This window comes from Thalassophryne amazonica, chromosome 14 (genome assembly GCF_902500255.1).
Source record: "Thalassophryne amazonica chromosome 14, fThaAma1.1, whole genome shotgun sequence".
NCBI lineage: Eukaryota > Metazoa > Chordata > Actinopteri > Batrachoidiformes > Batrachoididae > Thalassophryne > Thalassophryne amazonica.
In genome coordinates this window covers 86,142,465-86,214,553 of record NC_047116.1, presented here as the reverse complement: position 1 = coordinate 86,214,553, position 72,089 = coordinate 86,142,465, and the positions used below count along the sequence as shown (strand labels likewise).

The following is a 72,089-nucleotide window of genomic DNA, read 5'->3' as shown; positions in this document are numbered from 1 at the left end:
TGCAAAGACAAAGCATGTGGTTCCACACAACTTATGAAACCGTGACAGAATAAAGGGGGGACAGAAGTGTTTCTGGAACAATATGTGATTTTAATAAAACAAGGCTGATATGACACCCTCCTCCTCAACATGAGTGAAATCTGATTTTGCTTGTTGACCTAAATGTTGTGTGGGCCGCTGAAGAGGAGGTACTGCTGGCCCACCACCACCAGATGGCGCCCTGCTTGGAGTGCGGGCTTCAAGCACGAGAGGGCGTCGGAACTACTGGGAGTGACAGCTGTCACACATCATCAACACCAGCTGTCACTCATCAACCATATCCTCCATAAAAGCCGGACTGCAACTCCACCTCCCCGCCGAGAAATCAGCTACCACTCAGGTAACTTCTCTGCTGCATCGTTAACAAACAAAAGTCTGATCTCATTTACAACCATTTTCCTGCGACGTGTCCTTATCTGCTGCATTGGCGTTTGGTGTGGACTGCGACAGCTTCGCCTCACACCCCAACCAGATAAGTGGTTTTCCAGGAGCTGTACGAGTGTGTTACTGGAAGTGGAGGTTTTCCCTCCTGGAGGAATTAAGCACTGAAAGATTGCTGGGTGTGTATTCACACACCCACCATTAACTGTTTCTGTTTCTGCCAGCAGTACCAGGTCTGACTGCTGAAGACAGTGGCCACCTGGGGCGCAGGACTTGGCGGCTCCGGTGTTCTTCAGATCCGTTGGCGGTGGAAACTGTGTGGGATCCGGCTCTTCTCTGGCCAGACGTCTTCTATCTTCGAGCCTGCCCACACATCACCTTGTGTATGATTGACCATCCTCATCCTCTGTTATTGTCTGTATTTCGTTGTGCGATTCACAACATTAAATTGTTACCTTTTGGCTTATCCATTGTCCGTTCATTAACACCCCCTGTTGTAGGTCCGTGTCACTACACTAAAATGGTGAATTGTATGTTTAAGACAGAATTGATCATTGTTTTATTCTACAATGCACCATTTTAAATAATTCAAAATAGTGCTGCCGAGTTATAGCCAAGATTAAAACTTTTAATCCCATTACTCAATACTCTCCAATAATATCAAGTATGTTATATAAATATATGCACCATACAAAATCTTGAATAGCCAAGTCCCCTCTAATCTGTCTGATTTTGCTCAACCTTATGTGCCCTCCGATGTCTTGCCCTTGAAAGATGCAGATTTACAGGTTTACTTTTCATCACATGGGCAGATCAGTGCATTCATGCACAGGCTTTCCTGGGCTCAAAGTCAGAGACCCCAAATCAACTAGATTGTTGTTGTCCTGTTGGCTGCTCCCATTTGTATGGAGTCGCCGCAGCACAGATCAGCATTGGGATTTGGCACAAGTTTTGTGCTGGGTGGATAAAAAGCACAACAGGAATCAAACCCTTTCAGAGAGCTCGGCTGTGGGGACCTGACTCTGTGTGATCCACACACAGGCAGGTCATCAGCTCAGACTGTCATCCATTTTTAAATATTTTACAGGGCATCTGGAAAGTATTCACAGCGCTTCACTTCATTCACATTTTGTTATGTTACAGTCTTATTCCAAAATGGAGTACATTTTTTTCCATCAAAATTCTATTCACAACACCCCATAATGACAACATGAAAAAGTTTTTTTTTTTGCAAAATTATTACAAATTTAAAAAACTAATAAATCACATTGTAAGAGTGTTCCATGATGCATATCACAAAATGGCTTACGCACATCCAAAATGTCCTTCATGCTTGGTTTGTGCTCTGACAAGCACTGTGAACTCTGAGACCTTATATGTAGACAGGTCTGTGCTTTTCCAAATCAGGTCCAATCAACTGAATTTACCTCAGGTGGACTCCAATTAAGCTGTAGAAACATCTCAAAGATGATCAGTGGAAACAGGATGCACCTGAGCTTAATTTTGAGCTTCATGGCAAAGGCTGTGAATACTTATGTACATGTGATTTCTTAGTTTTTTATTTTTAAATTAGCAAAAAATCTAAAAAGCTTTTTTCATATTGTCATTATGGGGTATTGTGTGTAGAAATGTGCGGAAAGAAATGGATTTAATCAGTTTTGGAATAAGGCTGTAACATAACAAAATGTGGCAAAAGTGAAGGTCTGTGAATACTTTCCAGATGCACCGTACGTGAACCATACTTAGTTGACTTATAATCCAATGTGACTTGAAGTAGAAGTTCAATTTCGTCATCAGTCCACACTTGCTTGGGCAGTCGTGTTTGTCATTACGCTTTATGCACATGCTACAGGTATTATACCAAAGGGGCTGATTACGTATGCAACCAATCATCTTGGCTTTTATATTTTTAATTAATATCAAGTTGTAGAAATTTACTTTCCATTTGAGTCTAAGGAAGATAATTTTTGAATTTTTTTATATCAAGAAACCTGATTTACTTTTTGTTTTTGAAATGCCATAAACAAATTAAAATGCATGAAACACCAAGGGGCTGAATACTTTTGCAAGCCACTGTATTCAGTTATACATGCCGATAACTGCTGGTAATCTCATACACATCAAAAAGATTGTATTGCCACATGGAGATGCCAGATTTGAGGAGGTTAATGATGTGTGCGCAAATAAACAGACAATATGAACTACACGTAACACAAATAAATAAGCTAACCCTACCTCTTTTCCTAACCCTCTTTCACACACCCGGATAAGTGGGAGAAAATGAAAATGTGGAATCACAATTTCAATGGCAAATTTATTTCATGGATGTATTTATTTGCACTGACATGTTTTGTGTTGTATATTCAGGGGAAAGTGCTGCAGGTTGGTGGGAGGAGAAGCAGTGTGGAATTTTTAGTCAAGACACAATCACTCAGAAGATATATTTTTGTTGTATCTTGTGTGTGTGAAAGTCAAGAGACATCGGGGGGTTTTGGTTTAATTCAAGTTTGTTTCTACTGCAGGAACTTGTGGGGCCGTAGTGTTTTTTCTGAGCCTTTTTGTGAGGCAAAGATCAGTCATTCCTCTGGGATCTGTTCTGAGCAGCCTTGAAATGCCTTTGGGTGGGGCTCAATGCTGATTGGACAAACCCATGGTGGAGAAGACGACAACAAGAAGCATTTCTAAAACTAAGGAGAAGAAATGAAGCAGAGCTGACATACGGGCCGACGATGAGATGCATGCAGTGGACGAGGTCCAGCGAGGATTTGACTCTTCAAGGAGGAATGAAAAAAAATCTACATAGTGCACCAGGATATCTGCAGAATTAAACACACCATGAAACTGAGAGAAAAGCTGAAGTGATACTACAAGTGTCTGAATGGCTGCAACAACAAAAGTGTGTCACATCGCAAAAGCAGAGGAATATTACAACCCCTGGCAAAAATTATGGAATCACCGGCCTCGGAGGATGTTCATTCAGTTGTTTAATTTTGTAGAAAAAAAGCAGATCACAGACATGACACAAAACTAAAGTCATTTCAAATGGCAACTTTCTGGCTTAAGAACACTATAAGAAATCAAGAAAAAAAGATTGTGGCAGTCAGTAACGGTTACTTTTTAGACCAAGCAGAGGAAAAAAATATGGAATCACTCAATTCTGAGGAAAAAAATTATGGAATCACCCTGTAAATTTTCATCCCCAAAACTAAACACCTGCATCATATCAGATCTGCTCGTTAGTCTGCATCTAAAAAGGATGAACACACCTTGGAGAGCTGTTGCACCAAGTGGACTGACATGAATCATGGCTCCAACACGAGAGATGTCAATTGAAACAAAGGAGAGGATTATCAAACTCTTAAAAGAGAGTAAATCATCACGCAATGTTGCAAAAGATGTTGGTTGTTCACAGTCAGCTGTGTCTAAACTCTGGACCAAATACAAACAACATGGGAAGATTGTTAAAGGCAAACATACTGGTAGACCAAGGAAGACATCAAGCGTCAAGACAGAAAACTTAAAGCAATATGTCTCAAAAAATCGAAAAATGTACAACAAACAAATGATGAACGAATGGGAGGAAACTGGAGTCAACGTCTGTGACCGAACTGTAAGAAACCACCTAAAGGAAATGGGATTTACATACAGAAAAGCTAAACGAAAGGCATCATTAACACCTAAACAGAAAAAAACAAGGTTACAATGGGCTAAGGAAAAGCAGTTGTGGACTGTGGATGACTGGATGAAAGTCATATTCAGTGATGAATCTCAATCTGCATTGGGCAAGGTGATGATGCTGGAACTTTTGTTTGGTGCCTTTCCAATGAGATTTATAAAGATGACTGCCTGAAGAGAACATGTAAATTTCCACAGTCATTGATGATATGGGGCTGCATGTCAGGTAAAGGCACTGGGGAGATGGCTGTCATTACATTATCAATAAATGCACAAGTTTATGTTGATATTTTGGACAATTGAAAGGATGTTTGGGGATGATGAAATCATTTTTCAAGATGATAATGCATCTTGCCATAGAGCAAAAACTGCAAAAACATTCTTTGCAAAAAGACACATAGGGTCAATGTCATGGCATAGGGTCAATGTCAATGAGCAGATCTGATTTGAGCAGGGTTAATTTGGGGGATGAAAATTACAGGGTGATTCCATAATTTTTTCCTCAGAATTGAGTGATTCCATATTTTTTTCCTCTGCTTGGTCTAAAAAGTAACCGTTACTGACTGCCACAATCTTTTTTTCTTGATTTCTTATAGTGTTTCTTAAAGCCAGAAAAGTTGCCATTTGAAATGGACTTTAGTTTTGTGTCATGTCTGTGATCTGCTTTTTTTCCTACAAAATTAAACAACTGAATGAACATCCTCTGAGGCCGGTGATTCCATAATTTTTGCCAGGGGTTGTATAAAGTGTGCAAACTTTTCCAACAATGTTCAGAAATACTGGCAAAAACTGAGTCCCAACAACAAAACGTACAGTCGAATGACAAAATGAACACAGATGTTTTGCCTACCAGGCAGCACACACCAGAAAAAACAGAATGTAAACAAGAGTGATCAATCATATTGGAAAGATGATTACTCAAGATGAGTCAGGTAAACAATGAATGAAATAGAGCCCGCGGGTATATCGGCCGATATAAGCCCTTTTCAAATTACTCACTATCGGCCGAAATTGTGCTGATAGAACGCCGATAATTTCTCATAAACAGAACAGTTACTGAAATAATGTTTGTGTCGGCAATGTAAAATGTCCTTGCACCATTTGTCCAGTAGATGGAGCTCTGACTCCATTCAACTGAGAGCTGCTTACACCCCTGCTTAATGTGTTCATCACCGGCCCCCGTAGTTCGCTGTCCACACTGCACTGGATCGGCTGACAAAAGCATACAAGTAAGTTTATAAGGATGTTGTCTGTAATAACTTTGAGATTAATTCACTCCACAGTTCTCCCGTTTCAGTTCAACTCAGTTTGATTTACTCATGTTTATGTAGTAATGTGTCAGCTGTGCTTCATTGCGTCAGTCATGCTTTTTATTAAGCCCACGTTGTGTAGACCTTATTTCTAGCATGAAAAACTTTCATTTACTGCTAAGAGGTTGAAACATTCAGAGTCACTGGTCGTCCGGAAGGGTTCTGGGAATTACTGCCGTTCGCCATTAACAGCTGATGCCGTCATATACGACCGCTGGGACCAAGCTTTACTAAATTGTAAATAACTTGTAAATTGTATTTCAGCTTTTTAGTTCATACCTTTTTGTTAAGGGTCCAAAAAAGAACATTTTATTCATTTAAAAAAAAACTATCGGCTGATTATATCGGCTATCGGCAAATCAGCAGATTTATCGATTATCGGCATTTTTTCATCCAAATATCGTTATCAGCATCAGCCTCAAAAATCTATATCGGTCCGGTCCTCTAGAATGAAACACAGATATTTTAAGAGTTTCATTACCTGACACCATGTTAACACTATGAAACTTATTCTGTGTTTGCATTTAGTCCAAAAATTCTAATAATGTGTTTGTGGTATTTTGTGCAAAGACAGCATGCTGATGCATATTATGTGAGGGTGATTCTTAGACTACGGGCACTTATTAGTCCTTTGATCATATTGTATGAAAAACAGAAAAAAGGGGAATTTCACACTTTTATAGTTATCTTTACAATGAAAGTGTGTTAAGAAATTTGTTCTAGTAGTCTATGATGACTTTTCACCTTTTTTCAGCATCATTATATGCAAATATTGCCGTTTTGTGCTTGTCCCACACCCAGACTTTTGATCTTCAATGATAAAAATTAATGGTAAAGAAACGTTTTTTCTAATGTTTTAAAATATCTCTGAATGAAATATCAGTAAAATAATCAAAACATAACTGGTGTATTCAATGTCATACAACTGTTGTGATTTTTTTTAAACAAAATGTAGTTGTCCCACACTATTGCCGTAATTTCCACCACCACACTGTAATGTCCCTTTAAACAGTTTGCATGAAAGATTGTTTGGGTAGTTTCTATGGAGATAAACAGTGACATCAGAGCACATGTATATAGCACCAAATCACAACAAAACAGTTGCCCCAAGGCGCTTTATAGTGTAAGGCAATGGTGTGGTGGAAATTACATTTACAAGGCCAATAGTGCCGTAGTTAAGAATCACCCGTGAAAGTCATCAGATCGCTCAAATCAAGACAGAAACACTTAATATCAGCTAGCTTTCAACTACACTCATAATTGAACGTTTTTGATGCCATGCAGTGAATTGGTGGGTTGGGGCAGTGTGGCGGTGCAAGTATTAGCATGCATATGTCTCTAAACAGAAGGTCTTTGGTTCAAGCCAACTTCGCCCAACTCTACGTGTTACATATGGGGCTATGTCAGGAAAAACATCAAGCATAAAACTGGTACTAAATCAACATGTGGTGCTGTACCGTGCACTGAGAAGAACCAAAAGAAATTAAGATACGGTCAATTAGCTACAACTGACTAAGGCAAAGTGACGGCTTTCATTCTCAGAGTGGCATTTTGCAGCGGCAAGAGACAACAGTCACTCTGCTGTCAGCTAGACATGGCCATAATGGATTTTGTGCAAGTACTGAGCAACGCGACACAGCAACTGCCAGTCAGAGTGACATCAGCTGATGTTCGTAGCGAACAAATCAATCCACATGATGGAAACCACTCTGAAACAGCTATGTTTCTGTACAAATCTAATTTGTTTCTCATATGTTTTGTAAAGTTGATGAGAAATAGACTTCTAAAACTAAAAACTCTGTTTGTGTAACCAGATAATTCCTCTGAAGTGATTTACAAGACATCTTACGGAGATGTAGCCTGCACGACCCGGGAACAACAAAAATAACTGTGCGTTGCCATCATTTGTACCTAATGTAACGGTAGCATTAGTCTTAGTGTGCTGTTGAAGATATGCCTGGTTGTTTTATTCAGACCAACAGTACACTGTGACAATCTAATTCCGCAACTTTTAAACTCGATTTTAAAATGATGGATGTTTGAAGCCTTCGTATTGTTCTGTCAGTTTCGTCTCACGCGGTTCCCATGACAAAGCAGCGCCTCCAAACAGTCTGGTTTTATTGGACCATTTAAAAACTCATCTGGTCTCCAGTGGGAACTCATTTAGAGCCCAATAAGTACATTACTGTCATGGCTGTTGCCCCAACTCGCTTGTCTATATCAGGTTACACAGTGTTAAACCAGATGTAACAGCTGTCAGCCAGAGCTCATCACACACAACTGTTTTGTGGTACGTGTAAGCACGACTAAAGAGGTCTACCTTATTTAATTTTTCTACACCCTAAAGTGATACAAACCCATTTGGTGCTGTGTGTGTGTGTGTGTGTGTGTGTGCACTTGTGAACCATCTCCACCTCCCTTTAACGGTTGAAAATCCCGGTTAATTTAATATCATTGCTGTTTAGCGAATAGGGATGGGACGAGTAGTCATAATAGTCAACTACAACTAGCTAACATCCAACTAGTCGACTATGCGAAAGCCATTTATTATGTTCATTTAACTCTTACAAGTCTAGACCTGCTGGAGCTGCCACCGCTCCCTTCACTCAGCAAAGAAAGTGTCTGAACCTTAGCAGGTGAATTAGTCAGCTGAAACAGGTCGTCTATGCCTATTTATATTTGCAAATTGTTTTATTTTCACTTTTGATGCTCTGTGTGCTTCTTACCCTGTGTGCTGCTGTACAATGCTGCTGGAACTTCAGTTTTATTTTCACTTTTGATGCTCTGTGTGCTTCTTACCCTGTGTGCTGCTGTACAATGCTGCTGGAACTTCAGTTTCTCTGTGGGAGTCTTCCCAAGGGATCAATAAAGTTCTATCTAATCTAATAAATGAATGCAGGTACTGCCTCCATGCTAATTCTGTTTTGTTGTTGTTGTTGTATTTCTTATTTGTGCTTATAGTTGTTCAATAAATGTCCATTTGAGTTTCACTATGAAAATTCAAAATTGACTTAATTCATTCAATGCCAAGTTTAGTTGACGACTATTCGATGATTAATGGTACCCGACTAGTTGACTAATGATTTTCATTAGTTATCCCAACCCTAGTAGCTAAGAGGGGTAGCTTAACCAAAAGGTGAAACAGAATTAAGTAGATTAATGATGCATTCATGTCAGCTGTAAGCGGCAGACCAGATGTTCCACTGTATTCAATGAGACGTTGATGGAAAATTCCACCACCTCTGGCTATGAACATGACAGCAATCCACAGCCATTTTGCTGCTTACAGCAGTCACAAGGACAAAAACAAATGTTATTATCTTAATGAGGAGAAGAAAAAGAAACAGACAGCGAGAGATGGATTATTTAAGTGCAGAGAGTCGCCTGGTTTTAAACAGGTAAATGTAAATAATTTGTCTGACATTACAGAAAGGAATTCATCTCTAACTCAAAAAAAGTTTTTTTTTAAGGTGCCATCAGAGGCAGGGTTTCCTGTTTTAATATAACCCTGTGCAAAATACTAAAATGCTGTGGTATCTTTCAATTAAGTGAATTATTGTCCATGATGTTAGCACTGAAGTATAACCATACCTCACGTCACCTGCAGTCAGTCACTGCAGACATAAAATATAATACAACTCTAAAATACCCTCGGCCTTATGAGCATTGTCTTCTTTATAATTTTCAGTTGTTTAATTGGTTTCCCAGTGCAAACAAACACACACCATTAATTAGATCCTATTATCTTATTTACAATTGTACATATTTTCAACCCCCTGTGGTTTGTCGCGTGATAATTTCACAAGGACTTTGTGTTAACATGTATCACTGATATATTCACCTCTGTATGTTTATATTGATGTTGCTTAATAATCTCAGTCAATCACTCATAAACAATATTTTATTTATCTTTTAACAGCGTCTGCAGGAAAGCGCGCATGTGCGCATTCATGAGCTTTTGAAAAGAGCGGAAGTTACCTTCAACTGTGTGAGATCACGAGATGTCTTGTAAATCACTCCAGAGGTGTTATCAGGTTACAAAAATAGTTTTCAGTTTCAGACGTGTTTATTTGCCGCTAGCATTTACATATAATATATGAGAAAGATGTTATATTTACACAGAAATGCAACGGAATTAGCAGGCAGAGACCAGCCAGTGACTTCACAATGCCTCTCCACTATGATTGCCTGTCCACCCCCCTCCCCCCCACAAAAAGGCAGATTTACATGATTCATAGCATAAAAACAGGAAACAGAATGTGACCTTTTTACCTCTTAAAATAGGCAAAGGTTAACCATCTTTGAACTTGTCCAAAGTCTGTATCCCAATAATGTTCCCTGTGACTTTGAAGACCCTGGCAGTAACAGGACTGGACTTATGCAGAGCACAGACAGACAGACAGACAGACAGACAGACACACAGACAGACAGACAGACACACAGATGGACGGACAGACGGACGGATTCAAAGCCTTCGCAATACCTGATGGCCTTGGCTAAAAATTGCGCCATGACGGTGTTTCTGCTGCAGACATGAAGGCAGCACAAAGATGGAAGTAGTGCAGACTGCATACAATCAGCCAGAGTAACAGCTTCCTTAATAAGGGAACACAAAAGTTAACAAAACAACAGGTGAACACTGAGAAATGAGCAATCTAACTGAAAGTAGTAGCCATCATTATTGTCAGTGCAATGAATGAATAAATAAAATCAAAATATCACCTTCAAAACAGTAAGACAGTAAACTAAATACTAAGCAGTCTTGACGTTTACACATTTTACATGCAGTCAGCTGGATATGTCCAAATCTTTGATTCAAAGCTTTGATTCTCAGTACTGATTCAAAGCTTTGATTCTCAGTATTGCATCAAAGCTTTGATTCTCAGTGTTAATTAAAAGCGTCGATTCAAAGCTAATCTTGTAGGCTGAATTCAAAACAAGACGCTGCTGGTTAGTAGCTGCACAAGACTTCATCAAATGGTGATTTTTAAAGCATTTAAATGGTTCATATACATTAGACATACTCCTCTATAGCCCAGCGGTAATAATGACACAGAGAAGGGCCGCCTGTACAGGTTACAGCAGTTATACACTGTGTTCTTTAAACACGTTTGATTATTAGCGTCATACAACAGGTGACACACACACACACTGGAAGTCCATCCGACTTGAAAAGTGGATTCCAAAGTACCTATCGGCATCCATGGTTCCTGCACATGTGGCAAACCAGAAGGCACACAGAGTGCATACCTCCACCAAGGCCACATATTAGTGAAATGCTTTGTGGATCCAAAATATGTTCTGAATCAAAAATCACTCATTTTCTCTGACATTCCATCTACTCAACAAATTTAATTGACACCTTTCCACAACTTTTTGAGTCAAATGTTGCAATTCCTCCAACATTTTTCCAGATCTCAGTTGCAGAATATATTTTGGATCACTCCTTTCCTGGATCATTATCTATTTGCTCACCAAATTTGAGTAAAATCTGTTCATTACTTTTCAAGTTATCCTGTGAAAAGTCAAATAAATTAACACACTGTCACTCCAACTATGTGACAAGTTGTTTAGCCCCGTGACATCATCTTTGGTTAAAATGACTCATTTGTATCAAAATGTGTTGATTTAATGACTTGTGCTGAACAAACAGACCAAAAAATTCTGGTGAAGACGGAACCTCCATGGTGGAGGTAATTAGGTGTCTTTTTCCCAGGTTGTGTAAACACAAATAGAGCACAAACCTCCACCAACAAGGAGTCAAAGTAAAGAACAAAAATAAGAAACTTTGTTATAATGTTACTGATGAACTCTGACCTGATGCCTGTTACATCAAAATTTGGATCAATAACTTTTTGCCAATTTTGTTGCCATAAAACTGAATTTTATATCAGTTGGACTAAATTAAATCTCACCAACAACTGAACTGAATTCCTTCATTTTTAGTGTACGCCATTGTTGGAGAATATAACAGCAGTGATATAATTTTTAATGAAGGCCTTTGGGAGTGACTCATGTTCTCTGAAATGATCTGCACAAACTTCACCCACCACCAGATGTCACTGTTACAACTCCAGGTCAGTCTAAGGTAAAAGTGTCAAGCTGTCTGGGAAGTTTTGCAGAAATGGTTAGAAATTGAGTTTCTTCCAGCAGTGAGTTTAAACAGCTGCTGTCAGGACTCTCCTGAGCCGTGGAGATCAGGTCTGTGGACTCACCTTCAGGACGTGTCTGAGAATAACAGCTGCTTCCGTCCAACTGGACCATCCTGTCCTCTTTCTTCTTCAGCCTCCAGTTGATCAGTTTCATGTGTTTTCTGCAACAATGCATCATGTGCTGAGGTCAGATCTTGACTGAAAGGTCAACAGTGACACCATGTGATCACACAGTCAGAGGGGGTGTAGCTCAATGGTAGAGCATTTGACTGTGGATCAAGAGGTCTTTGGTTCAATTCCAAATGCCCCCTCAGTTGGCTTATACAAATTCAGTGATGAAGGGTTTCTTTTTTCAGTTCTTAATATACATGACAGTGGAGGTTGTGCAGAGAAAGACAAAATAAGTGTGGCTTGAAAATTAAATAGTTAATGTAAAAACTGTATGAATCCCTCTGAAAAGAAGGTACTTGTTCTCAATACAGTCACTTTCTATGAAATTATGTTGAAATTAGCACAGATATTCTCCAACAATGGCGTACACTAAAACTCCAATCGGGAATTCTGCATGTGTGCATATTTGTTTGTAGTGCACCCTTTCCCAGAGTGCATTTCAGGTGATCTTCAGTGTGTCTTACGATATTGATGGAAGAGGCCGATCATCTCCTGCGGTCCAGAGATAAAGTGTCTCTCAGACGAGGATGTCACCTGCTGCCATCACAGTGGATTTAAGGTGACATAATGCTGCTGTAGGAACTCTGCAATCAACTTCACGTCATTTTTCTCTTCTGAGGTGTTTCCAGCGTGAGAAAAGAAACAGCTCGTTCTGGCACAGGATGGATGATAAGTGACGAGTTGCAGCACCTTAGTTTCCACACCAATTACTACAAAGAAAAAAAAAAAAAGACAAAGAATTGTACCTGAGGTAATTTTCAAAACACCCTCAAGTTGGATTGACATTATGGATCAACACGATTTTAACTCAGGCAGCACGGCGGCTTAGTGGTTGCTTCAAAGCAAGAAGGTCATGGAATCGAGTATCCGAGGCCTTTTTTTTTCTAGCCATCTAGTGCTCTAGCCATCTGTCCCTAGTCAACGATTTCACAGGTATAAGCGGCAATCATAAGTGCCGTTGCCAAGGAACGCCTCGAATACGCGAGTTTTGTTTACTTCTGGGTTGGTCGCAACTGCAACGTGTGCGTTAGACTTCTGTCCACACCTGCAAAAACTGACAATTTATGTCCACACAATAATAGAGATCGATTGATTTTGTGTCTTCAGCAAAGAATACATCATTTAGGGTATTAATAAGAGATTTGTGGGGTTGTTTGTGTTTATTGTACCTGGCCGTGTATGTATTTTGACGCACTAGTCAGGAATAGTACTCCTATTTCGTTGTTTGCATTTAGTTTAAAGACTGTTTCCACAGTCTCACAGCCCCCACTACACATCAGCAGAGAAGGATGGGGGAGGGTGGACTCCATCAGGTTTCTTGGCACCCATATCACTAAGATCTAACATGGCATTACAATACCCAGAACCTGTGAAAAAAAGCCGCAGAGGATGTTTTCCTGAGGAAGCTGAAGCAGGCTGGTTTGTCCTCCACAGCTGCTCATGAACGCTACGAAGCACCATCGAGAGCATTCTCTGCCAGAGCTGCACGCAGATGAACAGAAAAGCTCTGTCCCAGGTGGTGAAGACTGCACGAGAGATTGTAGGAGCTGACTCCTGGACTGAGATGCTGTGTATGTTTGAGCCTTGCAGAGGAAGCACGGGCCATCTGCAAGGAAAACAGCCACCTGAGATATTACCTGTTTGTTCCTCTGCCATTGGGAAGAGGTAACACACTAACAGGACACAGATTAATAGGCTAAGGAACAGCTTTTTCTCCAGACTGTAGCCTTCATCACCCTGTCTCCCCTCTCACAAACACAGACATTCGTAACTGATATCAACATGTGCAATAAATAACATAGTCTGTTTATATACCTAAACTATCATACCTCACTGAGCATTAAGCACCTTAAAGTGCCACCAGAATTCACTGCAGAAATGCAATGACAATAAACATCTATTCAGTCCCATTCATAAGTTTGAGACCTCTGCCGTACAGGATATCTACATCCTGTTGTCAATCGAGACACACCTGGCTAGCGTGGAAATGTTGCTGCCCGCTGACAAACACATGGTCCTTGACAAATCCTTAGTCTGATCCAGTGGCTGGGAGCCTTCATCCACCTTTATAGTCACTGGGTTACAAACTGACATTACCTCCAAGCTGATCCACTGTTGATGATTTCTTGTTTCACCACGCCCCATTAGCTGTCTCATGATCGGGGTTCCTGAGTGAGTGGTTACTGTGACAGAAGAGAAGTGAATCAAAAAGATAACGACAAGTTCAAAGATTAAGTGATCCACAGCAGCATGGAGGAATTGCAACATTTGACTCAAAGTTGTGGAAAGGTGTCAAATCTGGTGAGTGGATGGATAATGTCTGAGAAAATGAGTGATTTTATTTTGAATTTGATCCAGAACACATTTTAGATCAGGATCCAGAAGACAAGTGGCCTACAAAGAATGGAGCGGTCTGTAATGTTTATTGTAGGTACACTTCAACTGTGAGAGACAGAATCTAAAATAACACTTCAACTGTGAGAGACAGAATCTAAAATAATTTTTTAAGAGATCACAATGTATGATTTTTAAACAATTATTTGCATTTTATTGCATGAAATTAAGTATTTCATACAATAAAAAACAGACCTTAATACTTTGGTACAGAAACCATTGTTTGCAATTATACAAGTCAGGCATTTCCTGTAGTTCTTCACCAAGTTTGGACACTGCAAGCAGTGATTTTGGTCCACTTCTCCATACAGATCTCCAGAGTTTTAGATCCCTTGAAAAATTTTCCATTGAGTTCAGGTCTGGAGACTGGCTCGGCCACTCCAGGACCTTGAAATGCTTCTTATCAAGCCCCTCCTTAGTTGCCCTGGCTGTGTGTTTGGGGTCATTGACATTTTGGAAGACCCAGCCATGACCCATCTTCAATGCTCTTACTGAGGGAAGGAGGTTGTTTGCCAAAATCTCGCGATGCATGACCCCATCCATCCTCCCTTCAGTACGGTGCAGTCGTCCTGTCCCCTTTGGAGAGAAGCACCTCCAAAATATGATGTTTCCATCCCCATGCTTCACGGTTGGGACGGTGTAGTTGGGGTTGTTCTCATCCTCCAAACACGGAGGAGTGGAGTTGATCCCAAAAAGCTCTATTTTGGTCTCTTCTGACCACATGACCTTCTGCCCATGCCTCCTCTGGATCATCTAGATGGTCACTGATGAACTTCAAACGGGCTTGGGTCTCGTGCTGGCTTGAGCAGGGGACCTTGCTGCCTGCAGGATTTTAAACCACGACAGCGTAGTGTGGTCCCAGCTCTTCAGGTCATTGACCAGGTCCTCCCGTGTAGTTCTGGGTCTTCTCAGAATCATCCTTCCTTGCATGGAGATCCTCATATTTTGGGCTACAATGGCATATTTTAGCATGCAAATATCAAATGCTGGGTTTTATCTTTGTGCAAACTGCAGGTTCCGGTGGCCACTAGAGGTCAGTGTTACTCGTTTCATTGTTGTACTACTTTATTACCCACATTTAAAAAAGTTAAATTTACTGCACATTTTCTTAATTATCTGACAGCATGTTTGTGGATATTTTTCAAGTCAATAATGTGACTTGAAATTTCTTATATGTAAATAAATTTTAAAGCTAATCTATAACTATAACACATACAAATACACCATTCTGCAATGTGTATGTATCCTCCAGTGTGTGTGTGTGTATACAGAGCAGCAAATTTTCTTTAGATTTGTTATGTTACTGATGAACTCTGACCCGATGCCCGTTACGTCAAAATTTGGATCAATAACATTCTGCCAATTTTGTTGCGATAAAACTGAATTTTACGGCAGTCGGACTAAATTAAATCTCACCAACAACATAACTAATTTCCTTCATTTTTAGTCAGATTTTTGAACCTATAACTGCAGTGATATAATTTTTAATGAAGGCCTTTGGGAGTGACTCATGTTCTCTGAAATGATCTGCACAAACTTCACGCACCACCAGATGTCACTGTTACAACTCCAGGCCAGTCTAAGGTAAATGTCAAGCTGTCTGGGCGTTTTGCAGAAATGGTTAGAAATTGAATTTGATCCAAAGGTTTAAGTTCTTAAACTGATTACCAGCTTTGAAATTTAATAAAACATGATTTTACAAAAAAGCAGCAAAAATTAAATATTAAAATGACCTTCCAATTTTAAGAACCAAACCAAACCCTGACCAAGATAGTGAAGCCATATTTACTCAGAGTCCCAAATGCTCACCAGAATGACAGTAGAACTTTCCTTGGATCCAAACAGTGCTCCAACCAAGACAGTCCAACATGGCCCTCCCCAAGGTGTGAGGTATAGTTCGGTGGTAGAGCATTTGAGTGCAAACCAAATGGTCCCTGGTTCAATTCCAGATGTCCCCTCAGTTGGTTTTATCCAAATTCAGTGATGAAGCATTTGTTTTTTTGAGGGCTTAAGATACATGAAAATTCAGTAAGGTATATCTTCTATTATACACTCCAGTTCTAAGGTAGAACTCTACTAGTGTATACTAAAGTATATATAAATATCCAAAAAAAAAACAGTAGAGCCACTTAGGTGCCTGGTTTTGAGAAATGTGCATTAAGATTTATGTTGTAATAGCACTGTATTTGACTTTTATATATGATATTTACAAACACATTTGGTCATACAGGCTCATAAATAATTAAAACTGGACAATTAATACTAAAGCAAGCCTCAAAGAAAAAAGCACATAGATGATCTTTGACCTTCAGATATTCATTAACATTTTTTACAGTACAGACTTTACCTTATAGGTATTAAAAAGCACAAGTAATCATCATATAATTATTGCTGTTTTTATCTTGACAACGCATGCATGTAAAAAAAAAAAAGAGCACCACATATGTGACAAAACCATGATTTATTTATACCACTAAATTAAACTGCAAAATGCTGTGAAATGGGTAGTTTGTGTACATTTATATTATTAAAATATTATATATATTATATATATTATTATATTATATTATTATTATTATTATATTTGACCAACTTGGCTGAAGTTGAGCATTTGATCATTTTAACACTAATAAATGTCACTGCTACAGCAAGCAAATATCTTGATGAAATAGTTCAGCATAAAATGCTTACTTTAAACTATGTTGTCGTTATCTTTGCTCAAAGTAGTAAGTTAGCATCGTCTGAGTTTAGCTAACTGCATTGCACCACACTCCCTCCTGGCGCTCACAGAGAGAACTGCAGCTACCGGAAGTGTCAACGGCGGCCATGTTACTACACCCGGAGTGAACGTTACCGAGTTTGTGTACTGTTGGCATGGTAACCGCCCCATCCCCTCGTGTGATTCCGTTTGTTGCTGGGTTTTTTGAACGTTGGTGACGTAGGAGCCAGCTGAAACCTGTTCATTCTGCACTGGAGACCCCAAGAAGATACACATATTACACGGAGCTCCATTAAAATCACGAAAATGTCTTCCTGGTCATATGCAGACACAACTGGTAATTTAATTTTGCTTCTGATCTCTTAATGTGACAGTTAATTTGAACAAAAAGATTTGTATTTTTCATTTTTAATTTTTTTTTCTTGTCAACATCGTGTTGTGCTCGTCTAGGATACCTCCCTTGTTTATCACCAAACATTCTGCTCCTTAAATGTACAAATTAAACAGCAATACAAACACTTTAACTTATTTTAAAAACCCAGAACTGTAAAAACATTTTTTATTCTTTTTCTTTATTATTGTCCTTTATTTTCTATCACTTGCTAGCTTATAACAGTGAACAATAAAGTACCAGTGGCTGTTTTCACAAATGTTTTTTTTTTAAAAATCAGGTAATTTTGTTAAATTTTCTCTCACTTCTGAAGAAACTGTTTATTTTGTTTACTAGTTGCACATGATTGGACACTTCCAATACTAATTTGTCGTGTGTGTGCGCGCACGTTCTTAATTAATATATCTGATGCTTTGTTGATTTTTTTTCCCTCTGGACCTCTATAGAGGATGTCACGGGGAAATAACTGACTGATGCCGCGTTCACATGTCGACGGTATAAAAACTGTCAACGCGGTTGTCATTCTGTTCCTGTCATCTTCAGTGGCAGACTTAGGCAATGATGTGAGACTGCGTCATTTTTCAATGTTAACAACATGGACAAAAATGTACTTATTTGAAAGATATAACAGAGTTTTAACATTTTCCACAGCGTTATTATTAAAACACGAAGCCGTGGCTCTGTGAAAGTTAATGTTTTGTGAGGTTATAGATGAATTCCTCTCTGTAATATCACACAAATTATTCCATTTACTGGATTAAAAACCAGGTGAGTCTCTGCACTTAACTATTCTGTCTCTCGCTGTCCATCTTTCCTCCTTGTTAAAGATAAAACAACATCTAGTTTGTCCTTCTCGCAGCAGTAAGCAGCAAAAATTGAAAATGTTTAACTTTTGAAGACCAGTGTCGTTGCGGTGCGTGGCTGCCACACTTACAGCCAGAGGTGGTGAAAATTTTCTGCCAACCTAAAAACGTCTATATATAAATGTATATATATATATATATATATACACTGTGGTAAAAACATTGTTTGGGGGAAGCAGGAAGCACAGGACAAAGCCTTCTGAGAAACACATGCAACATCAGGCTCATCAACTGGAGAAATCCAAAAGACTGAGAAGAATCCTTTCAGAGAGAAGAGCTTACTGAACGCTCTGGCCGAGAAGGAAACTGAATTTCAGAAGGAAATCGAGGAGAATAAGGCAGCAACTCTTCAATTCCGTACCTGATTACAATAGGGTTGTGCGTTGCCTGTGGGGACCCACTGGCTCTAGATTGGATAGTGTTTATAAAATAGGTAGCTGACTTTTTCAAGGGTGGTAATAAATTATGCAAAGATTCTACGAGTTGGAATGGCATGTGAGTCCAGAACTGTAGGGATGGTGCCAGGTTTCCGTGATCATCACTGATGCTCACCGGAAGATGGTGCATAAGGAACGAGAGGAAAAAGGTGGAGAAGGAGCCTGGCCCAACTGAAAGAAACCGACAGGTTGCTTCATGAGGCAGAAGAACTGAGTGAAACCTTTGCAAAGTGTCAACCAGCACTATTACAGAGAAGAAAGAAACAAAAGGACTGTGCTTCCAGCTTCTTATTTGTAGTGAATTTTTCAGTCATAATTCTCTTTCTTTTTAGAATATCACATTCCACATCACATTATTATAACAGAGTCTGTTTGACTCTCAGGAGTCACTGACAACAATGAAGAAATATAGAAGTTACTCAGCCATATATGTAGTTTAATTATAGTTAAGTACAATAAACACTTGAACTGAGTTAAATTCTTAAATGCTAAAAACAAAACAAAACAAACAAAAAAGTAAACTGATGTACTTCTGGATGGTGGGCAAGTGGTTAACTTTGCCTGTTTCCAGTGTAGAAGGTTCCTGGTTCAAATCCCACATAAATACCACTAAAAAAAAATGTAATGCAAACTGCTGTGAAAGATCCTTGTTTTATTTCCCAACTACATGAAACATGCAGTTAAATCAACTTGCTTTTCTGTGTTCGGTTATTAGTTCATTCTGAAGATAATTTCTATATGAACCAAACCTGAGTTGCTAGTTTTAATGCAAAGTTGAATCAAGTTAAAGAGGGACTAGCTTAAAAATAATTCTTATGTTATCTGATAAAACATACTAATTTCCCACATTTCCCACCTTTCTTAGGACTCTGAGTTCTTTTGTTTTTATAATTAATAAATTGTTAAAATGAAAAAAATTATAAAGAAGGCATCTGATTGGTCAGAAATTGTTCTATCTATAATATCGTTCTATTGGTGTCTCTTTTTTGGCAATTTTTTTTTTTTTGTAAAAATAAATAAATAAAATAAAATTCCATACCTGATTACAATAGGGTCGTGCGTTGCCTGTGGGGATCCACTGGCTCTAGATTGGATAGTGTTTATAAAATAGGTAGCTGACTTTTTCAAGGGTGGTAATAAATTATGCAAAGTTTCTACGAGTTGGAATGGCATGTGAGTCCAGAACTGTAGGGATGGTGCCAGGTTTCCTCCAAACATGATGCCTGGCATTCACGCCAAAGAGTTCAATCTTTGTCTCATTAGACCAGAGAATTTTATTTCTCGTGGTCTGAGAGTCCTTCAGGTTTTTTTTTTTTGGCAAACTCCAGGTGGGCTGCCATGTGCCTTTTACTAAGGAGTGGCTTCTGTCTGGCCACTCTACTATAAAGGCCTGATTGGTGGATTGCTGCTGAAATGGTTGTCCTTCTGGAAGGTCCTCTTCTCTCCATAGAGGAATGCTGGAGCTCTGAGAGTCCCACAGTTGACAGTGCATGTCAGAGCACAAACCAAGCATGAGGTCAAAGGAATTGTCTGTAGACCTCTGAGACAGGATTGTGTCAAGGCAAAAATCTCGGGAAGGGTACAGAAACATTTCTGCTGCGTTGAAGGTCCCAATGAGCACAGTGGCCTCCACCATCCATAAATGGAAGAGGTTTGGATCCACCAGGACTCTTCCTAGAGCTGGCCGCCTGTCTGAGCAATCAGGGGAGAGTGACCATCAGGTACTTGGTCACCTCCCTGACTAAGGTCCTTCTCCCCTGATTGCTCAGACAGGTGGCCAGCTCTAGGAAGAGTCCTGGTGGATCCAAACCTCTTACATTTATGGATGGTGGAGGCCACTGTGCTCATTGGGACCTTCAAAGCAGCAGAAATGTTTCTGTACCCTTCCCGAGATTTTTGGCTTGACACAATCCTGTCTCAGAGGTCTACAGACAATTCCTTTGACCTCATGCTTGGTTTGTGCTCTGACATGCACTGTCAACTGTGGGACCTATGTAGACAGGTGTGTGTCTTTCCAAATCATGTTTATCCCAGGTGGACTCCAGTTAAGCTGCAGAAACATTTCAGGGATGATCAGTGGAAACAGGAGGCACCTGAGCTTTAATGAATCAAAATTAAAAAAATGAATACATAAATAAATAAATGAATAAAAATATGAATTTCATCCATTTTGGAATAAGGCTGTAACGTAACAAAATGCGGAAAAAGTGAAACGCTGGATGTGTAAGGAAGCCGGAGCAGCTGGAGAGAACCCACGCAAACATGAGGAGAAATGCAAGCTCCACACAGAAAGGCCACACAGATGGGAATTGAACCCATGACCTTCTTGTTGTGAGGCAACAGTGCTAACCACTAATCTGCCATGCTGCTGGTGTCCAACAGCTCAAACATTGTAAATAACCCCCCCCACCGCCAAAAAACAAACTGTATTTGACATAAAATGATTTTGAACATTAAGTTGAAACACTGTTTTCCATGAGGAATGACATATTTCACATTTGACGCAACAAGCATCAAATCTTAAATATGGCTGCCGTTTCCAGCCAGAGATAAAAAAAACAAAAAAAGACAGGAATGGACATCAACTGGAACAAATTCAACCAGTTGAAAGCAGTTGCTACAACACAAAGGAACCCAAACCAGAGCACAGAAAACAGTGGACCTCAAGGCACAACCAAGGTGGTTTTATTAGTATTTTGAATTATTATTATTATTTCAAATTTCAGTTTGTTTGATTTTTAATGGGAAAAAAGTCCAGATTTTTTTTTGACTAGGATAGTTCAAATTTGATTATCTGTTAACACACTGATGAAACACAAGCATTCAAACACATTTTCACATATCTTAAATTTTACTAGTTAACACTCACTTCTGTATTCCTATAAATAGCCATCTAGGATTGCTAACGTATAAGTTTAATGATAACACATGTGCATACAACTCCAAATCATAAAAAGTTGGGATGATAAGGAAAATGCAAAAAACAAACAAATAAACCACAGTGATTTTTACATTTACTTTATTTAATTCCAGACAGTATAAACCAAGGATATTACATTATGTGTTGTCAATATACATCCAACTTTGCATTTTAGACCTGCAACATATTCCCAAAAAGTCAAAATGGTGTAATTTAGGAATTTTAACAAAGTTAAAAAATATTATTTTAAACAGGTGATTGCTATTATGATTTGGTACAGAAACAAAGGTAGGCAGAGTATCTCCAATTTTTCAACAATGCTTGAGAAATTTATTGAAATGTTTTAAAACAGTGTTCCTCAAAGAAAGATTGGAAGGGATTTGCATATTTCTTCCTGTACAGTGCACAATAATATTAAATAATTTCAGAAATCTGGAGGAATTTCAGTGTGTAAAAGGCAAGGACACAAGCAAAGTCTAAATACCTGTGATTGCCGAACCTTCAGATGGCACTGCTTCAAGAAGCGTCATTCATCAATAACTGATATAACCACATGGCCAAGGGATTACTTTGGGAAATTTGTGTCAAGTATTACAATACAGAGTTGCATTGACAGATGCCTCTTACAACTTTATTATGCAAAGAAAGAAGCTTGTTAGTTATGTTAACCTTGTCTGGAACTGGAAGTGGCATTAACTTCTGAGCCCAAAGGCATCTGGGTTGGACCATCACACAGTTGAAAAGTGCACTACAGTCAGATGAATCAGTACTCCAGATATTTTTTGGAAGAAATGGACACCATGTTCTCTGGACCAAATATGAAAGTTACCATCCAAAATGTTTTAAGCAACAAGTCCAAAGCCAGGGTCTGTCATGGTATGGGGTTGTGTCAGTGCCCTTGGCATTGGTAATTTACACTTCTGTGATGGCTGCATTAATAGATTTTAGACCAACATGTGCTGCATTTGCCCTGTGACAGACTGGTGTCCTGTCCAGGGTGTAGGCTGCCTCATGTGCTATGACAGCAGGGATAAGCTCCAGCACCCCCATAACCCTTGATTGGTGTAAGTGGGTATAGAAAATGAATGAATGAATGTACTGCATTCCAAACACCTGTTCCAAGGACATCCATGCATTTTTCACAAAGACTGCAAAGCAACATTCTGCACACATTACAAAGGCATGACTGAGGAGGGTTCAGGTACTGGACTGGCCTTCCTGCAGTTCTAACCTGGACCCAACAGAGAAGGCAGTGGCTATCCGTACATAGCTGTGTTTGCACAGTGAAATTCTCTTTTTATGTAGCGTGTCTCTCATTGGTCAATATAGGTCACGTGATCATAAGGCTATGTACTTGCACATGTATTTGGTATTAATATGTAGATTCCTAAACTATGTTAAGCACAACCACCAACCCTAACCATAACTGTAAAAATAACCCCTAACCACAACTACAACAAAGCAGCGCTATGTAGGAATAGGACGTGGAATTATTTATACAGCTATGTATGAACAGCCACTTCGAACAGAGAATGTTTGGAGAATTTTAAAATGAAAAATTCAATACAGTGTACTGTTGAGTACCTTAAGACCTGTTTGCAGGAAGAATAGAACAAAATAAGATAAGAAACACATCATCATTTGTATCCTCAATACCAATAAGTCATTCAAGTGTTGTGAGAAGGAATGGTAAATGCTTTAGTGTCACAACTTTTTTTGGAATTTGTTGCAGGCCTGAAATGTAGGAATGAATCTATCTGTTGTGGTAAGGACCACTTAAACATGAGGGTCGGACCCCAGGATGCAGGCAGCCGCCAAGAGAGGTTGAGTGCAAAAGGTCTGGTCTTCTCACGTGACAATGTAGACAAGAGTGAACAACAATCCCAGGCGTCAGAATCCAGACTGTAATTATAATCTTAAGTGCATGACACAAAAATCCAAAGTGACAAACAAAACCCCAAACAGCAACCAGAGTCTGTAGTTATGGTGAAACAAGAAAACCAAAGTGAGAAAAATCCAAAATGCTGCAAGAGTCAAGGTGAAAAAAACAACCAATGTGAAAAACCAAAGTCCACTGTCACAAAACCAACAGTGAGAAGGACACTTACAATGGGGACAACACAGGTGCAAGACAGCAGGGTGTGACATCATGGAGACAAACAGAACGCAACTGACAGGCAGTGAAGAACCGAATGGGAGTGACGAAATAACCAAATTATCAGTGACAGGTGTAGTGATGACAGACATACATGTGAAGAACTAAAATGAACACAAGGGGGCAGCAAAACCAGGATGAACCCATCAGGAAATTAATTGCAAAACCTCGACTGGAGAAAGTGAGTGTAAAAAAATAATAACCAGGGCAAACTGAACAGAAGACTTGACCAAAAGGGTGATCAACACTAAGATAATCAAACTGGTCTAGACTCCAACAGAAGAACTTCATGTTAGGATTACAAACGCAGAAGTAAACACGGAACTCACACTGGGGCAAAGTAATCACGAGGGTCCTAAGAATAATCTTAAGAGCAACTTTAAGAACAGGACAGCATCAACAATCAAAGACCTGAGGGTGGGGAAAACATAACGGCCAGAAACACGGACAACTGATAGGAAAAAAAACACACACACGAGACATAATGAGGATACCACATACAGGGACACACACACACACACACATGCAACAAGAGAACTGAAGCACACATACACTTAACAGAAACCACAGACATGGGCAGGGATCACGCACACACACACATACACACACACTCGCCTGCACATCATGGAAGACAGGCATTATGGTTGACTCTTGACACAGACAGCAGACTGACAGGTGGGCAGACACACACACACACACACACACACACACACACACACACACACACACACACACATGAGACAGTCATAGACACTCACATCCGACACTGAGGGGAAAACGCCCACTCGACAAGCACAGGACCCACAAGAGGGGGAACAAAACTATGCAAAAAGACACAGACACGTCACGGTACCAAACCCAACACTATCTTAAAGGACATGTCTCATGTTTTTTAACATCCCAGTTAGTAAGACAACATAAAAGTACTCATGACTGCAAGTGTCTCTGCACACATGTGCTAATAATTAGTGATCTCTGATGTATTTTATTCCTTTCACTCTAAGCGTTAGCTTGTGCATTTCCGGTAAACGTTTCACTCGGCAATCCTCAGCATTTCTCAGTGTGTGATGTCCTCATTAGCAAAACAGAAACATCCCAATGACTGACAGACAGAGAGAAACGAACCTGCTCTGTCCAAAAATGACGTTTCTGAACTACTGTTCAAAAGTGATGGCTCGGATTTACAGAGAGGAGATGACACGCTTCACCCCGAAACGCTTAACTTTTTCAGAGTGTTGGATTTTAGAGCCTAAAGTGTGGAGACATGCTGTTTACTGAAGCTGTGTACACGGAGGTCGGGACATCTGACAGTTTTTAACAGACTGCCTGGACACAGAGATGGATTTGTACATTGGAAAAAGACAAAATACATTATTTCCAGAAAATAATGGACATTATTTAACGTGCCACAATCGTGAGAGAAGCTGGAGCCAGCTTCGCACTTTACTTATGTAAACTTTGGAATTAATTTGTGCCTCCGTTCTTCACATTATCAGCTACATTCCATTGAAGCACACGCTGGGACATTTCTAGTTGCATTGCCAATTGTTGGAAACACCTGAGTACTCACGAGTACTTTGTTTTCAGACATTGTTTTCCATAGCTGTTTGCTCCGAATACTTTGAAACCGGTCACAGAAGTGCACAAAGTAATCCCGGTGGATCATCAGATGGTCACTAACAGCCTAAAGCTAAATTGTTATGATTTTGGTGCGACATGTCCTTTAACAAATGAAATGAAGTTTCCATAGCATCTCAACTTTTTCGGTTTTAGGTTGTATTTTAAAAGGCAATTAAACTGACAAAGTAAAAACCATACAAAAATATGAAAAATCAACACTAACCATAACCTCTGTCTTCAGTCTAAAACAAAGAGAAGACATTGAGAAGACAACAACAGGAGACTGCAGCGGCACTGTGCAGGTCACATGAATGATGCATTACGTTATGTGGTTGATAGTATCAGTCCTGCCTCCTGAGGAGGCTGCTGCTGCCGCTGCTGCCAACATTTAGGATTCATGATCACATATTAATATTAATGTGGCAGCGCTTATAGAAATACACTTAGAATGTTTATGCTGCACTTTGTCTTCTCTGGTCAAGAGGTCATATTATAAACTTGCACACATTCCCCAATCCCACGTCAAATATTACATCTTATGCTCAAAATTCCGAAGATGAAACATCCTAAAGAAAAACAACTTGTTCATGTGGAAGAAGATGGAGGCAGTGGCTGAACAGTCCGGGTTTCTTTCACAGACTGTGGAAGTGTCGCACAGATTGCAGACAGGTGCAGGTGGCATGTTTAACGGAGGAGGTTCAGCTGTCCACAAAACCAGGGGTCATCAACCGTGCTCCTAAAGATCACCTGCCCCGCATGTTTTACATGTCAGTGCTGCAAATACAGCTTATGAGTCAAGTCTGGTGCTTCTTAGTTCTTGATTGGCTGAACACACCTGACTTAGTTAATTAGCATGAGTAGAGCTGGAAAACATGCAGGGGAAGGTGATCTCCAGGAGCATGGTTGGAGACTCCTCCTGCACTCAACTGACATGCCACGGAAATCAACAGTAAAAAGGTGTATTTTGAGTCCAGATTTGTCAGTTTTGACACGTACAGGCACAATATGTGGAGGTCACCATTAGACCAACAGTTCCTAGGACCTCGAACTCTTAAAGGGTTTGAGCAGCACCGTACCATTGCATGTCTCTCTAGGTTTGGCCAATAAACACAATATTTCCTTCTTCTCAGACATTTTGGATGTTGCCGACCTCTGCATTGTTTCACATCACGTCAGAGCTCCACAGTTCGTACGTCACCACGAGAGGAAACTGCAGCTAACACCTTCTGAGGCAAACACTCAGACTGCTCCACGGTGCTGCCACAGCAAGACCAGTGGGGTTTCTTAGGGTGACCCTTATGGCCATGACCACAGCCTTTGAATCCTCCTGCAGTCAACCAAAGACAGAAACATCTGGTTTTTTAGTGTGGACAGATTATGATACTAAACAAATGTATTCAGAGTGATGTGCTGGTATTTACTGGGTAATAACCCATTCATGAATCTATAGGCCACTAAATGTGTACCCATAATAACTCAGTAAAGAGAGTTACAATCGAGAGAGCCCATAGTCCATGCTGATTAAGTCCATCAGTATTTTTTGATTTTACAAGAGGAAACCTCAGTTCAAACTAACGAGGTAAATACACAAATTTGGCCCCAAACTGCTTAACAGAAAAAAAAAAAACTCTGTGAAAACATTATGGAGGACCTCAAGGATGATCCAGACCTGCTGGGGAAGGTCATTGGTGAGGAATCTTAGTTATTCTAATATGAGCCTGTAACCAAGGAAGAGAGTTTTCATTGAAAAGGTTTCCCCTAAAAATGAGTCCCCCTTGCCTTCACTGCGCACGCGTCATTTCAGAGCGTCAGCAGCAATTCACTGATTATCGCCTCATTTCTGCTTCAAGCTGCACTCCAGTCATCATCTATCTCAGCAACAGATATCTGAAGCTTTTCTACAACAATCATTTCCACATAAATTCAGCATTATTTCATCATAAAAGACAGAGGAAGCGATCAGAGTGCAACAGTTGCACATCTGAGACTGATTCTCTGAGTCTGACGCTCTACACCCAAAGCAATTAAAGGGAATAATGTGATTATTAACCATCAGATGAGAAAGTAAAACATCTTAAATCATTCTAAAGTCAGTTTTAAGCAGAAATGAGGCAGCTTTAAGGAGAAACAAGGCGATAAACAGTAAATCGCTGCTGACGCTCTGAAATGACGCATGCGCAGTAAAGGCAGGGGGACCGTTTGATCGGCGACACCGGTGTCGGAGACTGAACGGTCCCCCCTAAAAATTGGTCCACCCTGCCTCCACTACGCATGCGTCATTTTGGACCACAGCAGCTCTTCTGAAACGGACTCGTCACCCAAAGTGATCAAATGCATTAATGTGATTAATAACCATCAGATGACAAGATAAAACCTCTTAAATCATTCAAAAGCCAGTTGTAAGAAGAAACGAGGATGTTTTAAGCAGAAACAAGGCAATAATCTGTGATGCTCTGAAATGACCGAGGCACAATCAATGCATCAGCTAGCAGCTCATGTAGCCGCGGGGCTCTGATCACTTCCTCCATCTTTTATGATGAAATAATGCTGAATTTATGTGGAAATGATTGTTGTACAAAAGCTTCAGATATCTGTCGCTGAGATAGATGATGACTGGAGTGCAGTTTGAAGCAGAAATGATTCGATTATCAGTGAACTGCTGCTGACGCTCTGAAATGACACGTGCAATGAAGGCAGGGGGGACAAATTTTTAGTGGAGAACGTTTGGTCGGTGACACCGGACCTTTTCAATGAAAACTCTCTTCCTTGGGCATCACAAAGAACACAGAAAACAAAGATGCTGAAGTCATGATATTAAAGACACTGTCCACTGTCCAGTTTCTACCAGAAGACTGAAGATTGAATCAATACATGGAGATTCTCTGTTGCCTTTTGGAACCAGTCCAGGATGAGAGGAGAGATCTGTGAGAGAACAATGCTTGGGTGTTCCACCAGGACAAAGTGTATTAAGTTCTACTACCACACTCTAAAAAAGAAACTGCTGTCTCAATGAGAAAAATTGATGTAACAATTTGCATAGATTTTTGCAAAAGTTATTTTACTGAGTTAAAGCCACACGACTTCTGTAGTTAAGTTGAAATATGTTTTAAAAAAATCTATGCAAGAGTACAGATTCAAGAGTCAAGACAGAAGTCAGACTACCAGAGCAAGAATTTTTTCTGAGGAAGCTTCTGCGATTTGAAGCGAAACGTCCTCGCGTCAAGCAACCCAGTCCAGTCGAAGATTCAAGCTTCTCTACTATGGAAACCACCTGGACAACTGAGAGCCTACACAGAAACATCGTACATATCGTCTGAGAGAGTTTGCATTTATGTCCACCCACCTTCTGTGCCACGCGACCACGTATCCTGGCAAATGGTTATTTTCTAATGTTATTTTTTGATGTATAAAAAAATTCTGGCTTCCTCAGAGTTGACAAAACATGACTTTTTAAGTTCTTTTTTTGTGTTCATTGTGAAATACACTTTAGTAAGATCTGGCTGAGCAGACATGACGATAGTTCTCTGTGTGTACCTGGCATGGTTCCTGGACAGCCACAGCGAGCCTCTTTGGCTCCTCCACTGGAGCAGAAGGAGCAGCAGTGGAAGGTCCCACAGTGTTGCCTTATCTTCCGCTTCACATTGAGGATGAATGGAGAACCCTGGATACGGAGAGAATGACGCCAACACTTTATTTAACATCAAATCTCTGCTTCTGCTCTGTGTGATCACCAGACAAACACATTCCTTTGGGTTTAGAGTTTTACTCCATGTCAGTCACTCTTCATGCCACTATACAGTATGTAGAATCCACATCAAGACTGCAGTTTAAGAATAACAGTTTGGAAACTGATCAGTGCGACGACTGCGTACTTTGATGTGCTGGGCTTTGACACAGACCCACACGGAGTAGACGCCTGGCTCTTCAGGTGTGTACGTGACACTGTAGGACCCGTCGTTGTTGTCCACCGCGCTCGTCTCCACTGTGCTGAAAGAAAAATACATGTGTGTATTACAGTGATACGCTGCTGAAAACAAACCAAAATGTGATCAAATCTGTTATACAACATCAAGAAATACAGGCCTGCAAAAACTAATCAAATATTTTGTTGTTGTACTTATTGATTTTTGAGACAGAAATGTTTGCAGAGCACTTGAAGTCCAAGACAGATTCCCCCTGGGGACAATCATTTCCCCGCTCATGTCCAATAAATGTTCAATCATGTCCCAATAAAGTATATTGTATCATATCGTATTTATAGACCACTAAATTAAACTACAACTATTTTCTTGATCAATTAATCTTTTTGAGATTGTTTTAATTTTGAATAACCAACTTTTCTTATTTTCTGGTTGATCAGACGAGTTTCTTCACTCAGCTGGAAAACACAGATCAACATTTTTCACACCTTTCAGCTGCAGCTTGTTTTTTCCACCCAGGGTCGCCACAGCGGATCCTAGGTGGATCTGCATGTTGAACTGGCTTTACACCGGATGCCCTTCCTGATGCAACTCCACATTTCATAGAGAAATGTGGCAGGGGTGAGATTTGAACCGGGAACCTTCAGCACTTTTTGCAAATTCCACCAGTTTTCCCTTCCACATTCTAGAGCATGACATCCAATGCAACATCGTTTTAGGTTTTTTTTTTTTTAATCAAGTGAATCAGACCAGTATTGGAAAAAGCAGGTTGCATTTGCTCACCAGTCTTTCTTCTCCTTGTGGATGATGCTGACAATGACCTGTTCCCCACCTCGTCCCAACTGCTCCCCGGTGGAGTTCCGACAGACCACAGTGAAGTGTCCCGGCTCGCCCTCTTTGCCCTGGTGGAGTCCTGTGGAAATACAGAGTGCCAAACTTAATCCCACTGTAGAGGATATGTTTTAAATTAACTTTAGGGCCAATAATTTATTTATGTGCAAAAAAAAAAAAAAAAAAAGAATAATTAAATGATTCTAAAATTCCCTATATGAACAATAACTCATATATTCAAAAAAGTTACATAAACCAAAGTACAATCTCAACTTTCAAAGGTTTGTGGTGGTCTGTGCAGAAATTGGACCCAAATGAAACCACAAGTCACTCACAGGATTACAAATAAAAATGATTTATTAACAAACTGAAGATGAAACAAAGATGAGGAGCAAGCATGATGGGCATGAAGCAGCATAGAAGATGACCTTAAGAAGGACATCAGGACTGAACAGCAGGACAACCAGGAATATGGGAGAAGGAATTCACTGGCAGACAGACAAGCGGTCTGACATCAGGGGTACGGCCAAGAGTCCACTGGAGAGCAGAAACATCTACAGGGTGGCTGGCCAAGTGCAACAGAGCAAAAACATCTGGAGGGTATCCTGGAGCCTGAAGGGGCAGGCTGTCTGGGATCACCACTGCCTCTGCGTGATGCCACCCATACCTTCTCCTTAGAAACCTGGAAGAGCTGACAGGAAGCCCAAATGTGGGCATCGCCATGTTGGCAGCAGTGGCAGGACTTCCTCTGCCTACATCACAACCAACCCATAAAAAGAAGTGGAGCGTGCATGACTGTGTGTGTGAGAGACAAAAGAAGCCCGAACACGGCCCTTGCTATCTTCAAGTCCAAACAAGCTAAGCTAACAGGCTAACCTCAGTTCAGGTGTTTATTAAATATTTCTGTGGACTGCACTGTGGTTCTCATAACGGTTTGCGTTGGTGCAGGCATTAAAATATTTGAGCTGCTCATTTTCTCAGTAACTATGCATTAATAGGACACCAAAGCTACCGATAGCTGCTAAAAGTGCTAACAAAATTAGCTTACACCATTAAATAAGACAAGAATTTCAGTTAGTGTGAACATAGCAGCAGGGACGTCTTTGATGAACCATTAGAACATGTCACCACACAACAAGCCATATTATTCCAGGTATTTGTTTAAAAAAATGCTCAAGAAGACAGATAGCCCTCCATAAACAGCTAGCATCACATCGAGCGACCCGCGAGGGCTGGAGGCCCTCAGCTCAGCACCTGTCACTCAGAGCCCCTAATTACGCACAACTTTATAGGTTAAAACATCTTGGGACTCTAACTTCTAACACTTCGGACTCCGACGAGGGCGGTCGCATCTCCTCCACTCTCCCTTATCTCTGTTCTCTGCTTTTAACCTTCAAGTCCCTACTTCACCAGACTGTGAATTCCTCAAATTATATTGGATTCTGGATCGATTGGACTACTATTGGATTAACCATGGATTTGATCAGCTGGTCTCTGAACGCTATTGTCACCATTTTTTCTACAAGAAGGTCAGGACAGGGGGATCCTACCTGCCCAGATGGAACGTATCCTGCGGGCTATGTTCTCGACTCCTGGAGTTCCTGGCGTGTGGCATGCTCGGTGCCTTTCTCCGTTGAGGACGTGGAGGATTTATTCATTTTTGGTCTTATGGTAGCAGAGCTGGTACTTTCTGGCTTATGTACTGCCCTGATCTACCGGAAAATTCGCAAGACGGCGGCATCAAGAACCACGGCCCCTCGCTTGTCCGTCATGATTAACGAGGTTGGCAAGGCAGTGCATTCTCAGACTGCAATGACTCTTGACGATTTAGATAGCTTTAATCCTTTAACACCTACATTATCAACTCAGTACATAAAAATAACAAAGAAATTTGGATAAATTGGAAGGTCAGCGCTGCTCATTGTACTGTACTGTTTTTACACTTCAAAAGGCTTTAGTCAGTGCAGGTCTGCACATGCTACAGGGAGCCAAAGTTGAAGCGGTTACCAAAACCCTTCTAATATTTTAACGGACTGTTACCTTCCCCATCAATGGTGCACTTGCTGATGTCCAGCGTCTTGCAGTCGATCACCCCAATCACTGGGTAGCCTTCCACCTCCCCTGCTGGCTCTCTTGGCACGAAACAGATGCTGTCGCAGGCATTAGAGTCAACTGTGGCTGGGTTGGGGTTGTAGCTGCTCTGTATCAGGCTGGTGAGCCTTCGGAGAGTCACGCCTTTAGCACTGAGGATTTCGGCATCCGAGCCGGAGCTCAGCAATCGCTCTGCAAACTCCACACCCCCCTGAACATCTAACAAAGCCTGCTGCAGCTGCGCCCTCTGCAGGTGGAGTTGGGTCCTTTGGGACAGAGACTGTATGAATAGGAAGCAGCATATACCATGTACTTAGCACCAAAACAGATACCCTGAGTATGTGGAATGTGCTGTATACACCTGTGCTTAATAGACCTCCTCTGTCTTCATACAGTATCAACATGTGCTTGTCATAGGTCACGATTTAGCTCCAGTTTTGTTTTCCTGTGCTCTTATTCTGATGATTCTTGTGTTCGTTTAGACTTCTGGGTTGTTGACCTCCATGTTTATGTGTTCACGCACTTCCAGGTTTAATTAATTTGTGTCCTTTATCTACACTACTTGGTATAGATCCAACAAGGCAATGGATGGAAAACCATCTTCCACACAATAAGCAGGAATTATGAGTACCTAGTATGAGTATGAGTACCAGTAGAACTGTTTGTGAACGCTGAAAAGTGTTATTTTACAAGTCCTCTGCTTTGTCATTTTCCCAGACCAGGTGGGCAGGGATCTGAATAAGATCAGCACAGTGAAAGAGTGGCCGGTACCTGAGTCACATAAACAGCTCCTAGGCTTTGTTCATTTTTATTTGCATTTTATACTCAATGACAAGTCCATTGTTGCTCCATTCCACTTACTAACTTCCACCACAGTTCAGCTTCTTTGGTCTTCTGTTCAACAGGAAGCCTTTCAGAAGCTTCAGGCCCAGTTCACCTCCATTCCCATAATGACCATGCCGGACCAGTAGTGCTTTTATTCTGACATTTCTCCTGTGTTCCTTGTGACTTCTGGTTTGACCTCCACGTTCACGTGTCTGCACACTTCTGGGTTTAACTGCTCGGCATCCTTTATGAACACCATTATAATATCTCCTAGTTGCCAGACTGTAATAGGTTCTGACCTTCTCTCTAGCATTCCATTTGACACTGTTTGTTGACTCCATGTTCCTGACTTCTGCTGTCATTCTGGACTTGTGTTTTTACCTGCTGTCTTTGCTCTGGTTACAGTGTTCTTGATGCCATGTTATTGACTCCTGCTTCCATTCTGAATCCCCATATTTTACCTGACTGTGGTATGAGAGTTCCTGATAACTGCACTCATTCTGCTTTTTTGGACAATCCTGTTGTTTGATCCGTTGAAAGTCTCCTGCTACTGATGATCTCTGGTCTTTGAACTCTGTATGGCTCTGGATTAATCTCCTGTGTTTTGGACTGATTTTTGTGTACGTGAAACAAGCCAGTGTATTCCTCTTGCCTTTGTTCCTGCTGTAGCTCAGCTAATGATTTGCAGCAGGGGTGTGACTGATAGATACTTGTGAAGATATATAATTAGGAGAAAATAGGGAAAGAACAGAAAACCCCATTGCAGGAAGAAGTGTGTGCTGTCACAGAAGCAGCCAAATGATCTCTTTTGCAGGGCCATAAATTAATCCGGATGGAGGGTCACAGGTCAAAAATAAATGTTGATGTTATGAGGATTACATACCTACAAGTAATTACAATTTCATGTATTGTGTAAAAAAAAAAAGTTTAAAAAAAGTAAGTACCTTTGGCTGCTCTCGGGGTCACCACTGAGGTGGATCTGCATGTTGAATTAGCACAAGTTTTACACCGGATGCAACTCCACATTACATGAAGACATGTGGCAGGAGTGGGGTTTGAACCAGGAACCTTCCACACTCAAACCAAGTGAACTAACCACTTGGCCACCACCCCTGCAGTATTTTATAAAAAAAAAAAAAAAATCATTCTAAATCTAAAATTAAATTTCAAAAAGAACAAACCACTGACATTTAATGTACTTAACTGTAAGCTTGTCAACATACCGACACGTACATTACAGTTAAATGTATTATAGAAGTTTATAAAAATAAAAAAAAATTACAATCTAAATTTAAAATAAAATTTCAAAGAAACAAAACAACTACTCTTTAATTTGCTAAACAGTAATTTATTAAACTGCAGCTTTTCACCTGGCACAGTGGGCCAAGACCAAATGAGTGTGGACCAAGTGAGGCCTACAGGCCCCAAATTGTACAGTCCTGTACTACGGCAACTTTTAGATAAAACTATTTCTGCAGTATTGCATATTGGCGTGATCATGTTTGCTTCTCTTTTAAGTGTAACAGCCACGAAAAAGAGCAAGAGGGAACACAAGATATTGATTCACTACTTTCTTTTCACAGCAGTCACTCCGTCACTGCAGCTCTCTCTCTCTCTCTGTGTGTGTGTGAGTTGTGCTCAGTGTTCCTGTAACGAGGAGTGGAATTAATGCAGGCAGTGAAATTTGCTCCTGTGGTGGAGGTACCTTGTTTGATCTGGACCTTCAGACTTTTCAGTTTGGTTTGAGCATTTAATAATCTGACTTCTTTTACTTTTCCCACTAAGAAATCTGAAATTCCGAGTTCCCACTTGAAGCTGAACATATCAATACCTGCGCTGTACGCGAAGCTCCTCTAAACGACGTAGCAAAGACAAGCAGTGTGATTCCACAGCGCTGGTATAGCCTTGTGCAAATGCCCTTACTTCATTCGCTGCTGCATCCACTCGAGCCTGCAAGGCCACCTGGGACGTCTCCACCTGCAGCAGAGTAGGATTCCCTCCCCAGAGTTAGATACACACTCCAACAAATTTTGCTTGCTTGCTTTACCTTGTGTAGTGACTCCTCCAACCGCTCCAGACGAGGCCGCAGGTGCATCACGACCAGTTCTCTGATGCGGTCTCCATGGCGATCAACAGCATCACGCGTGGGGCAGCAGCGGTGATCACGGTGCAAGGTGGCGGCACACTCTAAGCAGACGGGAAGGTCGCAGGGCCGGCAGAAGAGACGTAGCTCCTGGCCAGGATGGAGGGAGCAGAGGATGGGGCGGCAGAGACGACCACGAGACTTTAATTCCTTCAGATGCTGGAGAGAGTGAGACGCAGTTCGCTTCTGTCTCCTGGAGACACAAGAGAGAACGACAGACAATATATTCACACGGTGCCTGTCCTCACAAAATGTAGTCAGGAGGTCAGGAATGGCCTGCTGCCAAACAAACCCATTACAACAAGATTAGAAAAGAACACAACAGAGGACAGGAACAAAGTACGATAAAGCTGAATGCCAGAAGAGAGCAGAATCTACAAGATGTCAAACATTGTTTAGTCACACACAAGTCCTGAAAAAGAAGCTTTGCAGCAAATATTTCTACGCTGCTGTGACATTGTGGTGACGTCACTTTTTGTAAACATGACGTTTTATGGTGACGTTTTCATGACATCATTGTGTAGACTCCCAGCTCAATTTTAGCTACGTCATCAAGTGACGTAATGTGACCATTACAGTTTGACTTTGAAAGGTCATACTGTTTCAGAATGGCTATTTTGAGGAATTGGTTACTGATACACCCATGGTTAATATTAAACTCGTATTAAGTGACATATCACCTTTCAACTGGTTGCATGATCTTTGACCATTGTGGACTAAACCTGGTGGAACAGTTGAGTGTTTGACAAGGATAGGGATGAATCAAGGGGCTGTGTAATTCCCACTCTGCAGCAGACATCGGTAGTATGATTCAACCTCTTTAAAACCATTTTTGTACTTCTTCTTAAACAGATTATTAATATTTGTACTCATTTCATTTATTTTTAGGCAATGTACACACACATAAACCTATATATATATATATATATATATATATATATATATATACATACACACACCCACACACACACATACAGACATATACAGTTGTTTACTTACCCTGGCAGAATTTTTTATTTTTTTGGCCATTTTTCAGAGACTATGAATGACAACACAAAAACTTTTTTCACTCATGGTTAGTGGTTGTGTGAAGCAATTTTTGGTTAAACAACTGTGTTTCCTTTTTTTAAAAAAAAAAAATCCTAATGACAACAGAAACTAACCAAATGACCTTGACCAAAAGTTTACCACACTTTTTAATACCGTGTATTGCCCCCTTTAACATCAATGACAGCTTGGAGTCTTTTGTGATAGTTGAGGATGAGTCTTTTTATTTACTCTGATGGTAAAACTGCCCATTCTTCTTGGCAAAAAGCCCCCAGTTCCTGTAAATTCCTGGGCTGTCTTGCATTAACTGCAGGTTTGAGATCTCCCCAGAGTGGCTCAATGATATTGAGGTCTGGAGATTGAGATGGCAACTCCAGAACCTTCACTTTATTCTGCTGTAACCAATGACAGGTCAACTTGGCCTTGTGTTTTGGATCGTTGTCATGTTGGAACATTTAAGTACGTCCCATGCGCAGCTTCCAGGCTGATGCAAATTTTCCTCCAGCATTTTCTGATAAGATGCCGCAGTCATCTTGCCATCAATTTTGACCAAGTTTCCTGTGCCTTTGTAGCTCACACATCCCCAAAACATCAGCGATCCACCGCTGTGCTTCGCAGTAAGAAGGTTATACCTTTCAACATAGGCCTTCTTAACTCCTCTCCAAATGTAACGTTTGTGGTTGTGGCCATAAAGTTCAGTTTTGGTCTCATCACTCCAAATGACTTTGTTCTCTGTGCTGTTTGGTGTATTGTAAGTGGAATACTTTGTGGCATTTGAGTAGTAATGGCTTTCTTCTGGCAACTTAGCTATGCACCCTATTTTTCTTCAAATATCTCCTTATTATGCATCTTGAAACAGCCAAACCACTTTTTTAAAGAGAGTCCTGTATTTCAGCTGAAGTTATTTGTGGGTTTTTCTTTGCATCCTAAACAATTTTCCTGGCAGTTGCTGCTGAATTTTTTGTTGGTCTACCTGACTGTGATTTGGTTCAAAAAGAATCCCTCATTTTCCACTTCTTACTTAGAGTTTGAACACCGCTGACTGGCACTCTCAGTCCCTTGGATATCTTTTTATATCCATTTCCTGTTTTATACAGTTCAATTACCTCTTCTTTGACCATTCTTTTGCTTTCCCCATAACTCAGAAACCAGAAATATCAATGCAGCACTGGATGAAAGATGCAAGGGTCTGTCAGGAGCCCAGAAACTCACTGACCTTTTATACACACACACTGACTACAAGAAAACAGATCACAGGTGAGGATGGTTACCTTTTGTAGCCATTCAAACCCGTTTGTGTCCACTTGTGTGCATGTTATTAGGCCAAAATAACCAGGGTATATAAACTTTTGATCTGGGTCATTTGGTTAGTTTCTGTTATGATTTAAAGTGTAGGTGACATGATATGTAATATTTTGAGTACTTAAGAATAAATTAAACAACAGTTTGAAATTAATGCTTTTCTGGTTTGCTGTTACTGAAGAGATAAGACATTTTGAACTGCGCACCACTAAAAGCCAAGAACCTCTGGGCAAGTTACAAAATTGGAGAAGAAGGCGGAAATGACATCAGTGGGAGAACCATTATCTTAGCAGTCCCACTTGTTTTGTTCGATTGGACGCATTTCTGTGTGTAAATGCTTCATTTCTGGAGTTATGCTGGCTCGATGTGTTGCTGGCTATTGTTTGAACACTTGTGTAGACAGAGCCAGCTTGCTACATTTTTGATCACGTGTGTTGGATTGAATGGATTAAGCAGGTAAGTGGGTCACCCAGCGGCTCATCCGTACTGTGGTCCACACATTTTGAAGACAGCTGTTTTGACACTGTCCCATTGGTTTCTATTTTCAGCACCCCAAAATACTGCTGTGCTGAGTATTTTTCCACTAGGGACTCAACAAGGGTGAGACTTCAGCTGGAACCAGAAACTTGACAGCTGTGGACAAGCGGGCTAAACATGCAGTAAGTAAACCATAAGCCGGCCTTCTCATTAGACCCCATTAAAAAAAAAATAAATAAATAAAAAAAAAAAAAAATTTATCATCTCCGCCCGCATGCCGAAATCAGCCGCATTTTACGTTGTAATATAGTGAGTACGTCGAACAATTTTGGGCATGCACAATATTTTTGACGCATGCCAGCGTATGGCTCATACATGGGCCATAAGTTTTACGGAAGTTATGAGATTGCTGACACACATTTCTTTGCTATCAGTTGATTGACTTATTGAAAGCTGCAGTCATGTGAACAGTTCAGACTGTTTCAAATATTAAAACCATTCACACACTGAGCAAATATAAAGTCTTAAACTTACCTGCTAATTGCAGCTGGATTCATCATCACAAGCTGACAGAAACGTATCCACACAAAGTGCCCTGATTTTGGAAAACAACATCTGGAAATACTTTAATTCCTTGTTATGGTTGAAGAAACGTAGTGTTTTTAAAGAAGTCCCTCTGTGTTTTTCTGCTCCAGGTGCATTTCGCAGCCTGAACCAGAGAGCGCCGGCGCTTTGTGCCACAACAAGACAATTAACTTATTTTGAGAGGTGAAAGAGTCACAGCGCCTCATTCATTCATATCAGCGTTTATCACAGACATCGGCTGATTCTTCAGCATTCCGCATGTGATGAAAATAAATTCCATGATTCCCCAAGACCAAATTTAAAAAATGTTACTCTGTTTGGCCTCCGTGTGACGGAAAGAGGCCACGTGACAACAAACGCTCGCTCAGTGATGTGCTTGTCAGTATCTCTATGCTATGTCTACCAAACAAAAAAGTTCTGCTGGTGGTGGCCAGACTTAAATATTCCAACCCACACCATAACGTGCCTTTGTTTTTGTTTGTTTATTAGATTTTTTTTTACTATAGCTGGGAGCCTTTTTTGTTGTTTGTTTGTTTTTTTGGCTGTACCTGGGAGCCTTTTTTTGTTTGTTTTTTGACAGTACCCGTGAGTCTTTGTTTTTTCCTGTACCTGTGAGCCTTCGTTTTATTAATTTGTTTGTTTTTGACGGTGAGCCTTTTTTGCTTGTTTGTTTGTTGACTGTACCTGTGAACTTTTGTTTTTGTTTACTTGTTTTTTGGCTGTACCTGGGAGCCTTTTTTTGTTTGTTTTTTGACAGTACCAGTGAGTCTTTGCTTTTTCCTGTACCTGTGAGCCTTTGTTTTATTTGTTTGTTTTTGACGGTGAGCCTTTTTTTGCTTGCTTGTTTGTTTGTTGACTGTACCTGTGAACTTTTGTTATAGTTTACTTGTTTTTTTGACTGTACCTGTGAGCCTTTGTTTGCTTGTTTGTTTGTTGACTGTACCTGGGAGCTTTTGTTTGCTTGTTTGTTTGTTGACTGTACCTGTGGGCCTTTGTTTGCTTGTTGACTGTACCTGTGAGCCTTTGTTTTTATTTTTTATATTTTTTACTGTACCTGTGAGCCTTTTTTTGTTTACTTGTTTTTTGACAGTACCTGTGAGCCTTTGTTTGCTTGTTTGTTGACTGTACCTGTGAGCCTTTGTTTTTGTTTGTTTTTTTACTGTACCCGGGAGCCTTTTGTTTTATTTGTTTGTTTGTTGACTGTACCTGTAAGCCTTTGTTTTTGTTTGTTTGTTTGTTTGTTTTACTGTTCATGGGAGCCTTTTGTTTGTTTTTGTTTGTTTGTTTGTTACCTGTGAGTCTCCCTTTTTGTTTATTTGTTTGTTTTTTTACTGTACCCGGGAGCCTTTCTTTTATTTGTTTTAGGTTATTTGTTTGTTGACTGTACCTGTGAGCCTTTGCTTTTGTTTGTTGACTGGACGTGTGAGCCTTTGTTTTGTTTATTTGTTTGTTGACTGTACCTGTGAGCCTTTGTTTTGATTGTTTGTTGACTGTACCTGTGAGCCTTTGTTTTAGTTTGCTTGTTTTTTGACTGTACCTGTGAGCCTGTTTTTGTTTGTTGACTGTGCCTGTGAGCCTTTGTTTGCTTGTTGACTGTACCTGTGAGCCTTTGTTTTTCTTTGTTTTGACAGTACCTATGAGCCTTTGTTTGCTTGTTTGTTTATTGACTGTGCCTGTGAGAATTGGTTTTTATTTATTGGTTTATTTGTTGACTGTAGCCTTAGTTTTTGTTTGTTTGTTGACTGTAACTTGAGCCTTTGTTTTTGTTTGTTAATTTTGTTTATTTGATGACTGTACCTGTGAGCCTTTGTTGTTTGTTTGTTGACTGTATCTGTGAGCCTTTTGTTTGTTTTTTTACCATACCTGTGAGCCCTTGTTTGTGTTTGTTTGTTGACTGTATCTGTGAGCCTTTGTGTTTGTTTGTTGACTGTACCTGTGAGCCTTTGTTTTTATTTGTTTGTTTACTTTACCTGTGAGCCTGTTTTTATTCATTTGTTTTTGTTTGTTTGTAGACTGTACATGTTAGCCTGTTTTTGTTTGTTTGCTGACTGTACCTGTGAGCCTTTGTTTTTGTTTATTTTTTACCGTGCCTGTGAGCCTTTGTTTTTGTTTGCTGACTGTACCTGTGAGCCTTTGTTTTTTTGTTTGATTTTTTACCATACCTCCAAGCCTTTGTTTGTGTTTGTTTGTTGACTGTACCTGTGAGCCTTTGTTTTTGTTTTTTACTTTACCTGTGAGCCTGTTTCTGTTTATTTGTTGACTGTACTGGTGAGCCTTTGTTTTGTTTTTATTTACTTGTTTTTGTTTGTTGACTGTACCTGAGCCTTTGTTTTTGTTTATTTTACCTGTGAGCCTCTGTTTTTGTTTATTTGTTTGATGACTGTACCTGTGTGCCTTTGTTTTTGTTTATTTGTATAATTTATCTGTGAGCCTTTTGTTTTTGTTTGTTTTTTACTGTATCCAGGAGCCTTTCTTTAGTTTATTTGTTTTTGTTTATTTATTGACTGTACCTGTGAGCCTTTGTTTTTGTTTATTTTACCTGTGAGCCTCTGTTTTTGTTTATTTGTTTGATGACTGTACCTGTGAGCCTTTGTTTTTGTTTATTTGTTTTTGTTTACTGTACCTGAGCCTTTGTTTTTATTTGTATATTTTACCTGTGAGCCTTTTGGTTGTTTTTTATTACTGTATCCAGGAGCCTTTCTTTAGTTTATTTGTTTTTGTTTATTTATTGACTGTACCTGTGAGCCTTTGTTTTTGTTTATTTTACCTGTGAGCCTCTGTTTTTGTTTATTTGTTTGATGACTGTACCTGTGAGCCTTTGTTTTTGTTTACTGTACCTGAGCCTTTGTTTTTATTTGTATATTTTACCTGTGAGCCATTTGTTTGTTTTTTATTACTGTATCCAGGAGCCTTTCTTTAGTTTATTTGTTTTTGTTTATTTATTGACTGTACCTGTGAGCCTTTGTTTTTGTTTATTTTACCTGTGAGCCTGTTTTTGTTTATTTGTGTTTGTTTGCTTGTTGACTGTACCTGTTAGCCTTTGTTTTTGTTTATTTGTTTTTGTTTACTGTACCTGTGAGCCTGGCAGCAGAACTGGCACAGGTTGACGTAACAGACCTCACAGCGGCTCTGTGCGTCACCTTCACCGCACAGGTCGCATCCCAGCGGGCCGTTGGTCACCAGCGTCTCCAGGAACACCTCGTCCAGCGCCAGGTGGTCCGTACACAGCCCGGCCGGTCCCGCCGGAGGAAGCTCCACCTCGGAGTCACAGTCCGGGCAGAGCACGGTGACGGCGGCCCGCCCCTCCTCCTCCTCTCCTCCGCTGCTGAACCCGAGAACGGCTCCAACCCGCCGATACAGTCCGAGCAGAAGGTGTGCAGGCAGGGCAGGATCTTCGGGTCCCGGTACCGGCCGTTACACAGCCTACAAACCGCTCTGGGGTTCACCGCCGCGGCCTTTCGGTCGTCCTCAGAATTTGACGTCGAACGGACCGCGGCTCGTTTCTGTTCCAACAGCGACATGGCCCGTTTTCACAACAGCAAGAAGTTTGGCTCTTCTTAATAGTACCAGCTCACAAAAAGAATACTGTTGTTTTTATCTTGTTGGAAACTTAACTTTTTTAATCCTGCAGGAAAGTTTTCTTCAGGTTGCGTTCACGACAGTAGGAAATATGACACCTAATAACCAGACCAATCGGAAGCCTCTCGCCGCATTCCAGGGCTGTGCCAAACACTTTCAGGACTCTTCTGTCCCCATCTACTGGTAGGATGGACTTTGTCCTGTTGTCCTAGTGGATGGACAGATGATCAGATTGTTTTTTAAATCTTTGGCTGTATTAATTTTGACATATTTATTTTTTTGTCCACTGTTTCCCCATAAGGTGCTTTTGGTGATCCGAAAACATGTTCAAAGACTTGGACATGTTCATGCATTTTTGTCCAGATGTGTCTAAAGACAACTGGCTGTAAAAGCGATCTGTGTTAACAATAAAACTTAGTTTGTCCAATTACACATGTCCTCTGCAAATTGAAGGATGGGTGTAAAATGTGTGTAAAAATATTGGTAATTCCTAAAGGGTTAATGCAGTATTTTGTCCAGTAATGCTGAGAGTCTACATTACAAACACATCTTGATTGTTTTATTCCAACTCTATTGTTGTGGTGTAGAGACGCAAAAAAAAAAAGAAAAGCCGTACTGTCCAAATACTTATGGACCTGACTGAACTGTAAAAAAATGTGATCAAATAACCAAGGCCTTCCTCTGATGGGAATCATTACTGTATATAAAATATGTTTCAAAGCATTCAACATACATTTCTTTAAAAAAAATTGCCACAAAGAATTTTATTGAAAATTAGCATCTGTAAATTTAAATTTTGGTATTTTAAGGACATCCTGATAAAGTGCAGTTTTTAACTCAAGCAGAACTCACATTGATACAGAAACATGAGGGTTTATTCACCATTTTGCACAAAGTGAAATCAGATCAAATCCAGATCAGTTGTGAATAAAATATGAGATTTTGTGACGCATGGAATCTTGAACTGAATCTTTGTTGAAATCAAGCTTCACACATCAAGAACATGTCGGACAACTTGACTACTGAGAGAAGACACACATGTGGCAATTACAGAAATTACAGCTCAATTATAAGTTTTAGTATTCTTATAAAAAAATGTTTCCCTTCATGATCCATGAGAAGCGGTCATGCATCAGTTTCACCAGCGGTTAATTTTATTTTTTATTAGTCAGACAAATATTCAAAAAGTGATAAGTCCTTTAATAAATTACATGTAAGTTACATTAAAAATATGAAGAACATCTTTAAAGTGATGTCTAAAACAGGCTTCTTCTCTAAAACAGTTACAGATGATTGTGTATGCACTTACAAATGTCACATTTACTGTTTAAAAAATGTCACTGCATTCTTTGAAAATACAGAACATGCACAAACACAAATGGGTGATTCTTTAACTACGGGCACTATTGGCCTTGTAAATGTAATTTCCACCACACCATGGCCTTACAATATAAAGCGCCTTGGGGCAACTGTTTGTTGTGATTTGGCGCTATATACATGTGCTCTGATGTTACTGTTTATCTCCATAGAAACTACCCACACAACCTTTCATACAAACTTTTTAAAGGGACATTATTGTTGTGGTGGAAATTACGACAATAGTGTGGGACAACTACATTTCGTTTAAAAAATCACAACAGTTGTATGACATTGAATACCCCAGTTATGTTTTGATTATTTTACTGATATTTTATTCAGAGATATTTTAAAACATTAGAAAAAACGTTTGTTTACTATTCATTTTTATCATTGAAGATCATAAGTCTGGGTGTGGGACAAGCACAAAACGGCAATATTTGCATATAATGATGCTGAAAAAAGGTGAAAAAATCATCATAGACTACTAGAACAAATTTCTTAAAACACTTTCATTGTAAAGATAACTATAAAAGTGTGAAATTTCCCCTTTTTCTTTTTTCATAAAATATGATCAAGGGACATAAAAGTGCCCGTAGTCTAAGAATCACCCAAATGTGGATGTTTAAGGTCATAATAACATTCAATATTAATGAAGCAGCCAGTAATTAACATGGACGCGAGATCAGGACAGTAAACATGTGCAGAGGACACTGACTAAAAGGCTCAGGTGAGCGGGTGCGAGCAGGCTCGTTGCAGCGTCGAAGGTGAAGTACGAGTTAACGGAAATCTTTCCTAAGTCTGAAAAACACAAAAGGAGAAGAATCACTTAACACTTTCACACTGTTTCAACATGTACATCAATAAATTCAATCAATAAATACGTACAAATAAAAATGACTGAACTGCTTGGTGCACATTTATTCAGATAAACGATAGTCATCGATAAATAGTTAAATAGATAAATAGTTCTAACCACTGAAGAATGTTCCAGATACATAGTTAAGAGAATAATTCATGTTGTTTTATTCCAGGCATGAGGGTAATGATCGCTCACTTCTCAGCAACTCAAGCATGCAGAGGGTTGTGTAAGTGCAATTGAAATGCCCCGAATCATGTGCTTGTGAAGGAGGATGTGCAGAGTAGATGAATATATGATACATTTTGTTTCATTAACATGTATAACTTGTTAAAGGCTTATCATTTTTATTTTAATAGAGAAATGAATGGACATTATGTGTGTTTCTTTAGCAATTTGTGAAAACACCAAACTGCAGATTCTGATAAATGTATACTAACATAATATTCCTATCTTTCAAAACTGCCACTTGATGAATATTTAGATGTAGCTCTTTTGTGAGTTTAAAGCTGTTCAAATATGATTTGTTTGTCTTATGAACAGTCAGTTGACGACTGTCATACCAGTAGAATCATGCATATGCAGATGTGTATGTGAAACGACTTGATAACACCAAACATTTACATACATTTGACATGATTATCCTAATTAGTTATGTTTATCACCACACAGATGATGAGCCTGTTCTATTCCATCATATTATTATTTGCAGTAACACCTTTTTCTATTACTTCTTTTATGAAGAGTACTTAGGATACAAACTAGACCGAAAATGTATTAGGCCTATCGATTGCAAATAATTGCAAATAATCACAACAGTCTAACCAAAATTTATTTATTTTCAGATGTTATTTGATCTCAACATGTATTGTGGCACACTATGCAGTAATGACACTGTTCTAACTGAAGAAACGTGTAAATTCTGGCTATTTATTTTAAATATGTAAGTAAGTCCCTTCGGCTGCTCCTTGTTTTGCACTCAGGGTCGCCACAGCAAATCCAAGGTGGATCTGCATGTTGAATTGGCACAGGTTTTACACCGGATGCCCTTCTTGACGCAACTCCACATTACATGGAGAGATGTGGCAGGGGTGGGATTTGAACCCGGAACCTTCTGCACTGAAACCAAGTGCATTAACCACTTGGCCACCACCCCTGCTAGTTATTTTAAATATGTAAAATATGTAAATATTTTAATAATATAAAAGATATTCATATGTAAATACATTAAAGTACACAAATAAATTAATTTTTATCATTTAACTAAACATCTTTAACCATAACCACCCTGTTAACTATGATAATAACCATGTTATATAATTTTAGTGACAGGGTTACAAATCAATGTTAATACAGCATCTACCTAATGAACAAAAGCTAGCTGCTTAATTTAGCTATTTTACCAAGGTCACGGACCAATGTAGTTTTACAAATACAGAAAATAAAAATTGAAATTATTCAACATTATTCTTAAACTATGAGTAACAGGGTTGAGTGGTTTAGCTTTACGCATTCAGTTAACCCAGAAACGTTTGAGGGCACTCACCTTTGGTCAACCCATGGATTTTGAAAATATTTGGAGGATGTAATTTCCTGTTTGTAATGACATAATATTTTAACCCCCTTCATCAGCCAAGCAAAAATGGTATTGGTAACAGGGTTGCGTGCACGTTCAGGGACACAACTTCATAGCACAATAAATACATTCAAAATGTTTTATTCATTTTTTTTGTTGTTGTTGATTTGTTTTTACACGTACAATAGATTAATATAATGAAAATACAACACAAGACTTATTTTAGATATTAAAAAAGATGTAAAAGCTTGTCACCAGGAGGTGGAGACAAGAGAAAAACCTCATTTTTAGGGGTATTTTACATCTATTCAGTATATTTAATTATGTAAAGACAATTTCTTTCCTGCAAATTATTATATTTTGCTTTATGACAGTTTAATTGGCAGGTTATGTGATATATTTTGTTATGTTGGACTAAAGTATTTTAAATATCAGGTGGGGGACAGCAAATGTCCTCTAATTCTGGAATGTCTCAAATTTTGGTTATTGATGTCATTGTATATGATTTGTATAATGGCCACATTATGTAAAATTCATTCAGTATTTACTGTTACTGGGACCTATGCTATTTGTTATTTGGACATCATAGAAACTAGTGAGAAATGTTGATTTTTTTTTTACAAGTTCAAGCTGTGTGATTTTCAAATAAAGTGCATTTGTCATCTGTATGTATTTACATTCAATCAATTCAATTTCAATTCAATTTTTTTTTTTATATAGCGCCAAATCACAACAAACAGTTGCCCCAAGGCGCTTTATATTGTAAGGCAAGGCCATACAATAATGATGTAAAACCCCAACGGTCAAAACGACCCCCTGTGAGCAAGCACTTGGCTACAGTGGGAAGGAAAAACTCCCTTTTAACAGGGAGAAACCTCCAGCAGAACCAGGCTCAGGGAGGGGCAGTCTTCTGCTGGGACTGGTTGGGGCTGAGGGAGAGAACCAGGAAAAAGACATGCTGTGGAGGGGAGCAGAGATCGATCACTAATGATTAAATGCAGAGTGGTGCATACAGAGCAAAAAAGAGAAAGAAAAAGTGCATCATGGGAACCCCCCAGCAGTCTACGTCTATAGCAGCATAACTAAGGGATGGCTCAGGGTCACCTGATCCAGCCCTAACTATAAGCTTTAGCAAAAAGGAAAGTTTTAAGCCTAATCTTAAAAGTAGAGAGGGTGTCTGTCTCCCTGATCTGAATTGGAGCTGGTTTCCACAGGAGAGGAGCCTGAAAGCTGAAGGCTCTGCCTCCCATTCTACTCTTACAAACCCTAGGAACTACAAGTAAGCCTGCAGTCTGAGAGCGAAGCGCTCCATTGGGGTGATATGGTACTACGAGGTCCCTAAGATAAGATGGGACCTGATTATTCAAACCTTATAAGTAAGAAGAAGAATTTTAAATTCTATTCTAGAATTAACAGGAAGCCAATGAAGAGAGGCCAATATGGGTGAGATATGCTCTCTCCTTCTAGTCCCCGTCAGCACTCTAGCTGCAGCATTTTGAATTAACTGAAGGCTTTTTAGGGAACTTTTAGGACAAACCTGATAATAATGAATTACAATAGTCCAGCCTAGAGGAAATAAATGCATGAATTAGTTTTTTCAGCATCACTCTGAGACAAGACCTTCTGATTTTAGAGATATTGCGTAAATGCAAAAAAGCAGTCCTACATATTTGTTTAATATGCGCTTTGAATGACATATCCTGATCAAAAATGACTCCAAGATTTCTCACAGTATTACTAGAGGTTAGGGTAATGCCATCCAGAGTAAGGATCTGGTTAGACACCATGCTTCTAAGATTTGTGGGGCCAAGTACAATAACTTCAGTTTTATCTGAGTTTAAAAGCAGGAAATTAGAGGTCATCCATGTCTTTATGTCTGTAAGACAATCCTGCAGTTTAGCTAATTGGTGTGTGTCGTCCGGCTTCATGGATAGATAAAGCTGGGTATCATCTGCGTAACAATGAAAATTTAAGCAATACCGTCTAATAATACTGCCTAAGGGAAGCATATATAAAGTGAATAAAATTGGTCCTAGCACAGAACCTTGTGGAACTCCATAATTACTTTAGTCTGTGAAGAAGATTCCCCATTTACATGCACAAATTGTAATCTATTAGACAATATGATTCAAACCACCGCAGCGTAGTGCCTTTAATACCTATGGCATGCTCTAATCTCTGTAATAAATTTTATGGTCAACAGTATCAAAAGCAGCACTGAGGTCTAACAGAACAAGCACAGAGATGAGTCCACTGTCCGAGGCCATAAGAAGATCATTTGTAACCTTCACTAATGCTGTTTCTGTACTATGATGAATTCTAAAACCTGACTGAAACTCTTCAAATAGACCATTCCTCTGCAGATGATCAGTTAGCTGTTTTACAACTACCCTTTCAAGAATTTTGGAGAGAAAAGGAAGGTTGGAGATTGGCCTATAATTAGCTAAGATAGCTGGGTCAAGTGATGGCTTTTTAAGTAATGGTTAATTACTGCCACCTTAAAAGCCTGTGGTACATAGCCAACTAACAAAGATAGATTGATCATATTTAAGATCGAAGCATTAAATAATGGTAGGGCTTCCTTGAGCAGCCTGGTAGGAATGGGGTCTAATAAACATGTTGATGGTTGTGGATGAAGTAACTAATGAAAATAACTCAGACAGAACAATCGGAGAGAAAGAGTCTAACCAAATACCGGCATCACTGAAAGCAGCCAAAGATAACGATACGTCTTTGGGATGGTTATGAGTAATTTTTTCTCTAATAGTTAAAATTTTGTTAGCAAAGAAAGTCATGAACTCATTACTAGTTAAAGTTAATGGAATACTCAGCTCAATAGAGCTCTGACTCTTTGTCAGCCTGGCTACAGTGCTGAAAAGAAACCTGGGGTTGTTCTTATTTTCTTCAATTAGTGATGAGTAGAAAGATGTCCTAGCTTTACGGAGGGCTTTTTTATAGAGCAACAGACTCTTTTTCCAGGCTAAGTGAAGATCTTCTAAATTAGTGAGACGCCATTTCCTCTCCAACTTACGGGTTATCTGCTTTAAGCTACGAGTTTGAGAGTTATACCACGGAGTCAGGCACTTCTGATTTAAAGCTCTCTTTTTCAGAGGAGCTACAGCATCCAAAGCTGTCTTCAATGAGGATGTAAAACTATTGACGAGATACTCTATCTCCCTTACAGAGTTTAGGTAGCTACTCTGCACTGTGTTATTATATGGCATTAGAGAACATAAAGAAGGAATCATATCCTTAAACCTAGTTACAGTGCTTTCTGAAAGACTTCTAGTGTAATGAAACTTATTCCCTACTGCTGGGTAGTCCATCAGAGTAAATGTAAATGTTATTAAAAAATGATCAGACAGAAGGGAGTTTTCAGGGAATACTGTTAAGTCTTCTATTTCCATACCATAAGTCAGAACAAGATCTAAGATATGATTAAAGTGGTGGGTGGACTCATTTACTTTTTGAGCAAAGCCAATAGAGTCTAATAATAGATTAAATGCAGTGTTGAGGCTGTCATTCTCAGCATCTGTGTGGATGTTAAAATCGCCCACTATAATTATCTTATCTGAGCTAAGCACTAAGTCAGACAAAAGGTCTGAAAATTCACAGAGAAAACTCACAGTAACGACCAGGTGGACGATAGATAATAACAAATAAAACTGGTTTTTGGGACTTCCAATTTGGATGGACAAGACTAAGAGACAAGCTTTCAAATGAATTAAAGCTCTGTCTGGGTTTTTGATTAATTAATAAGCTGAATGGAAGATTGCTGCTAATCCTCCACCTCGCCCGTGCTACGAGCATTCTGACAGTTAGTGTGACTCGGGGGTGTTGACTCATTTAAACTAACATATTCATCCTGCTGTACCAGGTTTCTGTTAGGCAGAATAAATCAATATGTTGATCAATTATTATATCATTTACCAACAGGGACTTAGAGAGAGAGACCTAATGTTTAATAGACCACATTTAACTGTTTTAGTCTGTGGTGCAGTTGAAGGTGCTATATTATTTTTTCTTTTTGAATTTTATGCTTAAATAGATTTTTGCTGGTTAGTTGGTAGTCTGGGAGCAGGCACCGTCTCTACGGGGATGGGTAGATGGGGATGGCAGGGGGAGAGAAGCTGCAGAGAGGGTGTGTAAGACTACAACGCTGCTTCCTGGTCCCAACCCTGGATAGTCACGGTTTGGAGGATTTAAGAAAATTAGCCAGATTTCTAGAAATGAGAGCTGCTCCATCCAAAGTGGGATGGATGCCGTCTCTCCTAACAAGACCAGGTTTTCCCCAGAAGCTTTGCCAATTATCTATGAAGCCCACCTCATTTTTGGACACCACTCAGACAGCCAGCAATTCAAGGAGAACATGCGGCTAAACATGTCACTCCCGGTCTGATTGGGGAGGGGCCCAGAGAAAACTACAGAGTCCGACATTGTTTTTGCAAAGTTACACACCGATTTAATGTTAATTTAGTGACCTCCGATTGGCGTAACCGGGTGTCATTACTGCCGACGTGAATTACAATCTTACCAAATTTACGCTTAGCCTTAACCAGCAGTTTCAAATTTCCTTCAATGTCGCCTGCTCTGGCCCCCGGAAGACAATTGACTATGGTTGCTGGTGTTGCTAACTTCACATTTCTCAAAACAGAGTCGCCAATAACCAGAGTTTGATCCTCGGCGGGTGTGTCGTCGAGTGGGGAAAAACGGTTAGAAATGTGAACGGGTTGGCGGTGTACACGGGGCTTCTGTTTAGGGCTACGCTTCCTCCTCACAGTCACCCAGTCAGCCTGCTTTCCCGGCTGCTCGGGATCTGCCAGAGGGGAACTAACGGCGGCTAAGCTACCTTGGTCCGCACCGACTACAGGGGCCTGGCTAGCTGTAGAATTTTCCACGGTGCGGAGCCGAGTCTCCAATTCGCCCAGCCTGGCCTCCAAAGCTACGAATAAGCTACACTTATTACAAGTACCATTACTGCTAAAGGAGGCCGAGGAATAACTAAACATTTCACACCCAGAGCAGAAAAGTGCGGGAGAGACAGGAGAAGCCGCCATGCTAAATCGGCTAAGAGCTAGTAGCTACGCTAAGCTAGCGGATTCCTAAAAACACGCAAAGTGAATAATGTGTAAATAATTTAGAGGTGATTCAGCAGAAGGAGTGCTTTAGTTAAGGCACGTAAAGATTACACTGGGAAACAAATCGTAATCTAGATAACTAGATCAATCTAACTGCGCAGATTAAACAGCTAACAGATACAGAAAAACACCGCTGTGCTCCGGAACAGGAAGTGATACAATACCGCAGTGAGAGCCAACCACCATTCAGTTTCTTTTGGTGGCCAATTTGAAAATCAGATGCCACGCCTACTTAATTTGTATATTTAACTGGCATCCACTCCTTAAATTGTTAATTATAACCTAAAGATTGAGTGGGAGAAGTTTCATGCTTTCTTCAAACCATTTGTGGCACTTTAGAACCTGTACTAATCTGGATGCAGGGTGTAATACGTTGATAAGAGACACTTTGTACTTGTACAGAAGCAGGGACTCCTGTCATGGGTGATCTTCACTGAGACAGGCCTGGTTACAAGGAAGGACCATATCAGTCTCCATGGATATGGAAGCCCTGATGAAAATGGTTCAATGCCTCAAGGCTACAAATTACCAGGTCTTGGTTCATGTCATAGATGGCTTGTTACGTCCACCAAGGACGTAATAAAATCATCTGCGTTTATTTATTTGTCTGTCTGTTTGCAGGATTACATCAAAACGGATTTTGATGTAATCCTGATTTTGACAAAATTTTCAACACAGATACAAATTAGGTCATGGAAGACTCCCTTAAATTTTGGAGTTGATCTGGATCCGGATTCTGGATCAAGATTCACTTTATATAGGCTTTGAAGGATTACGCCAAAACTACTTCATGGATTCTCACCAGATTTGCACCACAGATAGATATTAGGGCATGGAAGACTCCAGTGAATTTTGGAGGTGATCCGGGTCCAGATCCTTATTCTGGATCAAGATTTCCATTTATATGGACTTTGAAGTATTTTGTCGAAACCACTTCACAGATTCTCACTAAATTTGCATCACAAATAGATATTAGGCCATGGAAGACTCCATTAATTTTTGGAGTTGATCTGGATACGGATTCTGGATAAAGATTCACTTTATATAGGCTTTGAAGGATTACATCAAAACTGCTTCATGGATTCTCAACATATTTTCAACACAGATGCATATTAGGGCATGGAAGACTCCACTGAATTTTGGAGGTGATCTGAATCCGCATCCGGATTCTGGATCAAGATTCACTTTATATAGGCTTTGAAGGATTACATCAAAACTGCTTCATGGATTCTCAACATATTTTCAACACAGATACAAATTAGGTCATGGAAGACTCCATTCATTTTTGGAGTTGATCTGGATACGGATTCTGGATCAAGATTCACTTTATATAGGCTTTGAAGGATTCCATCAAAAACTGCTTCATGGATTCTCAACATATTTTCAACACAGATGCATATTAGGGCATGGAAGACTCCACTGAATTTTGGAGGTGATCTGAATCCGCATCCGGATTCTGGATCAAGATTCACTTATATAGGCTTTGAAGGATTACATCAAAACTGCTTCATGGATTCTCAACATATTTTCAACACAGATACAAATTAGGTCATGGAAGACTCCATTCATTTTTGGAGTTGATCTGGATCCGGATTCTGGATCAAGATTCACTTTATATAGGCTTTGAAGGATTACATCAAAACTGCTTCATGGATTCTCAACATATTTTCAACACAGATGCATATTAGGGCATGGAAGACTCCACTGAATTTCGGAGGTGATCTGAATCCGCATCCGGATTCTGGATCAAGATTCACTTTATATAGGCTTTGAAGGATTACATCAAAACTGCTTCATGGATTCTCAACATATTTTCAACACAGATACAAATTAGGTCATGGAAGACTCATTCATTTTTGGAGTTGATCTGGATCCGGATTCTGGATCAAGATTCACTTTATATAGGCTTTGAAGGATTACATCAGAACTGCTTCATGGATTCTCAACATATTTTCAACACAGATACATATTAGGGCATGGAAGACTCCACTGAATTTTGGAGGTGATCTGAATCCGCATCCGGATTCTGGATCAAGATATCACTTTATGTACGCTTTGAAGGATTACGTCAAAACTACTTTACGGATTCTTGCTAAATTTGCACCACAGATAGATGTTAGTGCATGGAAGACTCCACTGAATTTTGGGAGTGATCCAGATCCAGATTCTGGATTAAGATTTCCCTTTATATGGACTTTGAAGGATTTCTTTAAAACCACTTCACGGATTCTCGCTAATTTGCACCACAGATAGATGTTAGGGCATGGAAGACTCCACTGAATTTTGAAGGTGATCTGGATCCGGACTGGCGGACACAGAAATCTCTGATTGCTCTTGTTTGATTTGTTTTGCCACCTGTGTATGTTGTGAGTTCATGCATGTGGGACCTCCACAGGGCATCTGTGCAGCAAGCACATCTCCTAATGAGCTGGTGGTATATCTGCCCTTGATTTGCATCTCCTCATCACCAGCTTGACAGTCAACCCATGCAGTAATGATACTGGTTCTTGCACGTTTGTCTTTTCCCCTGCCTGCTTAGCCCAGTCTCATGTTTTTTTCATGATACTGTCACAAAATGTGTGACATTTTTGTGACGTAGTTAAGTTTCAGTAACTGTTTTAAACCATAACCCTAACTATGTGCACTCGGGATGCACCGGCAGGATTTGATGTGCCTGACCATTACGAAATACCCTCAAATTCAATCAGACTGTTTCAAATGCTGTTTTGATGCCGTCAGAACTTTTAGAACGCAGTCAGACTGCAATCAGTCTGCTCTTCGATTGCCGTTTGAGCTTTTTCCACCTTGAAAGCACCTCGACAGTTGAGTGCATGTGCTCTACATCCGGGCTGGCTGTGTGAACGTGCCCAAGTGCATGGATTACACTCAGATAGCCGTCAGAGGTTTTCGAATGCACCCCGACTTTGCCCGAATGGCAGTCGACTTTCATTGGAGCGGCATTCAGGATCATAGGCCTCGAGTGTGACGAGCGTATGAGGAATGTTTCCGACACTTGCTGAATCTATGCCATGAGAATGAAAGCAGTTCTGAAGGAAAAAGGAGGTCCGACCCTTTTAAACCCTAATAAAGTGGCCGGTGATTTTACATTGTAAAATGTTGCCTGAAGGTGTGACAGTAACATACCTGATACAGTTACCGCAGAGACAGAAGCCACCAGAGAATGTCAATCTTGCAGGTGTAGCTATCGGTCACATTAAATGGCGTTAGCGTGCTGATTACAGTGAATATTCCTGCAGAGTTTGATGTGAAGCTTGTGGTTGCACTTAGGACACGTCCTCCAAATTGTGTCCAGTTCACAGCTGGTTTGGGGAACCATCTTGCTGCCTCAGCAACCAAGCTGTTGTTTTTGACCATAAACTGAGGTGGTGTATAGGCTGAAGTGAGACAAATAATCAATAATCAACACAGTGAGAAATTGCCAAAATGTGCAAAATGCAAAAGATAAATAAGTTTTAGTAATAAGTTGTCATCACACACACAGATACAGTATTCACAGTGCTTCACTTTTTTCACATTTTGCTATGTTACAGCCTTATTCCAAAATGTTTTCCCCCTCAAAATTCTACTCACAGAACCCCATAATGACAACAAGAAACTTTCTTTTGGCGAATTTATTAAAAATAAAAATGCTTTGTTGATGCACCTTTGGCAGCAATTACAGTCTCAAGTCTTCTTGAATATGATGCCCCAAACAGTTTTGTCCATTCCTCTTTGCAGCACCTCTCAAGCTCCATCAGGTTGGATGGGGAGCGTCGGTGCACAGACATTTTCAGATCTCTCGAGAGATAACATTCACAGAGTTGTGCTGAAGCCACTCCTTTGATATCTTGGCTGTGTGCTTATTGTCCTACTGAAAGATGAACTGTCACCCCAGTGGTGAGGTCAAGAGCGCTCTGGAGCAGTAGTGGTACAGCTTAGCTAAAATTTCCATAACAATCGTTCAGTTTGTGATAAAAGCATGAAATTTGGTACACATATTCTAAATTAACTAATGTTTATTTTCAGATACAGAGCCGTGCTGGAGCTGAGCTCTAATGAGCTAAAGGGGTCAATAAAGAATTACACAGGGGGTCAAAAATTAAAAATGCTCCGATCATGTTGAACTATACCACATTATTTGTCTGATCATAAAGATTCCAAAAAGGTATAGTTTGGACCATCTATCTACTGATGTTTTGGAGGTATGGGGTAAAAACAGCAAAAATGGTGACAAAGGTCAGTTTCAGTTTGTACAGGGGTCAAAACTTTAAAGTTGCTCCAATTTTGGTGATGCAAATTATTGGTTGAGTTAATAGCATTTTAAAAAGGATTAGTTTGCACCCTCTGTCATGCTTAGTCATCATGTTACGGGGTAACATATATCACATGTCATAGAATCCAATGGATGTCGACCTTTTTGACCTTTACTTTGGAGACCAAGAATTCAACACAGTCAAACATTCCATTTATTAATCCTCCCACCCACCAGAATCCACCACCCAAACCACAGCCTGCTCCGACAACTGTAGACTGTAAGAGATCAAGCAGAGGGAGCAGAACAACGGGGAAGCAGAGAGGTAGAAGATGTGGAACTTCTCATCCCAGTTTTCTGATTCAGACTCAGCCTCTTCCTTTCGCTGGTTAGCGAGAGCCGGTGACTTCTGCTGGAGTCATACCCGTCCTCCACAACAAGCCATGGGTTACACTGTCACTATGGCAACAGTGGTCGAGGATCCAGGGATGGTCTTTGTGAACCCTGTGGGATGGTCCACACTGCTGTGATCTCTGATGCCTGCCTGGAGGTCATAGGCAAGATGGAGAACAGTGAAGATGAACTGCTGTCGTTATGCTAACAATCAACCCTCAGCTCTGTGTCCTCTTTGTCCAAACTGTTAGTTCCTTCTGATAACAAGTGTGGTGGGTGAAACTAAACCTGGAGCCACATTCAGGATGTTTTCCAGGGCTGTGGAGCTGCTGAAATGTTTCTAGCGTCCTTCCTGGTGATTGTTTCATGTTTGTGTTGGTGCCTCTGTGGGTCACGTGACCTTCTTCATGCCGTTGAGTTTTTGCACAATCCATCACCAAACACTTGACCTCTGGTCACATGTTTTGAGCCATCTTCTGGTGAAAATTGGTCTTCAGGCAAGAATCTGATTTTATTAGACAGGAGTTCCAAATCCACAAATCGAGAATCTTTTTAGAATAAAAGAAACTTTAAACTGGAACAGATGTAACTGAGTTTCAGTGTGAAAGGTTAAACCTTCTAAATTTAAAATTCCTGTCCACACTTCCTGGAGGGGAGGTGATGGTCTAGTGGTTAAAGTGTTGGACTTGAGACCAGGTCCCAGCCTGACCGGGAAATCACTAAGGGCCCTTGGGCAAGACCCTTAATCCCCGAGTTGCATGGCAGCAGCCTGACATTGGGATGAATGTGAGGCATTATTGTAAAGCACTTTAAGCGTCTAATGGACGGATGGATGGAAAAGTGCTATATAAATGCAGTCTATTTACCATTAGTTACTTTGCTGATTAGTCAATCTTAAGAGTAACCTAGTTAGATTACTAGTTACCTTATTAGGCAACTAGTAATCTAACTTGGTTATTTTCAAGATTAAGTACTTAAGCAAAGTAATTATTTCATTAGTTACATTCAGCAGCTGCCAACAAGTTGTCTGCAGCTGCTAATGAAGTAACTGTATAAAGTAACTGTAAAATGTAACTAAAAAGTAAATAATAAAGTAACTTTTCAAAGTAACTGTGGCAACATTGGTATCCAATCATGATTAAGAATGACAGAAGTTACAGTTATTTGTCTTTTCTGGATTAAATGTTTTCTGAAATGTTACATTTTGAAATCCTTTGTACAAATAAAACACAAATTGCCACAATAAGTACTTATAGTGAGACTGATTCCACTTTCAACGAGGCTGTGGCTACAGACACACGACTGTACGTCTTTCTGAAAATGCTGCGAGTACGTGAGTCTGACACGCTCCCATTTGGGGAATTAACACCTGCATTCATCGGTCAATTTTCCATATGTATGTTCTAATGTTATAAGACGCCTGTACTCAAATGGTACGTAATTTTCCCCAAATGTGCACGTCCTCTATTCAGCTGTCAATGCACATACAGTAGTGTTCGGAATAATAGTAGTGTTATGTGACTAAAAAGATTAATCCAGGTTTTGAGTATATTTCTTATTGTTACATGTGAAACAAGGTACCAGTAGATTCAGTAGAGTCTCACAAATCCAACAAGACCAAGCATTCATGATATGCACACTCTTAAGGCTATGAAATTGGACTATTAGTAAAAAAAAAAGTAGAAAAGGGGGTGTTCACAATAATAGTAGTGTGACATTCAGTCAGTGAGTTTGTCAATTTTGTGGAACAAACAGGTGTGAATCAGGTGTCCCCTATTTAAGGATGAAGCCAGCACCTGTTGAACATGCTTTTCTCTTTGAAAGCCTGAGGAAAATGGGACGTTCAAGACATTGTTCAGAAGAACAGCATAGTTTGATTAAAAAGTTGATTGGAGAGGGGAAAACCTATACGCAGGTGCAAAAAATTATAGGTTGTTCATCTACAATGATCTCCAATGCTTTAAAATGGACAAAAAACCAGAGACGCATGGAAGAAAATGGAAAACAACCATCAAAATGGATAGAAGAATAACCAGAATGGCAAAGGCTCAACCATTGATCAGCTCCAGGATGATCAAAGACCGTCTGGAGTTACCTGTAAGTGCTGTGACAGTTAGAAGACGCCTGTGTGAAGCTAATTCATGTGCAAGAATCACCTGCAAAGTCCCTCTGTTAAATAAAAGACGTGCAGAAGAGGTTACAATTTGCCAAAGAACACATCAGCTGGCCTAAAGAGAAATGGAGGAATATTTTGTGGACTGATGAGAATAAAATTGTTCTTTTTGGGTCCAAGGGCCGCACACAGTTTGTGAGACGACCCCCAAACTCTGAATTCAAGCCACAGTTCACAGTGAAGACAGTGAAGCATGGTGGTGCAAGCATCATGATATGGGCATGTTTCTCCTACTATGGTGTTGGGCCTATATATCGCATACCAGGTATCATGGATCAGTTTGGATATGTCAAAATACTTGAAGAGGTCATGTTGCCTTATGCTGAAGAGGACATGCCCTTGAAATGGGTGTTTCAACAAGACAATGACCCCAAGCACACTAGTAAACGAGCAAAATCTTGGTTCCAAACCAACAAAATTAATGTCTCGCAGATGTGAAGAAATCATGAAAAACTGTGGTTATACAACTAAATACTAGTTTAGTGATTCACAGGATTGCTAAAAAAGCAGTTTGAACATAATAGTTTTGAGTTTGTAGCATCAACAGCAGATGCTACTATTATTGTGAACACCCCCTTTTCTACTTTTTTTTTTACTAATAGCCCAATTTCATAGCCTTAAGAGTGTGCATATCATGAATGCTTGGTCTTGTTGGATTTGTGAGAATCTACTGAATCTACTGGTACCTTGTTTCCCATGTAACAATAAGAAATATACTCAAAACCTGGATGAATCTTTTTAGTCACATAGCACTACTATTGTTCTGAACACTACTATACATGCATGTTTATATTATGATCATTTTAATTTTTCTTACAAAGTACTTTTTGCAATTGTCATGTTGTAGACATTGTGAGTTTAAAGAGCATCATTTAAGAAATTTTAATGTAGAGAAGTATGATTTTTTTTAAATTAACATTAACAGATGGCAAAGAGCCGTTTGAGTGTTGAAATGATGAATGTTTTTAATGGCATCTCTTCAGTGTACAGCGTCCACATATTGTTAGAAAATGTGGCTCCTTGCCATCAATGTATCTATGAATATGAAGAGTAATTAAATTACAGTGTGCCAATGGCTGTGATTTAAGACTGTAGATTTCAATGTGCAGATAAATAACTGTCCGGTATGTGTTTTTTCTTTGCATGTGCTCTTAATTCTTTCCACCATGAACTCATGCGTAGGAGCTGCATCCATGACAAATAATCAAAACAGATCATCATAGTCAAAACTGACTGACAGTTACTTACTGTCTAAATGTTCCAAACAGTAGGACACAAACTCTGAGGTCACTGTGCACTTCTGGAGTCAGAACTAGACTCAATGCTGACAGCTAGTAACATCATCATAAGCCAATACGCTGAGGTCCCCCGCCTATTATGCTGATACGGCATAGTGACAAAAGAAAAATAAGCACGGACGGTTGCAGGGGAGTCCATTTCAATGCCCCCCCTCCCCCTTGTCCTGACAGGGAGCAGTGAAAAATGAGTGGAAAAAGGCCAAATAATATAATTGAGTAGTTTTCCATTAATTTTCATGCGTGACCTTGACCCTATTATGCTGATACGACATAGTGACAAAAGAAACAAATAAGCACGGACGGATGAAGGGGAGTCCATTTCAATGCCCCCCGTCCCCCTTGTCCTGACAGGGAGCAGTGAAAAATGAGTGGAAAAAGGCCAAATATATAAGATTGAGTAGTTTTCCATTAATTTTCATGCGTGACCTTGACCCTATTATGCTGATACGACATAGTGACAAAAGAAACAAATAAGCACGGACGGATGAAGGGGAGTCCATTTCAATGCCCCCCGTCCCCCTTGTCCTGACAGGGAGCAGTGAAAAATGAGTGGAAAAAGGCCAAATAATGTAAGATTCAGTAGTTTTCCATTAATTTTCATGCGTGACCTTGACCCTATTATGCTGATACGGCATAGTGACAAAAGAAACAAATAAGCACGGCCGGACACATGGGAGTCCATTTCAATGCTCCTGCTTGTCCTGACAGGGGACACTGAAAATGAGTGGAAAAGGCCAAATAATACAAGCTTGAGTAGTTTTCCATTAATTTTCATGTGTGACCTTGACCCTATTGTGCAAGGTCAAATGCCATTGGCTCAAGGTAGCTGGGATGATTTATTATAAGTGTTCAATGCAAATTTAGGCTTTGTAAGATAAATTTGGTGCTGAGAAGACAAAATATACCCAAATATTCCTAATTGTTTTTTACCCATTTGCATGTTTGACCTTGACCCAGAGATTCAAGGCCAAATGTAGTGTGCTAAAGAGAGTTAGGTGCATGATTTTCTGTAAGCGTTTAATACAAACATAAGCTGTAGAATTGATATTTGAAAGAAAAAGTAGTATTTTGGGGGTGAGACAGTGGATGTCTTTGTCGCCCGTTATCGCAGATGACCTTGGAGATCTGGGTCAATATCATATGATTAGCTGTCACATTTGTGTCCATTTACAATAAGATGCAGATAAGTAATGTCTCAGAAAGGGGCAAAAGGGAAATCTAGGGCTGTCAAAACGTGACACACTGACAGACGGACACACAGAGTCCATTTCAGTGGTTCCACTTTTTTCATGGTGGGGGACAATTATTTTCTCTTAAGTGGTTTATGGTGTGGATAAGGGTAGTGGTTTAATACCTTTAAAATGCTTAAACAGTCTGGAAATATGAACAAGCTCCCAAAATTGTGCAACGACTTGCTGGAATTCTCACAGTGCCTGTCAGTGAGAAATGCAGTCGGACTTCGTTCGGTGCAGCAGAAAGTCAAAAACACGGAACGTCCCCGTGATGATGATACTCTTCTGTAAATGGCCTGAGGCAGGTCTGACGTTCATGGGCTATGTTATTCAGAAAACTCCAGACCCAAAACATTTCTCTTCTCACCCCATCAGGACCTAATTTACATACTTTTAAAAACATGTGATTAACATAAAGTTTCAAATTCCAGCAAAAAGCTGTAAACAGTTTAGTTCAGAAGATTCTTGTTGGTTATATTTTTATTGTTAACATTTATTTTTGCCATCCAGACAATATGGAATCTCACCTTACAGTATTCTCAAAGTTTTCAATAAAACAAGAATAAATGCATTTTAAAAAACTCTCACTGTATCTGCTATGAAACAGGCAAATGATGTGAGATCGGCAAAGTCACAGACGCACGAGAAGTAGAATTTGCCAAACTTTACAGCGGCCTCTTTAGACTCCACCAATTCATCTTAGACCATCAAGTCAACCCAAGTCAATTCAAAAGCACCTCCAACACTGATATGACCCAGTTCCAGAACTTTTAATTTTGTCGAACTGTGTGGGACATGATCACGAGCAAAACGCTGGTGGGAGTTCATCATTCCAAATCCAACTCTCGTGATTAGCAACAATTACTGAGACTCACGTACGCAGAGCATTCCCCAGCGGCGATGCAGTCACATGTCTGTCAACGTTTTGTTTGAACATTCTAAAAGAGCTAAAGCCAACAGAGGGTAAAACTGGAAAGACAGCTCATCCTACCTGCTGTCCTCAGGTTGATGTTGATCGTCCCTTTGCCTACAGAGGAGCTGAGCGAGCACATGTATATTCCATTATCGCTTTCTTTCACTGACCGTAGCAGCAGGGAGGCGTTGCCGTTGATGATCATATTCGGGAAGAGATCAGTTCTGCCTTTGAACTCGTCATTTTGGACCTGAAGGTTTGGAGCTCCGTGTTCGTACTTGTAAACCACCCCGCTGAGCCCCTGCTTCATCCAGGTGATGGACATTTGGCTGACCTGAGCTGCAGCATTGGGTAACGACATATAGCAGCTGAGGATTTGATCATTTCCGAGGTTGGCGATGGGCAGTCTGTTATTGCTCTCCACGACAGACAACTGGCCTATGGAATGTAGACACATTTAAAAAAATGCTGAAAGAAAATGCAGAGGGATTTTATTACCCTGCATGTCGGTGGTGTAGCAAGGTATTTTAATTGCCTGTACATGCACAAAATTACTAAGAAATATTTGAGCAGATTTTCATCAAAATTGGGAGGAATATTCCTTTGTAGTGGAGAGGATGATATCACGTTTACAGTAAAATTAAGCAAATGCTGATACAAGCACCAAATTTGGCAAGTTAGTACTTAATAAATGTGATCGATTGACTACTTAAAAAAAATACAAGATGGTGGCCATTTTCCACCAACCACCAAATGACCTGCCCAAAAAATTACCGTACTTTTCTGCATTGAGCATCGGTGAAATCCAAGATAGTGCCTAATTTCAAGAGTGGCCACCAAATCAACCCCTAATTTTTTTTCTTAAAAAAATGTAAATGTCTTTAGTGGTTTGATTTGTGCCATCTTGGTGTCAAATTGTAAACTTTCAGACATGCCGGATTCCATTTGTCCATGTTGACTGCAGATATTAAAAATTACAATGCAACACATTTAACGCTTAACACCTTTTATAGACCGACATGCAGTAGTTTCAAGAAATGAACACGTTCAAAACATGCGCTGGGTGGAAGCCATTAATATTAAATGTAATATACTTCACTTTAATTGGGCACATAAGCAAAATAATACCATAAAGTGCAAATAAAATATAGCTCAATGGAATTTGACATCAATACCATTTTAATCAATCAAATGCTAGCATTTCTATGCAAAAATTGATTTTCGATGGGTCATTTTGGAAAATAGCCACCATGTTGAATTTTCAAGTGGCAATTGACCAGATATGCTAAGTAATGTCATCAGAACCAACATGCTAAATTTGGTGCTTGCACCACCAAATGCATGAATTTTCCCCATTATCTGCTCCAGTATTTAATTAAATTAGATTAGATTAGACAAAATTTTATTGATCCCCTGGGAAGACTCCCTCAGGGAAATTAAGGTTCCTGCAGCATTGTGTAGCAGCACACAGGTAGAGTGCTTAATTGAGAGAGTAGAGTCAACTCAGAACATGGTGCCATTTTGGTTCAAACATAAATATAAATAAATGGTCAAACTTTTAATCACAGAAATGACTCCGGTCCCACTTTCTTCAAATCGCCGAGTGTCAGAGCTGAACTTTAATTTATACATCTGTTACTTTGCACATCCAGACTGCGAGTCTGAGTCTGAACACAGTGTAAAAAAAATAAACGGTTAGTCTTTTAATCAGGGGAAAATGACTCCGGTCCCACTTTCCTCAAATCGGTGAGTGTCAGAGCTGAATTTTAATTTGTAGCACTGTTACTGTGCATGTCCAGACTGTTCGTGGTTTTTAATGGAAATACATTGCGATCACATGGGATATTTTCTCCGATGTGAGTGAAAATCTGTTGTACAAAATCCATTATATACAGTGTTTATTACATGGAAAACAATACAAAAACTTTGGGACTTTTTTGTCCGGTGACTGCGAATATCTGGTTTATACGACAGCAGTTTAGGTGAGTTTTACTGTACATGGGACTGAACAATAAATTTACCTCTCAAAACTTTGACAATGAAGTCGCTTCCATTCCACACGGCTGACTTTATTTTCCCAAATTTTTCTTCTGTTCGGATCTGAAGGGAATCTGTACATCTTGAAGCCATTGGTGTGTCTATTTGTGCATCCAAATGTACAACAACTCTGCATTTTCAGCAAATAAATAAATAAAATAGCTGGATTTCCATGCAGACACATTAACAGCCAACGCTACTTTGAACCCAAGATGGCACCAGGAGTCACGTGATTTTTTTCAACTTGTCATGTGGCCACTCTCTCAATTAAAGCACACTAGTAAAAACTACACCTCAGCTCATATAGAGAAACACATATTTATACAAATTCTTAAGAAATTTATTGCAGACTTCACGAGAATATGAATTTATATTACATCAATGACAGGAATGATCAGGTGTCTCACTAAAATGTACTTTGGGACCAGCGCAGAACTCCACCTGTTCTGCATGGAGGCATTTGTTCTTAACAAAACAGCACAATGTAAACCTCTATTCAAACTTTTTAAATCAGCTTGATGTTTAAAGTGAATGTTGTTTTAATCTGCCTGCTGCTGGCTGAAACAGCAGTCTGACAAGCTTAATAAGTTCACACCCAGGTGTCAAACGTGTAACATACAGACACACAGCTACCTTATAGGCCATATGCACCGACTTGCATGTTCAACGCCCACAGTGTTGAACATGCTGGTGGACACTCCACAAATTGCACATTCATGAAGGCAAACCTGTTAAATGAAAAGATGCAACTATGGAAGTAAATCTGTGCCGTCGGAGTTTGAATTTGAATTTTTAAGGTTGAATTTTTTTTAGCACCAAATAAGAGTTTGAAGTTGAATTTCCAAGGTTGAATTTGTTTAGCATCAAATATTCAGCCTCAAAAAATTCAACCTAAAAAAAATTCAACCTCAAAAATTTAACCTAATTGCAGTGGATTCATCATCACAAGCTGACAGAAACGTATCCACAAAAGTGCCCTGATTTTGGAAAACAACATCTGGAAATACTTTAATTCCTTGTTATGGTTGAAGAAACGTAGTGTTTTTAAAGAAGTCCCTCTGTGTTTTTTCTGCTCCAGGTGCATTTCGCAGCCTGAACCAGAGAGCGCCGGCGCTTTGTGCCACAACAAGACAATTAACTTATTTTGAGAGGTGAAAGAGTCACAGCGCCTCATTCATTCATATCAGCGTTTATCACAGACATCGGCTGATTCTTCAGCATTCCGCATGTGATGAAAATAAATTCCATGATTCCCCAAGACCAAATTTAAAAATGTTACTCTGTTTGGCCTCCGTGTGACGGAAAGAGGCCACGTGACAACAAACGCTCGCTCAGTGATGTGCTTGTCAGTATCTCTATGCTATGTCTACCAAACAAAAAGTTCTGCTGGTGGTGGCCAGACTTAAATATTCCAACCCACACCATAACGTGCCTTTGTTTTTGTTTGTTTATTAGATTTTTTTTTACTATAGCTGGGAGCCTTTTTTGTTGTTTGTTTGTTTTTTTGGCTGTACCTGGGAGCCTTTTTTTGTTTGTTTTTTGACAGTACCCGTGAGTCTTTGTTTTTTCCTGTACCTGTGAGCCTTCGTTTTATTAATTTGTTTGTTTTGACGGTGAGCCTTTTTGCTTGTTTGTTTGTTGACTGTACCTGTGAACTTTTGTTTTTGTTTACTTGTTTTTTGGCTGTACCTGGGAGCCTTTTTTGTGTTGTTTTTTGACAGTACCAGAGTCTTTGCTTTTTCCTGTACCTGTGAGCCTTTGTTTTATTTGTTTGTTTTTGACGGTGAGCCTTTTTTTGCTTGCTTGTTTGTTTGTTGACTGTACCTGTGAACTTTTGTTATAGTTTACTTGTTTTTTTGACTGTACCTGTGAGCCTTTGTTTGCTTGTTTGTTTGTTGACTGTACCTGGGAGCTTTTGTTTGCTTTTTTGTTTGTTGACTGTACCTGTGGGCCTTTGTTTGCTTGTTGACTGTACCTGTGAGCCTTTGTTTTTATTTTTTATATTTTTTACTGTACCTGTGAGCCTTTTTTTGTTTACTTGTTTTTTGACAGTACCTGTGAGCCTTTGTTTGCTTGTTTGTTGACTGTACCTGTGAGCCTTTGTTTTTGTTTGTTTTTTTACTGTACCCGGGAGCCTTTTGTTTTATTTGTTTGTTTGTTGACTGTACCTGTAAGCCTTTGTTTTTGTTTGTTTGTTTTTTGTTTACTGTTCATGGGAGCCTTTTGTTTGTTTTTGTTGTTTGTTTGTTACCTGTGAGTCTCCCTTTTTGTTTATTTGTTTGTTTTTTTACTGTACCCGGGAGCCTTTCTTTTATTTGTTTTAGGTTTTTTTTGTTGACTGTACCTGTGAGCCTTTGCTTTTGTTTGTTGACTGGACGTGTGAGCCTTTGTTTTGTTTATTTTTTGTTGACTGTACCTGTGAGCCTTGTTTTGATTGTTTGTTGACTGTACCTGTGAGCCTTTGTTTTAGTTTGCTTGTTTTTTGACTGTACCTGTGAGCCTGTTTTTGTTTGTTGACTGTGCCTGTGAGCCTTTGTTTGCTTGTTGACTGTACCTGTGAGCCTTTGTTTTTCTTTTTTTGACAGTACCTATGAGCCTTTGTTTGCTTGTTTGTTTATTGACTGTGCCTGTGAGAATTGGTTTTTATTTATTGGTTTATTTGTTGACTGTAGCCTTAGTTTTTGTTTGTTTGTTGACTGTAACTTGAGCCTTTGTTTTTGTTTGTTAATTTTGTTTATTTGATGACTGTACCTGTGAGCCTTTGTTGTTTGTTTGTTGACTGTATCTGTGAGCCTTTTGTTTGTTTTTTTACCATACCTGTGAGCCTTGTTTGTGTTTGTTTGTTGACTGTATCTGTGAGCCTTTGTGTTTGTTTGTTGACTGTACCTGTGAGCCTTTGTTTTTATTTGTTTGTTTACTTTACCTGTGAGCCTGTTTTTATTCATTTGTTTTTGTTTGTTTGTAGACTGTACATGTTAGCCTGTTTTTGTTTGTTTGCTGACTGTACCTGTGAGCCTTTGTTTTTGTTTATTTTTTACCGTGCCTGTGAGCCTTTGTTTTTGTTTGCTGACTGTACCTGTGAGCCTTTGTTTTTTTGTTTGATTTTTTACCATACCTCCAAGCCTTTGTTTGTGTTTGTTTGTTGACTGTACCTGTGAGCCTTTGTTTTTGTTTTTTACTTTACCTGTGAGCCTGTTTCTGTTTATTTGTTGACTGTACCGGTGAGCCTTTGTTTTGTTTTTATTTACTTGTTTTTGTTTGTTGACTGTACCTGTGAGCCTTTGTTTTTGTTTATTTTACCTGTGAGCCTCTGTTTTTGTTTATTTGTTTGATGACTGTACCTGTGTGCCTTTGTTTTTGTTTATTTGTATAATTTATCTGTGAGCCTTTTGTTTTTGTTTGTTTTTACTGTATCCAGGAGCCTTTCTTTAGTTTTTTGTTTTTGTTTATTTGACTGTACCTGTGAGCCTTTGTTTTTGTTTTTTACCTGTGAGCCTCTGTTTTTGTTTATTTGTTTGATGACTGTACCTGTGAGCCTTTGTTTTTGTTTATTTGTTTTTGTTTACTGTACCTGAGCCTTTGTTTTTATTTGTATATTTTACCTGTGAGCCTTTTGGTTGTTTTTTATTACTGTATCCAGGAGCCTTTCTTTAGTTTATTTGTTTTTGTTTATTTATTGACTGTACCTGTGAGCCTTTGTTTTTGTTTATTTTACCTGTGAGCCTCTGTTTTTGTTTATTTGTTTGATGACTGTACCTGTGAGCCTTTGTTTTTGTTTACTGTACCTGAGCCTTTGTTTTTTTTGTATATTTTACCTGTGAGCCATTTGTTTGTTTTTTATTACTGTATCCAGGAGCCTTTCTTTAGTTTTTTGTTTTTGTTTATTTATTGACTGTACCTGTGAGCCTTTGTTTTTGTTTATTTTACCTGTGAGCCTGTTTTTGTTTATTTGTGTTTGTTTGCTTGTTGACTGTACCTGTTAGCCTTTGTTTTTGTTTATTTGTTTTTGTTTACTGTACCTGTGAGCCTGGCAGCAGAACTGGCACAGGTTGACGTAACAGACCTCACAGCGGCTCTGTGCGTCACCTTCACCGCACAGGTCGCATCCCAGCGGGCCGTTGGTCACCAGCGTCTCCAGGAACACCTCGTCCAGCGCCAGGTGGTCCGTACACAGCCCGGCCGGTCCCGCCGGAGGAAGCTCCACCTCGGAGTCACAGTCCGGGCAGAGCACGGTGACGGCGGCCCGCTCCTCCTCCTCCTCCTCCGCTGCTGAACCCGAGAACGGCTCCAACCCGCCGATACAGTCCGAGCAGAAGGTGTGCAGGCAGGGCAGGATCTTCGGGTCCCGGTACCGGCCGTTACACAGCCTACAAACCGCTCTGGGGTTCACCGCCGCGGCCTTTCGGTCGTCCTCAGAATTTGACGTCGAACGGACCGCGGCTCGTTTCTGTTCCAACAGCGACATGGCCCGTTTTCACAACAGCAAGAAGTTTGGCTCTTCTTAATAGTACCAGCTCACAAAAAGAATACTGTTGTTTTTATCTTGTTGGAAACTTAACTTTTTAATCCTGCAGGAAAGTTTTCTTCAGGTTGCGTTCACGACAGTAGGAAATATGACACCTAATAACCAGACCAATCGGAAGCCTCTCGCCGCATTCCAGGGCTGTGCCAAACACTTTCAGGACTCTTCTGTCCCCATCTACTGGTAGGATGGACTTTGTCCTGTTGTCCTAGTGGATGGACAGATGATCAGATTGTTTTTTAAATCTTTGGCTGTATTAATTTTGACATATTTATTTTTTTGTCCACTGTTTCCCCATAAGGTGCTTTTGGTGATCCGAAAACATGTTCAAAGACTTGGACATGTTCATGCATTTTTGTCCAGATGTGTCTAAAGACAACTGGCTGTAAAAGCGATCTGTGTTAACAATAAAACTTAGTTTGTCCAATTACACATGTCCTCTGCAAATTGAAGGATGGGTGTAAAATGTGTGTAAAAATATTGGTAATTCCTAAAGGGGTTAATGCAGTATTTTGTCCAGTAATGCTGAGAGTCTACATTACAAACACATCTTGATTGTTTTATTCCAACTCTATTGTTGTGGTGTAGAGACGCAAAAAAAAAAAGAAAAGCCGTACTGTCCAAATACTTATGGACCTGACTGAACTGTAAAAAATGTGATCAAATAACCAAGGCCTTCCTCTGATGGGAATCATTACTGTATATAAAATAGTTTTCAAAGCATTCAACATACATTTCTTTAAAAACATTGCACAAAGATTTTATTGAAATTAGCATCTGTAAATTTAAATTTTGGTATTTTAAGGACATCCTGATAACGTGCAGTTTTAAACTCAAGCAGAACTCACATTGATACAAGAAAACCATGAGGGTTTATTCACCATTTTGCACAAGTGAAATCAGATCAAATCCAGATCAGTTGTGAATAAAATATGAGGATTTTGTGGACGCATGGAATCTTGAACGAATCTTTGTTGAATCAAGCTTCACACATCAAGAACATGTCGGACAACTTGACTACTGAGAGAAGACACACATGTGGCAATTACAGAAATTTACAGCTCAATTATAAGTTTTAGTATTCTTATAAAACAATGTTTCCTTCATGATCCATGAGAAGCGGGTCATGCATCAGTTTCACCAGCGGTTAATTTTATTTTTTATTAGTCAGACAAATATTCAAAAAGTGATAAGTCCTTTAATAAATTACATGTAAGTTACATTAAAATATGAAGAACATCTTTAAAGTGATGTCTAAAACAGGCTTCTTCTCATAAACAGTTACAGATGATTGTGTATGCACTTACAAATGTCACATTTACTGTTTAAAAATGTCCACTGCATTCTTTGAAAATACAGAACATGCACAAACACAATGGGTGATTCTTTAACTACGGGCACTATTGGCCTTGTAAATGTAATTTCCACCACACCATGGCCTTACAATCTAAAGCGCCTTGGGGCAACTGTTTGTTGTGATTTGGCGCTATATACATGTGCTCTGATGTTACTGTTTATCTCCATAGAACTACCCACACAACCTTTCATACAAACTTTTTAAAGGGACATTATTGTTGTGGTGGAAATTACGACAATAGTGTGGGACAACTACATTTCGTTAAAAAATCACAACAGTTGTATGACATTGAATACCCCAGTTATGTTTTGATTATTTTACTGATATTTTATTCAGAGATATTTTAAAACATTAGAAAAAACGTTTGTTTACTATTCATTTTTATCATTGAAGATCATAAGTCTGGGTGTGGGACAAGCACAAAACGGCAATATTTGCATATAATGATGCTGAAAAAAGGTGAAAAAATCATCATAGACCTATAACAAATTTCTTAAAACACTTTCATTGTAAAGATAACTATAAAAGTGTGAAATTTCCCCTTTTCTTTTTTCATAAATATGATCAAGGGACATAAAGTGCCCGTAGTCTAAGAATCACCCAAATGTGGATGTTTAAGGTCATAATAACATTCAATATTAATGAAGCAGCCAGTAATTAACATGGACGCGAGATCAGGACAGTAAACATGTGCAGAGGACACTGACTAAAAGGCTCAGGTGAGCGGGTGCGAGCAGGCTCCGTTGCAGCGTCGAAGGTGAAGTACGAGTTAACGGAAATCTTCCTAAGTCTGAAAAACACAAAAGGAGAAGAATCACTAACACTTTCACACTGTTTCAACATGTACATCAATAAATTCAATCAATAAATACGTACAATAAAAATGACTGAACTGCTTGGTGCACATTTATTCAGATAAACGATAGTCATCGATAAATAGTAAATAGATAATAGTTCTAACCACTGAAGAATGTTCCAGATACATAGTTAAGAGAATAATTCATGTTGTTTTATTCCAGGCATGAGGGTAATGATCGCTCACTTCTCAGCAACTCAAGCATGCAGAGGGTTGTGTAAGTGCAATTGAAATGCCCCGAATCATGTGCTTGTGAAGGAGGATGTGCAGAGTAGATGAATATATGATACATTTTGTTTCATTACATGTATAACTTGTTAAAGGCTTATCATTTTTATTTTAATAGAGAAATGAATGGACATTATGTGTGTTTCTTTAGCAATTTGTGAAAACACCAAACTGCAGATTCTGATAAATGTATACTAACATAATATCTATCTTTCAAACTGCCACTTGATGAATATTTAGATGTAGCTCTTTTGTGAGTTTAAAGCTGTTCAAATATGATTTGTTTGTCTTATGAACAGTCAGTTGACGACTGTCATACCAGTAGAATCATGCATATGCAGATGTGTATGTGAAACGACTTGATAACACCAAACATTACATACATTTGACATGATTATCCTAATTAGTTATGTTTATCACCACACAGATGATGAGCCTGTTATCTATTCCATCATATTATTATTTGCAGTAACACCTTTTCTATTACTTCTTTTATGAAGAGTACTTAGGATACAAACTAGACCGAAATGTATTAGGCCTATCGATGCAAATAATTGCAAATAATCACAACAGTCTAACCAAAATTTATTTATTTTCAGATGTTATTTGATCTCAACAGGTATTGTGGCACACTATGCAGTAATGACACTGTTCTAACTGAAGAACGTGTAATTCTGGCTATTTATTTTAAATATGTAAGTAAGTCCCTTCGGCTGCTCCTTGTTTGCACTCAGGGTCGCCACAGCAAATCCAAGGTGGATCTGCATGTTGAATTGGCACAGGTTTTACACCGGATGCCCTTCTTGACGCAACTCCACATTACATGGAGAGATGTGGCAGGGGTGGGATTTGAACCCGGGAACCTTCTGCACTGAAACCAAGTGCATTAACCACTTGGCCACCACCCCTGCTAGTTATTTTAAATATGTAAAATATGTAAATATTTTAATAATATAAAAGATATTCATATGTAAATACATTAAAGTACACAATAAATTAATTTTTATCATTTAACTAAACATCTTTAACCATAACCACCCTGTTAACTATGATAATAACCATGTTATATAATTTTAGTGACAGGGTTACAAATCAATGTTAATACAGCATCTACCTAATGAACAAAAGCTAGCTGCTTAATTTAGCTAATTTACCAAGGTCACGGACCAATGTAGTTTACAAATACAGAAAATAAAAATTGAAATTATTCAACATTATTCTTAAACTATGAGTAACAGGGTTGAGTGGTTTAGCTTTACGCATTCAGTTAACCCAGAAACGTTTGAGGGCACTCACCTTTGGTCAACCCATGGATTTTGAAATATTTGGAGGATGTAATTTCCTGTTTGTAATGACATAATATTTAACCCCCTTCATCAGCCAAGCAAAAATGGTATTGGTAACAGGGTTGCGTGCACGTTCAGGGACACAACTTCATAGCACAATAAATACATTCAAATTGTTTTATTCATTTTTTTGTTGTTGTTGATTTGTTTTTACACGTACAATAGATTAATATAATGAAAATACAACACAAGACTTATTTTAGATATTAAAAAAGATGTAAAAGCTTGTCACCAGGAGGTGGAGACAAGAGAAAAACCTCATTTTTAGGGGTATTTTACATCTATTCAGTATATTTAATTATGTAAAGACAATTTCTTTCCTGCAAATTATTATATTTTGCTTATGACAGTTAATTGGCAGGTTATGTGATATATTTTGTTAGTTGGACTAAAGTATTTTAAATATCAGGTGGGGGACAGCAAATGTCCTCTAATTCTGGAATGTCTCAAATTTTGGTTATTGATGTCATTGTATATGATTTGTATAATGGCCACATTATGTAAAATTCATTCAGTATTTACTGTT

The 72,089-nt window shown here is 39.5% G+C and overlaps 1 protein-coding gene, 1 long non-coding RNA gene and 1 other non-coding gene across 3 annotated transcripts; 1 reads left to right on the top strand and 2 right to left on the bottom strand.

The window, feature by feature from the left end:
- Positions 1-11,796: 11,796 nt before the first annotated feature.
- trnah-gug lies at positions 11,797-11,868 on the top strand. Its single transcript has one exon. It is a non-coding gene; the product is annotated as a tRNA-His (tRNA).
- An 11,148-nt stretch (positions 11,869-23,016) lies between these two features.
- trim45 (tripartite motif containing 45) lies at positions 23,017-67,788 on the bottom strand. The gene is given in 13 exon segments (XM_034186079.1): positions 23,017-26,554; positions 28,762-28,888; positions 29,100-29,214; positions 29,931-30,060; positions 32,019-32,335; positions 34,726-34,871; positions 34,942-35,230; positions 41,522-41,759; positions 41,762-41,978; positions 42,134-42,235; positions 44,102-44,184; positions 61,296-61,655; positions 67,236-67,788. Coding segments are annotated over 13 exon segments (2,763 nt in total). The 5' UTR covers positions 67,720-67,788; the 3' UTR covers positions 23,017-26,399.
- Positions 46,438-56,251, bottom strand: LOC117524715. Its single transcript, XR_004564837.1, has 4 exons — positions 56,139-56,251; positions 53,273-53,278; positions 50,454-50,462; positions 46,438-46,448 (listed from the first exon to the last, which is right to left on the bottom strand). It is a non-coding gene; the product is annotated as an uncharacterized LOC117524715 (long non-coding RNA).
- Positions 67,789-72,089: the final 4,301 nt, after the last annotated feature.